The sequence below is a fragment of the Phocoena phocoena genome, chromosome 2 (assembly GCF_963924675.1).
Source record: "Phocoena phocoena chromosome 2, mPhoPho1.1, whole genome shotgun sequence".
Taxonomy (NCBI): domain Eukaryota; kingdom Metazoa; phylum Chordata; class Mammalia; order Artiodactyla; family Phocoenidae; genus Phocoena; species Phocoena phocoena.
In genome coordinates, this window is record NC_089220.1 from 105,869,594 (window position 1) to 105,940,909 (window position 71,316).

Below are 71,316 nucleotides of genomic sequence, written 5' to 3' on the forward strand. Positions count from 1 at the left end.
GTTGACAGGTGGCTTCCACCCCAGCAGGAACTCTCTTCTTTAAGCTGCGCCATGGTGTTTTGCCTTTTCTAAGTGTTGTCCCTGAGCCTAGGGGTTCATGAGAAGTGATCTGCAAACCTCATCCCAGGCTGCTCGAAGAATGACACACTCAAACTAGTCTGGGTAAGATGCTGACTCCCCTCCATCTCCCCCGAATCCTGGCAACTGCAGGGGTGGCACCTATGCTGATTGTGTGGGCCCTGCAGATAGATGGGCAACTGCAAGGCCAAGGATTCAGCTTAATGTGGAAGGAAACCTTACTTGCTCTGAGACTCCCTCGTTGATCACCCCAATCAACTCTATGGCCCTTCCCCTGCCCTCCAAAACAGTAATTTGACACTTAGGATGCATATTTGTTACATTAACAGCTGAATAGCAGCCATATCTTTTCCCAACTAGAGTGTAAGCCGTGGAATGAAGAACCTTCTTACACTCTTCCTGTCCTCTGCACACCTGGCCCAGTGCCCGGAGATGAATCAGAGCTTACAAATGTTTGTCGAGCGGCTGCTCCACTGATGGCATAGAACACAGGCTCCGCAGACCCTGCCTCCCAGGGCCCAAAATAGCAAATATTGTGGTCGGTGGGGCAGTGGAAAGCCGAGGTGCCTCTCGGGGCCAGTGCAGATGATTTAAGAGTCAGCTGACAGACAGGAACACCCCAGCCCATGACAGCCCGTTCATTTTCTCCAGGCTGCAGAGGCAGGACCTGTCCTGTAAGCCATCCCAGCGGTGGAGCCGAGCTCCAGAACGTCTGCTGCGCTGAAAGGCTGGTGCTATCTCCGCTGAGATTCCAGGCCTTCTGGAGCGAAGTCTCAAGTTACACCCTCCTCTCTGGCTCTTCAGCCTTTGTTGGGAGCTGCTTCAGGACAGGGCCGTCACCACCACCCCATGAGTGCAGGAAATATTTGCCAGAGAGTGTCACCCTCCAGGAGGAGAATGACAACCAAAGATCTACGTTTCATGTGTCCCAGGACTCTTTTAGCTTAGATGGGTTCCTTAATCCTTCCTCCCTCCCAGGCGGCTCAGGGACCTGCAGGCATTCCACATGCTGTGTCCGTTTAAGTTTAGAAATTGACCAAACAATAACACCTCCTGGCAATAGCCTTGCAAGTGCCCCAGTGCCCACTGCCTGGTGTGTCTGCATGGCAACACCATGAGGCAGAGCAAGGAGATGGTTCCATTCAGATAAATAATGGAATAACTACAACAACGAACGCTGTGCTAAACGTTTCACACATACTCTCATAAGTAAGCCTCAGAACAACAATAGGAGATGGGAACGTCACTATCCCCATTTTCAGATAAATAAACAGAGGCTTAGGGGTGTTAAGAAACTTCCAGAGTTACCCAACTGGGAAGTGATGTGACCAGGATTCAAATTCAGGAGCGTCTGGCTCCAAAGCACAAGCTCTTACCACACACGGTCCTTTTCTGCCCACATGCCTGTGCTATACCAGTCACTGTGCTACATGCAGGAAACACAGGGACACTTAAGATACCAACTTGACTCTCAAGTTTTCAACCCAGCCAGGGAAACAAACATTAACATATTTTTAAAATTATATATTACAAGGTGATATTTGTAATACTAAAAAATATGTGTAGGAGTAATCAAAGGATGGTGGTTCATTCTGTATATAAGAGAGGAAGAGAGATTAGGGAAAACTGCACAAAGGAACTTTCTTTACCTATGATTCAGTTTCTTTTCTATTTTGAATGTGTAATCTTTAGCCATCATCCATCCACATTGGCATCTCTTGGCTAAGTCATCCATCACCTGGGGAAGACCCGGGCAAAAGGCGCCCCCTCTCTGAGTCCTTGCTTTACCAGGTTTCATATACTAGGTAAACAAATGTATTAAAGAACATGAGAGTGCTTCTGTCACTAGGGATCCAGGGCTCGGCAGTGGCACAGCACGGCCGGTAATCCTAAACATCCACTCTCATGAGTAACACCACTCAAGCCCCAGGGAAATACTTCACATCTCTTGCCCTGTGTGTATGAATCAAAAGAAAACTGTGTCCACAAGTCACGAAGGTTTGTGGGCTGTGCTGCTGTCAGTATTGGAGACGAACCCCTCCCTTCAGAGGGTGGGCAGGATTTGAGCAGCAGATACACTTAGTTAAGAGTCAAGGCAAAGTCATTATTATATTCTTCCTCTTAGATGTGAATGCAGCAGATTCATACAGAGTGAGGTAGCCTCTCCTTGTCTTGCTGAATGTCTGTTTCTTGCTTTTCTCTATGTTCCAGTGTGTGGTTCTGGAGGCACTCAAAAATTAATGCATACACGAGACTTCCCTGGTGGCACAGTGGCTAAGAATCTGCCTGCCAACGCAGGGGACACGGGTTCGAGCCCTGGTCGGGGAAGATCCCACATGCCGCGGAGCAACTAAGCCCGTGCGCCACAACTACTGAGCCTGCGCTCTAGAGCCCGTGCTCCGCAACAAGAGAAGCCACTGCAATGAGAAGCCTGTGCACCACAGTGAAGAGTACCCCCGCTCGCCGCAACTAGAGAAAGCCCGCACTCAGCAGCGAAGACCCAACGCAGCCAAAAATAAATAAATAAAAATTTTTAAAAATGCATACACAAATATTCAATCACTTCATTGTACACTTGAAAGTAATATGTCAATTATACTTCAATTTTAAATATCAATGCGGTATTCACAACAGTTATACAGGGAATATTTTGCTATAGTAAACAAATCAATACTTTAAAAAAAATTTTTTTCTTTTAATTATTTATTTAATTTATTTATTTTTGGCTGCGTTGGGTCTTCGCTGCTGCGCGCAGGCTTTCTCGTTGCGGGGAGCGGGCTTCTCATTGCAGTGGCTTCTCGTTGTGGAGCACGGGCTCTAGGCGCACGGGCTTCAGTAGTTGTGGCTCACGGGCTCTAGAGTGCAAGTTCAGTAGTTGTGGCGCACGGGCTTAGTTGCTTCGCAGCATGTGGGATCTTCCTGGACCAGGGCTCGAACCTGTGTCCCTTGCATTGGCAGGTGGATTCTTAACCACTATGTCACCAGGGAAGCCCTCATAATACTTTTAATTTATTTGCAGGCCTATCCATAACATACCAGAGGCATCAGACTAATTCTTTATGTTGACCACAGATAGACGCTGGAAGCTAGAATCATTTTGTTTATTTATTTTTCAGCCTGCACATTTTATTTCAGGTATCAAACTATTATTTTCATAAAATTTTTTTTTTTTTTTTTTGCGGTACGCGGGCCTCTCACTGTTGTGGCCACTCCCGTTGCGGAGTACAGGCTCCGGACGCACAGGCTCAGCTGCCATGGTTCACAGGCCTAGCCACTCCGCGGCATGTGGGATCTTCCCGGACCAGGGCACGAACCCGTGTCCCCTGCATCGGCAGGCGGACTCTCAACCACTGCGCCACCGGTGGAAGCCCCTTCATAAAAATATTTTTAAAGATTTAATTGCACTTTCAAGGGATTAAATAGCAATTTTACCTTAGTAATGTTGATTTTCAAAGTTGATAGGAATTTGTTATAATTTATATTTTATCTTTCATTTCAGTAGATTGTTTTGCATATTTATTTGCATAAATATTCAGTCACATAAAAACATTGGATGGGTTCACTCCCCACTCCAGCCACACTCACTTTTCTCCCCACAACCCTTCTTGAGCTGGAAAACAGTGGGTTGTCCAAGTGTGGAGCCTCATCCTCAGCACCTGGCTCAGCAGGAAGCATGTACAAGGCTCCCTGACTGGGGCAGGAGGGGCCTCACTTACAAGCTGTTTCAGCTGCTGCTGTGTATACTGTTCAGTTCCTCACTTTGTCTTGCTTTGACCTTGGCCTTCTGACTATTCACCCGACTTCCTGATTACCTTGACCGATAGTTTTAGCACTGTCCTCCTGAACCAGGGCTTTGTCAACTTTGCTTTGATCATCACTATCCCTGCTTCCTCCCCAACAAGTATCCCCTCACATCCATTGGCCTGGTGTAACACAGTTCACTAATACAAATATATGCTTTAAAACTGCTCTTTTCTCCTCAAGGATACACAGAGAATGGCCCTACTTCATCACTCATTTCATGTAAGTTATTGTACTGACAGCCCTGATCCTGGCCTCACTAGGTCCCTTTCAGGGTAACTCATAAATCATGAAGCCTAGGAAGGAGAGATAGGCCAGTTCATCACAGTCTTTTTACAGTTGGGGAAACTGAGACACAGGGAGAGGAAAGGACTTGCACATGATCATGCAACAAGAAAACTGAGACTAGAGCCGGCTCTCGAGGCTCCAAGGCCAGTATCTCTTCTCTTGGTCCACACCACCTAGTTGGATAATTGTGCATTCCAGCAGCAACTCACCCTGATGAATCTCTCCAGGACGTCCTGAAGAACAGTTATTTGTGAACTGTGGGCTAGAAATTTGATGCCGAGCGTGCAGAGGAACAGCAAGAGGGGCTATTTCATCAAGGACAAAATGGCCCTCTCCAAAACTGCAGGGATTCTGCCACCCTGAGAGGCTTCATGCCTTTCTGGAGACTAAACATTTTCACAGTTCCTTTAGCCCAAGGGTTATTTTCTTGTTGGATAAATGGAAAATACCGCTTACAGATGGTAAGAAAAATAACTTCAGCTGGACTAATCTAGAGACAAAGGTTCTTCTGAAACTGAAGGAGGATAGAGTAGTCAGGGGAAGAAAATATTTACTTTATATAAATACTGAATGTTTCTTCTGGGTTTCTTTTTATTTGGTAATGCCTAAGAACTCCTAACTGGCTCGTTAGAGAGAGGCTGGGTTTGATAGGAAGAGCGAGCTGGGCAGTCATGAGCCTGCAGAAGCCCAAGCTCACTTGGGGTCCCCTGCCTGGCCACAGCTGTTAGGAACTGCAGCCCACAGACCCTGGGCTGAGAATGGGATGTTTCTTCTGGGGGGAACCTCCACCCACCCAGATGAGCCCCTCCCTAGAGATGGAATTATCAGCAGTTCGAGACACTATTTATTACTTATCTTCAAAATGTACTTCTTCCTGATGAATTACTTACTGCTTTTGGCATTGAAATTTCTCGTTACAATTTGTTTCTTGATATCAGAATAATGTATGTCCCTTTCAGTGATTTCATAGTTCATTTTTATCTGAATATTCTCAGTTATTTAGCTAAAGAAAAATGAGTTTCTATAAGGAAAAACCTCAGTTAGTATCTATATTTAAAATATTCCACCTAGGAGACAAACCTGAAAAGAAAAAATGTAACTGTTGGAAACACTGAAAATGTCAGCAACTTCAGGTGTCATGGAAGAGAGATTTCTCCCATGAGATTAAGGAAATCAGCTGGACTTGACACCTATTCTGAGAACCCACTGATGTTTTCACAAATGCTTGCAGCTGCATTGTCATGAGCGACTGTAAGTGTTGTTAAACATCAGGTTACCGTCTTCTGGAATTGTTTTAGTTTGTTGCATGACGTCACAGATAAGTGGTTCTTACTTGCCAAAATGTTTGGAATTGCCCTGAAAGGGCCAATGCAAGTAAAGAGCCTTAAGTGTCGCTAGCTTTGCAGTAAATCCACCCAGTAAACCAGAAAACGGCGCTGGCTCAGCCTCCCAAGGGTCATTTCACCTGGACTTCAAAAAACCCACCTCATAGCCAATGAGATGGACAAAGCCCAGTGAACTGGGGTTATAACATGATCCTGTGGTATGACTAGACCAGGGAGAAAGGGCATCAGATTCAGGCTGTGTGACTTTAGGTGATGCTTTACATATCTGAAGTAAAATAGTATTAATAACACTACATATGAACACTTCTATAAAGAGGATTCATAATACTAGCCTGATCTATCTCACAGGTGATAATCAAATTGTATAAGATCTGGAAAAGTACTTTATAAACTACAGAGTACTTCCGGAAAGTAATGTATACTGTTCACTCAATCATGCATTCGCTCAATGTTTATTGAGTACTTACTATATGCTAGGCACTGTTCCAGCATTGGAGATAAAGCCTTAAATATTATCTTCTTAATAGATAAAAATCTTCCTGGCCGCTAAGCTGAATTGTTCTTTGGCATGGTGGTCAGTCTCCAAGATGGTCCCCAATGATCCTCAACTCCTATTATCTGTTTCCTTATGTTTCCCCTGCCACATTGAATCTGACCTGTGTGATCAACCGAATATGGTAGAACTTATATCTGTGGCTTCCAAGGTTAGGTCATAAAAGACGTTGCTGCTCCATCCTTGGTCTCTTGGATTACTTGCTCTGGAGGAAGCCAGCCACCATGTCATGGGGACACTTATGAAGCCATATAAAGGTTTGTGGGGAGAACTGTGGTGTTCTCAGCACTGAGCACCAAATTGCATCCAATACTTTGGAAGTAAGTCCTTCAGCACCAGACGAGCCTTCAGATAACTGCAGTCCAGCTGACATCTTGCCTACAGCCTCATGAGACGCCCCAAGCCATAGTTGCCCAGCTAAACTACTTTTTAATACCTGACCCATAGAAACTGTGAGAGATTATTTTTTCTTATTTTAAGCCACTAAATTTTGAGGTAATTTGTTATGCAGCAATAGATACCTAATATACTTGCTCAAATAATTCTTCCAAAAGGGTAAATGAAGATAACTTCACATTTGGTCTCATATCACTACAAACTGAAGTTTGTTGCCTCTCAGTTGTCACTTGGCTGAGGGATGTTGCTCCTACAGCACCAATCATGTAGATGGTGTTCCATAAATAAGTACTTGTTGGCTGTTGGATTAATGATTTTAGAACCACTGAGAATAACAATGGCTTAGAGGGCAGGGAATAGGTCACACAAGGTTGGCCAAGACACAGAGAGACCCACCAAGGCAAGGCAGGTGGTGGAGGGTGGTCTCAGCAATAGGTGATCCTAGAAGTCCAGAGAGATGGGCTGGCCTAGGGGAGGTTTGGGGGTAACCAGTGGACATCCCCCTGCTAGTCAGGCAGATCCAGGCTAGAAGGTCTGTATTGGAGGGAGGGAAGTATTAGGTATAATTTGAGGGAATGACAGAGGACAGGTACTGGGATTCAAGGGCAAGACTTCAGACTAAGACATGGCTGCAAGATGGAGTAGGAGGGACAAGATAAAGAAACCCGGGCTTCCCTGGTGGTGCAGTGGTTGAGAGTCCACCTGCCGACGCAGGGGACACAGGTTCGTGCCCCGGTCCCGGAAGATCCCACATGCCGCGGAGCAGCTGGGCCCGTGAGCCATGGCTGCTGAGCCTGCGCGTCCGGAGCCTGTGCTCCGCAATGGGAGAGGCCACAACAGTGAGAGGCCCGCGTACTGCCAAAAAAAAAAAAAAAAAGATAAAGAAACCCAGTCTTGGAGGCTGAGGGAATCAAGGTAGAAATGGTGAGTGAATCAGAAGCCCACACCTGGAGCTCAGGCTAGGCAGTGCTGAGGAGTGGGGCAAGACCATCGAAGGACCAGCTGCCAAGTTGACTCAGCACACGTCTACAGAACTGCAGCTCCAGATCCTGCCATTGCCCCTGTCTGAGGTCTTGCTTGATCCAGGAGCCCAAAACGGAGTACAGTGTGCAGAGGAGACAGTTAAAGAGGCCTCTGTCTGGTAAAGTAGAGGGAGGAATGGGCAGAAATCAGATCCATCTGCAATTTGGGAGAGGGATCTAACTGGTATGAACTGTTAAGTCTCTTTCCTCAAAGTAGAGGGAGGCAAGGAGACATAAAACCATGAGTTGAAATGTTTGCTTATTTCAACCTCTGATCCTTCGTCAAAACTGTCCTTTTGTTATTGTTACTGGTTGGTGGCCAAGTGGACTCTTGCGGTTTCTCTGTGCTTCCTTCTCCCTGGCCACTTTGGGATTAAGGGCCGAGTAGATAGATGGATTCGGACAGTCAGAGAATAGAGTCAAAGCAGTGGGATGGTTAAGAAAAGCAGACAGGCGTGAAGATGACTTCTGCAGATTCTCAAGGGACTCTGGGGTGGGTGTTTAGGATCAACACTCTCCTCTAGTGAACCAGCCACTGGGTGTCGAGGGTGCCTTAGAACATGATTTCCTTCGCAGAATGTCCTGACTCTTCAGCCCAGTCTCTTTTCCCAACTCCACCCTCACCTTTCTGCTTCCTCTCCTCTTCCACCTCAGCTGTCTTTTGGATTTGGCACCTGTTATGGTCCCCTTGGTTTTTTTGACCTCCCCCCTCACTATGCTTCTTCATCCTCAACTTAGCAAAGCATCCTTGAGCTGCTTCCCTACGTAACACCCCTCTCCGCTCACCCAGAAGTTAGACCTTCTTAGCCAGGCACCCGTCCCACTGGTAGAGAGCCCACCACAGTCACCTCAAAGTTTTGTGGTTCCTAAGTCTGAATTTACCCTGATTTGCCATGAGGGGGGCCTTTTCCACAGTCCTTCCATGTCAAAATCTCAAGGGAAGCTGTCTCTCCTTAACCGTACCTTCACAGTTTTTTCCCTCTTGTGGCCCGTGGGCTTCTGGGGCAATAGACAATGTCCCCAAAACAGATGACAATGAAAATTCAGTGATGACACCAGCTTGTGAGACTCTAATGAGGAGTCAAGGCATGAAATTCATTGACAAGAGAAGTACTTAGCCCGGGAGCTCTGGGGATAATCAGATGGAAACAAAACACAGAGTAACCAAAATAAAGCCCTCACTTCCCAAAATATCTTTGCCTTCTAAAGCTTGATACTCTAACCACAAAAAGGATAACACAATGTGAAATGACATGCTCCAATCCAAACTCCCTCCTACCACTCTAGAGGCTGCTTGTGGTTTTGTAGCACCTCTTTTTCAAATTTATCAGACACAAATTTTCCAGGCATTATTTCCGAAAGTAAACTCTCCCCTACAAAAAAATCACCCAAATATTAGGTAGATTGGCCCTGAGTTCTTCATGTCAACCTTTGAACTCTCTTTCCCACTCTTAATACACAATGCTCAGGTCCCAAGAGAGTTTTTCTATAGCAATTTCTCTACACAATGTTCATTGCTGTTAACTGGCACAAGTCTCTGTGCCTTGTTTGAGCTGTAAGAATTGTCATTACTGGAAGTGTTTCTGAACTAAATCAAATTGGGCTCTGATTCCTCACAAACCGAGCTCAGTGTAAAGTCCCATTTTGGTCATTTTTTGGTGGCTCCTATGCCCTCTCCCTGGGGCTTTCATGACCCATGAGTAAGTCCTCTAGTTGTGGTCACTGTTGGGGGTCTGTGGTCCAAGCTTGTGGGGTCCATTCAAAGGTGGGATGCTCTACAAACATATCCATGATCACCATGCCAAGCTCAGGCATGGGACAGAAGCCAAAGTTCCATAAGTACCAAGGTCCTTAAGTATCCAAGCAACCATCCCACCCTGGGTCCTGCCACCCTCAGAAATGAAGGTCTCAGACTTCCCTGGTGGTGCAGTGGTTAAGAATCTGCCTGCCAATGCAGGGGAGACGGGTTCAAGCCCTGGTTTGGGAAGATCCCACATGCCACGGAGCAACTAAGCCCGTGTGCCACAACTACTGAGCCTGTGCTCTAGAGCCCACGAGCCACAACTACTGAGCCCACACGCCACAACTACTGAAGCCCACGCACCTAGAGCCTGTGCTCCGCAACAAGAGAAGCCACCACAACGAGAAGCCTGCGCACCGCAACGAAAAGCAGCCCCCGCTCGCCACAACTAAAGCCTGCACGCAGCAACGAAGACCCAACGCAGCCAAAAATAAATAAATAAATAGATAAATTTTTTTAAAAAAAGAAAGAAATGAAGGTCTCCCATCCTCTCCCTGCCCCAAGCCCCTATCTCCTTCTCCTCTAGGACAGCCAAGCCTTCCTCTTAGCTGGATCTTCCAAAACAGCCCAGATGCTTTTCCTCTTGCTCCTGGAATCACACACACACAGTGAAGCAGTTCATTATCAAGCCTCCACCCCATCCCCATCCCCCAGAGGAAGATGTGCAGGGCTCAGTGACAGGAAGGCTGGCTGTCCTACCCAGTGAGGCTCAAGGGAGAATTAACTCTATTCTTCTGCTGATGAGCCCACAGCATCAAGACCCTCATTTTTCATAACTTGATCGATAATTTGTAATCACCTTTCCATGTTCTTGATTCTAAAATAATCTACACCTTTAGAGCAGAAGGTCCACGGAATAGAACTCACACAACAGGGGCTCAATGCAGCTTGGTGTGCGAGTATCGAAGGATTGTGTGAAACCCGCCTTGCTGCTTGCAGCTCCCTGAGATCTGGCTCAGTACGATTTGAGGAACAAATTGTAAGACTTCCAAAAACTACACTAAACATTTGTCTATTTCGTTTGTTGAAACAGTTTGTTGCATGTTTGTTTGGCACTGTCAAAGATGAAAAGAAATAGATGGCGTGGCCCCTACTCCTGAAGACTTTTATTCTCTAGTTGAAAAGGCATGCACCCATGAGAAGGGTTAATAATAGTATAAAATAACAGTGAAAGTAACGTCCCAAGACACATCAGTACATCTCGCTGGATTCCTGCAGCAACCCTGAGTGGAAGGTATTGTGATCTCCCATTTTGTAGATGAGGAATCTGAGGCTCAGTGAAGAGATGCTGTCTTCCCACAAGCTATGCCTCTGGAGGTGGAAACCTACATGGGACCAGAAGAAGCCATGTTTAGCTGTTACCTCTCGCTAGCTTGCTCCCTACCCTCCTTGACGTGCAAACTTCCCCCACACACCCGCAATCTTACTCTACCTTACAGGGCAACTGACTCTGTAACAGTCTATAAAAGTTTTATTGTTCTTGCTTTTAGAAAGTTGCTGAATCTCCCCAGCACTTGTAAATAATATGGCACTCCCAACTGCTGCCCCCACCTTGTCCCTAACCATAGGCACCCAATGAAGCCAAGGAAGCTCAGGGGATTCTGAGGTCACAGGCTCTACCTGTGGGTTGTTGACCCACCATCCCATCTGCCCCAACCTGTCAGAGATAATTACCATGGCCCAGGTGAGAGGCACCCTGGTATTCCAGTCTCATCCCCTACTCTGCCCACCAGTCTCCCCAGTACATCAAAAGACTTCCCACTATTTCCTGAGCACTCCTCCCCAGGATTTGGCTCACGTAGGGCTCTCCTGGAGTGTTCTTCCCTGCAATTATGCTTGTCTAATACTGCCCGCCTACTCTTAAGAACTAGATCAAAATATCGCCTCCTCCTTCAATCTTTCCTCAATTTCTTCCATCTGTATATATGAGCTCACCAGTCTCGGTAACGCCACAGAATTTCACCTGGATCATCTAAAGGCATTCTTCTCCATCTGCTTCTTATTACAGTTATTTGCGGATTTGCCTTAAGGGATGGGAGTCAGTGTTCTGAGTCTGTGTCCAACCTTCTCCACTTATGACTTGTGCAAAGTTGGGAAACTGAGCCATAAGCAACTCATCTGTAAAATGGGGTTTCTTTTTTTTTTTTTTTTTTTTTTTGGCTGTGTTGGGTCGTCATTGCTGCGTGTGGGCTTCTCATTGCGGTGGCTTCTCTGTGGAGCATGGGCTCTAGGCATGTGGGCTTCAGTAGTTGTGGCATGTGGGCTCAGCAGTTGTGGCTCACAGGCTCTAGAGCACAGGCTCAGTAGTTGTGGCACACAGGCTTAGTTGCTCCACGGCATGTGGGATCTTTCCAGACCAGGGCTCGAACCCATGTCCCCTGCACTGGCAGGTGGATTCTTAACCACGGCGCCACCAGGGAAGCCCCTAAAATGGGGTTTCTTGAGGATGCAGTGAGATAATAAGGAGGCAAGCACTTTATAAATGATATTGGGCTTTGCTTGTGTTATACTTCACCACTCTCTGCCTCAGTTTGCACATCCATAAAAATGGGAGTAATAGCGTCTCTCTCTTGGATTTGTAGCAAGGATTAAATGGGCTCGTGTATGTAAAGCCAACTTTAGCACAGTTCCCTGCCTCTGTCTCCGCCCCCCACACATGATACAAGCAGAGCTGGGACCGTACATCCAACTTTATGCTCTTTACTCTGACCATGAGGTTATGCAGGATTCAGGGTGCCGTTGCAGACGCTCCTGCACGTGGGTGACTTCTGGAATCTGGGCAGGAACTCCAGTGCTCTGCAATAATAATTATCATCATAAACAGTTGGCGGCCCCTGCACCCAGGAAATTCGTTTTTCGGGGCCAGGTCTGTGCTGTGATGGACACCCCTCCTCAGGGGGAGAGACTGAAGAGCATGGGAGTCTATAAAACCACAGCTGATTCTCAGAGCCAGATGAAAGAGCCGCCATGCCGAGTAGCTGGACACTGAGGGCAGTCAGAAATGCCCCTGCAAGGGCAGTTTGGGGAGCATTGGGCCTAGTCTTCCGTGAGCCATGTCATCTAATTGCTTCAGGTCAGCTTTGGTTCAGGGGGTGACTAAGTCCGTTTAGATGTTGGGTCCAAGTATCTGCATCTGAGAAGAAAAAGAAATCATAGACTATCAGAGCTGGAAGGGGCCAGTGTGGACCACAGTCCCTCCTGAGAACCTCAAGCCGTGCCCCTCTGCCTTCCTCAGGAGCGCTCCCTCTTTTCAGGGGTGGATCCACAACCTTTTAGCATCATGTATCCCTAACCCTCCAGCCACATTCGACATGACCAAGCATGCACCCAGCCAGGCCAGTCATATACTCTCTCCTGGAACTGGAAATCTGATACACTGGTCAGTTTCTGTTGGGATCTTTACCCAGGAAGACTCATTTTTCTGGATAGCATGCCGAGTGGAAGCCAGACTAGAGAGAAGAATATGGGAAACTTGGACCTCATTCCAGAGAGAAACAGCTCAAGGAGGTGGCCCATGTGAAGAAGATGGCAAAAAACACCCACCAAGATACAAAACGTCTTTTGCCTCCTTGCTTTAGTTAATTAACAATTAACAGTGCCTTGCACATAGCTGCCACTGAAAAGTTTATTGGATGCTTGAATGAATGATCAAAAACACGTGGAGCCTAATCATAGTATAAATCTGAGGGAGAAGCAAATAGGCACTGAGCTGCTCAAAATTAGGGACCAGATTTATATAAAGTTCAAAAACAGGGTAGTGGTTACCCTTAGGGAGATAATATGTGGAAGGTGGAAAAAAGGGCTTCTGGAATGTTCTGATTCCCAATATAGACGCTGCTGAGTCTGTGAAAATCGGGTTGAAGCATATGTATATGATACATGTACATCTCTGTATGTATGTCAATAAGAAGTTTAAAAATAAAACAGAAAGGGATTAGGTCTTGACTTGCCCCCAGAGCCCACCTGATAGGGTTCTGGTAGGGGTTCAAGGTCCCACCTCCCCAGCATTTTCATGCAAGAGATATCTGGTTAAATAACCAAAGTGGCCTGGAAGAGAACAGGAATCTGAGGGCCAAGTCACAGAAGAGCAGCCTCGTTCTGAGAAGAGTTTGGGGTAGAGAAAAGAGTTCATTGCCTAGAAGACAACCCCAAATGGTGTGATAATAATGTGTTTGGGCTAATGTTTTAGACAGAGACCCACAAAGACGCATATGTGTACATGTTCACATGCCTTGGACCTTTTGATAAATTCGTAATAATTATAGGAGTAATATTTATTGAAACTTTCCACATGACAGGCACTGTGGTTTACATTCATTAATCAGCTCAATTATCACAACAACCTGATGAAGTGGGAACTATTATCCTCATTTTTCAGTTGAAGAAACTGATGCACAGAGAGGTTTAGTGACTTGGCTAATGTCACACAGCTAATAAATGACAAAATCAGGTTGGGCTAATTCCAAAGCCTATGTTTTTCAAATAATGCTTTCCAACTCCGTAAAAAATGTACAAATAGAAGTGTGTACCCTTGATTCCTCTGTGTGAAATACAAGAAATGACCTCTTTCATTCATCAGTGGTTTATACTAATGACATATCTGGTAGAAAGACAAGTGAGCTTGTTTGTTTTGAGGAGTAAACAGGACTTGCTGATCCCTTTCCCACACATGACTGTTGAATGGGAAGCAACAGACACAGTGGTTCTCTTATGAAACTTAATCCTCCTAAAAAATTTTATGAGGTGGGTATTCTTGTCTGTAGTTTGCAGAAGGAGAAACTGAGGCTAGGAGAGATTAAAGGGCCTTCATCCCTATTCAGATTCTAGCCTAGGTGATGCCAACGCCCAAGAAGGCATTTTTAACCCCAAACAAGGCAGTCTGTCTCCCAGTGTTGAGTTCTGAAATGTGACCCACTTGGCTGTTGGGTTGAACAAGAGAACTCGTATGTGTCCTGGGCTTGCCCCGGATCAGGTGTGCTCACTGAGTGAGTTGTGACTTCTTGGGGCTTCTGTTTGTCTCTGGCAATTCCAGGGCTCCCAGGCCCAGCAGCTCAGCAGGTACCAAGAAGCAATCACATTGAGTCCACAAGAATCCAGAGAGCAAGAAGCGTCAGCATTTGTGCCTTGGAGGAATTTGGCTGAAGACTGAGAAGTCACAAGCCATGCCAGCTTCCTCAGAGGACAGAAGGACATGAGTAATGGCTCCCCCACTGACCACACACCTGGGGGAAGCACATCATTTGCAGCCATGTGTTCACCATCCTTGTGCAGACGGCAAGGCTGATGGAGAGTGAGCAGAGGTGAAAACAGGCTAGAGTGATCTTTGTCTTCTATCCTTTTAGCTGGGAAGATGCTGACTGCCAGCTTTCCTATTGCTGTTAATGATGTGAAAGTACAAATTATTGCGACTGCACTTTTTTTAATGCGCCCGTGCAACGTTTGTTCGCTCAATAAACGTGTTAGCTAGTGGGAAGCAGCAGCATAGCACAGGGAGATCAGCTCGGTGCTTTGCGACGACCTAGAGGGGTGGGAGGGAGGCTCAAGAGGGAGGGGATCGGGGGATATATGTATGCATATGGCTGATTCACTTTGTTGTACAACAGAAACTAACATGGCGTTGTGAGGCAATTATACTCCAATAAAGATGTATAAAAAATAAATAAAAATTTAAAAAGATAAACGTGTTGTGGGCCTGCTGTCATCAAGCATTTGCAGGGGTGATATAGTCTAGTGGTTAAGAAGGTAAACTTTGGCGCCTGTCTGAATTGGGTTCAAGTCCTACCCTTGTTCAACCTAGTCTAGTAAGAGTCTGCTGCTGTTATTACTTGTGCCATTATTACTTAGGACTCAGTGCAAGTCCTAAGCTGGGTGCTAGGGGAAGAGGGATAGTACTCAAGGAGTGTTCCTGCTAGAAGAGGCATTAAGACAGGCACACAAATAGCCTGTGATTGTGAAATAGGACACATGCAGAATATGGCAAGGAACCTAACAGGTAATTCAGAGTTATAAGCCCTGTTCCTTTCATATTGTTCCTTTGGAGGGTCTCATATTTACATATAAAGCATCGTTGCCAGAGTCCTTTATTAAAGGAGTCTCTGAACATTCATTGATTTTTTAAATTATTATTATAAAAATAAAACATGTTCATTTTTGAAACTTTGAAACGTACAGAAAGCATTTCAGAAATTTCTTCTAATTCCATCATCTAAGAAACCATAGTCAATATTTTGCTATATATCCTTTTATTTGCATTTTTTCCAAAAGTATTTTTGAGCTCCACATTTGGAGCCTCTATTCCCTTACACTTGGTAGCACATTCTTTTGACTTTGCCTCACGAGGCAAATCTTTATCCTTTGAAGGTAGGTTGGTGTTTTGGAACATTCTTAAGTTGCCAGGAACCAGGTTTGGCAAATTTGGTTAGTGGTCAAGCTGAAGGCATGTTGCTTTCGGTTCAAACACAGAATGGTAAAGAAATGAAACTCATTTTATTAGGTGGCTTGTAAAATAGCACTAACAACCATTCCAGGGGGTAGCTTGAAACTGAGTTTGCCACAAGCAGTGGCTTAGAAATAAAGGATCTCATGGAAGGCCAGAATGCTGGGCTGGACCACTTTATTTTTTAATTGATTTTTTTTTTTTTTTTTGGCCGCACTGAATGGCATGTGGGAGCTTAGTTCACTCACCAAGGATGGAACCCACGCCCCCTGCAGTGGGAGCGCAAAGTCCTAACCCCTGGACCACCAGGGAATTCCCCATTTTTTAATTGATTTTTAATTTCTGTGTCGCTTTGGCTTGTGTACGTGCCAAAGTGGATTTTCCTTCCTCTGAAAGACTTGGGCAGTGATAAGACTTCTGGAATTTTCTGTGATCCACTCAGGAATATATTTTAAAACAACAGTAAGAAAAATAAAAAATTGTTAACACTTTAATTGTATAATTCATAAAAATATTCTACTTATACAAACTAAACCTTAAAGATATGGCTACACTCCTTTTTGACCACCATATCCAATCCTAAACCCCCTCCTCTCTCCCCAGAGGAAGTGAATTCAATTATCAGATTGAGGTGCAAATTTCCAAAATTTTTTATGTTTGTGTGTATACATATACATTATACATATGTACTATATATATCAAACATATCATTTTTTACTAAATTGTATCATGGTATGTGTGATTCACTGCTTGCATTTTTCACTCAACTGAATGAAAACCGACCACTTTAACGGGGACAAAACTCATTTAAATATTTAAGTTCTGGTTCATTTCCTTTTGAAATAAGCTCTTAACTTTATGAACAGGCATTGGGAGAATTTAGAATAGTCATCAGACAAGTCAGCAGAGGCACATAAGAACTTCCACACTGAGCTAGCCCTAGAATTTATCAGCTCATTATTGTGTGTCTGACAGTGGCACCAAGGAATGCAGTGGGTAGTATGGGCTGAGATCAAACTCCAGGATTAGAGACATCCTAAAACATTCCCATTATTCTTCATGCCCCATGCTGCAACTGTCCTCCACAAACATATCAGGCTTCTTAAGAACCTATTTCTATTTCCAACTTGCTTCATCTTTAGGGGATAATGAATTCGATGAGTTCTATCTGCTGTGAGAAAGACGTTTGCATCCCATTGTCACCATCTGATCTAGAACATTAACTAGGTTTTGTCTCTTATCTTCACATATTTTCATAGATATCAAAAGAGGATTTTGCTTCAGGGAAATGTGTGTAGACATCCTCTTGTTGCTTCCATTTGGCATGAACAGTAGAGGGAAGGATTAAAGTTGGGAGCCAAGGGTAAAAGCATCAGAACTAAACTGGCTGGCATGGAGGTACATGGATCCCATGATTTTCTCCAACCTCTTCCCAAGGCAGATGTCACACACACCTCAGTCAGGATCTGTAGCAGCTCCACAGCTTGGGGAGGAACAAGAAAAGGAACAGAGCTGGTAATGCCATGTCTCCCGCAAGAAAAGCCTCCCTTGGGTGGTATTTTAGGACATTAGCTCAGGCTGCCTTGTCCTCAGTCATCTCACTGGCATTTAAGTAGCCCCTTGGGTTACAGATCATGGCAGGTGCTGGGAAGTAAAGAAGGCCATGCTAAAAATACCCAGCCTCTTCTGGAACTCGGCTGGCAGCCGGAGCTCTCTCCTCCAGTGCCAGGACCTTAGAAAAAGAACAGAGAATTTCCTTCACCTCAAGCAGCAAGAAAGGTCTGGCTCCCTCCACCACTGAAGTTACTGAGGTGGAAATAGTCCTCTGGAGAAAACATACTCAAAGATGCACTTCTACTGAGAAATAGCAATTTCTACTAAATCAAGAGAACAGGCTCTCTTAAGGAGAAGCCAGGGTCCCAGTAGAAAACACCTGGAGAAAAGGATTTTGCTAGTCAGGCAAGAAGGGGTCTTTACAAAAACAAGCAAGTTCACTGCCTACTTGCAGTATCCTAGATCCACCCCTAGGCCTCCAAACCAAATCATCTCAACTGAAAACAAAGTTGTTGGCAGTGGGTGGACATAGGCACAGGAACAAAATTTTAGAAATCCCGGTTTCGACTTGACCTAATTCAGCGGACCTCCTAGAGCCTGGATGGGTGGGAGGCAGACCTCAGTTCCAGCAGGAGGCACCGGGGTTGTCCACATCCACGGTATTTTTCATCAGGTTTCACGGTGTGCAGAGTAAGCGTGGAGCTCTGCTCACCACTTGGGAGGCTGCAGAGATCACTTTCACATATGTTCCTGTTAAGGACATCAGTGGAAACTTGAGAACCAAGTATAAAAATATAAAAATAAATAGGTGGCATCCAATACAAAAGAATGTAGGCATTGCCAGGAAGCAATGATTAAAACCATTCCAAAGCTTCGATATGGCTCCTGAGGCTGGCTCAAGTCTCTGGAAGCCTGTAGATGCTTTCATGTCTGCCCAGGCTATGGCTTGAGGAAGCACTAGATGCTGTCCTGACCACATATTTTGTCTTCATTTTCCCCCAAACATATGGCCTGGATTGACTGGTGACTCATTCCTTTGCTGACCCAAAAGTTTTGAAAGAAGGAGATGTAGATCTCTCACAATTACTTCAAACTCTCCCTTCGAACAAAATCAATGTACTTGCCTATCTCTGTGAAGATGTCCTTCTTGTCCAGTCTTGGGCCATAAACAGGAGAGTAGGCAAGGTTGCGTTGGCCCAGCCGTCCTCTTTCACCAGGTTCTCCCATCAGCCGAGAATGAGGGTGCCTTTAGGAGCCTGGGCTGCAGTCCTGAGCTGGCCCACGAAGGGTGAGACACTCCTTCAGTCCCAGTCTCACTACTATCACCTTTTAACCATGTTCATATGTAGAAAAGACCTCTGGTGGTCCCCTCTCCTCTCCTCTTCACCTTATAATGTGTTGCTTTTAAATATGGAATCAAATATTCATATAAAACCAGGTTGGGAATGGTTAATCAAAAGAGCACCATTGCTGGGAGCTGGGGCATCCACGTCCTTGTTCCTGCACAGCCACCTCCCAGCTGGATGATCTTGAGTCATCACCACCTTTGGTTTTCTCATCTGTAGAGTGAGGATAATAGCACTCAACCTGATGCTGTCATAAGAGGTTGTGAGGAAGAGAGAGTGAACTTGAAGGTGCCTGCTAAACTTTACATCCATAGGGAATAGTGCCATTCTTGAGACAGCTAAATTTCACATGTCGGCTGGATTAAACCTATACATAGTTGCTGCTGTTTAAAAAAGATAAGATGTAAGGCAGGAAAACTTATGGCCTTTTGTTGTACTGGGAGAACCATTTTGCCTGTGCAAACCCTCCAGGTAGCAAGAGTACTCAGGGGCCTCGCTGCAGAATCAGGACCAGCTGTGTGTCACTAAACAGTGAAGGAAGACATTCACAATGGCCTAAAGACCTTTCTCAGAGCTCCAAACCCTGCCTGGAAACAGGGCATATTTTCCTCAGGTTCTTGATGGTGGTACCACAAACCCTTAAGAAAGAAAACACTCTTGTGTATGAGAAGAACATGCTGTATCTTGTTCCATGGGACATGACACGCTGCATTCCAAAACCCAGTGCAAGAAGCAATTGTCTGTCAACTTAATTACAGATTCTTCACTTTCCTTTAATTGCTTGAGTCAGCACTGTGCACTCTGGGGGAGTCACGGTACACAGAGAGGCATTGCTGCTAAGCAATGTGGGACTATCAGGTAATTAGGTTTTTGTTTTGTGGTTTTAAACAAACAGACCCTGATGTACATATTCAAGTGAGTCTTTCTGTTAAAGGTGCTGCATTAGTAAGCTGTGCTCATGTTGACTCTTTTCTAACCAAATATTGGGAAGTGTAGTCTGATAAGTATGGGCACTCTAATGGGAGGAAAGGGACAGTGTACTTAACATTAAAGCTCTCCTAGAAAGCCTGCGATATGTTCCTCACAGCTATAGGGGGGCCCAGGCAGCATTTGGGACCATGGTAACATAGGTGGAAAAACATATTAAATGACCCCCAGAAAGAGGGTTTTACACTGCAATATACATAGATGCTTTCCCTGGAGGAAAAGATCCATGTCCTTACCCACCTTTCCTGATCCCATAAACTCTAGTTAAATGCTTTGCACACAAAAGGTGTTCAATAAATATCTGTGGAACCTTTGTCCTATCCTGTCACAATACTTACATTCATTCTTCAGAAAGTAAAACATAGAGTCCCTATTTTGAGTGGAAATAAGTCTTTTGAGCCTAGTTTTGTTATGGTTCCTTCCCAGAAACTCTTTCTCCTGCTTACTTGTATGGTTAATAGCCAAGAAACAGTCATTCAACAAACATTTATGGGGAGATGACTGAATACCAAGCACAGGGGAAATCTGGAAATACCAAGGACTTTCTTGGTGTTCACCCAGAACCTCTGGACCAAGGATCCTGTGCAGGCTCCCACACCACCACGATTTGGTCAGTTTTTTAACTTTCAAGGAACACAGACTCTCTCATGTAAGCTCAGGAAAGAAAGGGGGTGATTATAAGGACCCCTGGAACTGAGATTTGGTCATCATCTCCCAGTCTATTTCTTTCAGTGGTGCTTCTGTTTATCTTGATATGTCTACTCCATTTTCTTTCTCTACAACCAGACTTCTCTGCTTCCTCATAACTTAAACGATACATGGCCTATTGTGGCATATTAGTCAGGAGAAGCTAGTTATGCTTCAGTAACAAATAGCCCCCAGATCTCGGTGGCCTAAAATAGCAAAGTTTTTATCTCACTCATACTACCTGTCCACCAAGGGTTAGTTGGGGAGAGAGAGAGATGTCTACTTATCACAGCCACTTGGGAACCCAGACTGACAGAACAGCAACAACCTTGAAAAAGAACATGGTATGGCATATATTATTATGGTGGCCACCATAAGTCACTTTCGTTCACATTTCTTTGGCCAAAGCAAGTCAAATGAAAAAACAAAAAGTCAGATGACCACACCTAACTTAACTGGGTGGGGATGTGCAATCCTACCAAGACCTGACTGGGAAGAAAGCCCAAATATCTGTGAATAGCCTTAATCACCCTCCTACAAGGCATCTCTGGCCCAAGATTGCAACCCCTTTTTTTTCAGCAGCCTCAGCTATTGATTCATATTTTTCATGCTCCTTAGTTCAAACTACAGTGAAATAGAAGCTGAGGGACACAGTCCATTTCTGCCTGACAGGCCACAACACTAGGTCCCTGGTTAGCCTATGGATCTGTCCTTAAGTCACAGCCAATCAGGTGGGGTAAGGGATATACACTGTATCCCATGGCTGTCTAGCCCACCCCTCTTGATGCTATCCAGGGACCAGGAGATCTGTCCAGTACAGAAGAAATTGTTGTTTAAGTCACAATATTTTTTGCTGGTCCTAGCCCTTGATAATAGAAAGGTCATGGATGGTGCAGTCCATGAAGCTGGGGTTAGTCTGGCTGATGGAGAGTCATGGGGCGTAATCTCAACAGTAGTGAAATGGAAATGACTGAGTCCAGTTAACCTGCTATGTTAACCCACCAGTCTAGGGATGTGGTACCAAGGGATTTTAAAGATTAGCTTTGTGCAGCTCCATTACCACACCGGACACCACAGTCTTTGACCTCTGAACATAGCCCTAGGTGAGAGGGGCAGTGAGGGGAAGAGAAATGGATGGCTTCAGTTTACATAATAAGACCTGAACCTGGAATTCAAGCCCCTTCACCATATACCACCCGTCCCCCCCCCATCTATCTTTCCAGTCTCGCGTCCCAGTTCACCCCCAAGTGAACCTACTGTCGGACCACCATCAAACATTGTCTTTTCTTCCCTTGGCTCATACAATACCCTCCACTCTATCTAACTGCTATCCTTCCGCTAAAATCAGTTTAAAAACCACCACGTTTCAGAGAAGTTTTTATCTGTCTACTCTGACCTAGTCATTTCTATTTCTTCCTCTGGATTTTTATAACCTTGCTCATGCTGGAACACCTGGATGGCATGGATGTGTCTGTCTTATTTGGGGATCCTGGAGCCTAGTGCCTGCCTGGCATACAACAGGTGCTCACCAGTGGTATGTTTGAATGGATTGTCTGTAACACCAGTTCACTTAAGGAAACTTTAGCGCGTTCCTGTGCTACGTTTGGCACAATGGAGAAAAGTCGGTAATATATGGTCCCTCTAGGAGTTTCTCTAGTTCAGTTGTGTCATTTTATAGATGAGAAAACTGAGGCCCAGAGAGGAGAAATGACTTGCCCTCTGCCACCCAAGCAGCCACAATTTACTGAGCAATTTGCTATGTGCTAGACAAAACGCTTTTCATTCTTTATCTCATTTTCATCCTTGTAACAATCCTACGAGGGAAGACTTTGTACACCTATTTTACAGAAGAGAGAACTGAGGCTTAAAGAGGTTATAACATGGTTAAGGCCACCCTGCAAGGAGGTAGCCAGGCCAGGTTTTGATCCCAGGATCTAACTCTGGGGTCTCTATTCATACCCCCTGTGCTGAGCCCCAAGCTGGGGAGTCAGCCCCCTGTGGTCATCGCATCTGTATATCACCCATAGGCCTTGAACTTTGTCAGTGCCCCAGTGGCTGGGTTCACATCTGGTGATTAAAGGGTCCTGGTGAATTTCTGTGCCATGCAGTGCCTATGTACACAAATCTAATGTTCTGACCATCAGGTCAGGGTATTTTTTTTCCCCTCCTGGGCAGTTGGGTTAGTGAAAGAAACCTGATAAAATCCTGGAGAGGAACTTGATCGTTCTCTGAAGGAGTTACAAGTTGTTTGGCCTGCCTAAACTGCTCAGATACCGTCCGGGGAATATTCGGTATCCATGTAGTACAGGTTGTGAATTATTCTGCGGGGACTGTTAACAAGACCCTCACCAGCTCTGCCTCAGCCAGTCTCAAGCAGGGCTTTGGGGCAGCCCCTTTTCTTCTCCTCCCACCAAAGCTCTGAAAAGAGTAGGCTTTTCCCCAATGGGGGCTGGGAAGAGCAAGAGGTATAGGGAAATCCTCCTGCCTCTAAGCAGAGCTTACTCTACAGAACTGGGTCTGTTCCCTCCTCAGAGCTATAGCTGTGGATGCAATGACTTGGCAGGGGTCACATTTATCCCATGTTTTGGCAACCTAGTACCTGAATGCCTAACATGGAAAGAGACCAACTCCCTAAAATCAGTGTAAGAAAAATTATTAAAAGTTAGATATGGAAGTACCTCAGGGATCATCTACAGCCCTGGATTTAAAGATGAGGGAACTGCAGTGCTGAGGCTAAGTCACTTGTCAAGGTCACAGAGCTGCTGGTGATAGAGACCAAAGACCAGGTTGCCTGAGTCTAAACTCAAGGGTCTTTCCCCTTAAACTCACACACACCCACCTACACACCAACAAACTCACCCCACCCTTTGCGGAAGTATGGCACACAGGCACACGCAGAACTGAGTCAGCTGGGTCCTATGTCCCTAACGTATACTACTGTCCCTCCTCTGGGGGACAGCGCACCGCATAAGACAGATTCTCAGACATTCTGACCGGTACCAGCAGAGAAATTCTCAAGAGCAGCACCCCAGGCCTTCCTCCCAACTCTTCCTTTCTCTGCTCCAATTGAGTTTCCAGAACGTGAGAGCCCAGGCCGATACCCGGCAGTCTGGGAGCTGCCGGGAGAAGCGCGGGGCGGGTGTCCGGAGCGCACGGGCCCGGGCGCCGGGTACGGGGCCTGATGCTTAGCGCGCCCGGGTCTGGCGGCTCAAGGGGGCGACGAGCATCCACTACCTGCCCCTCTCCTCCGGCCTCCTGTGACTCAGGACGGCTCGACTGGGGACCCTAAAGGCGGGGCATGGACCCTGGGAGGAGGAGTTGCGGAGGGCGGAGGGCAGAGCTTAGCGCCTCGGCCCCGGCTCGGACCCCGCGAGGCCCCGGTGCCCTCTCCCCGGAGTGCAGGTTTGGAAGGCGGGAGGCCTCGCCCGGCCGCCGCCTCGGCTGCTCGGGTCCCCATATATAGTCATATCCACCGTCAACTGGGAGGCCGGCAGGCAGCAGCAAATGGGCGAGCGGCCCCCGCGGGAGCAGCGGGGAGGGCGCAGGGGGCGGAGGGAGGAGAGGGGGAAAGGGGGCAGGAGAAAAAAGCTTTTCCAAAAAAGTATTGGCTGTCTTGAGGAATGCGGTCGCCCCCTTGGGAAAGTACATATCTGGGATCAGCAGGCGGCTGTGCGCTCGCACTCCGGATCGGCCTCCCCACCGCGCTCTTGCCTCCCCGCTCCCGCCGCCGCAGCCCCAGGGCCGCTCGCCGCCGCCACCATGGACGCCATCAAGAAGAAGATGCAGATGCTCAAGCTCGACAAGGAGAACGCCTTGGATCGAGCGGAGCAGGCGGAGGCCGATAAGAAGGCGGCTGAGGACAGGAGCAAGCAGGTCTGCCTGCGCCTTTCCGGCCCTGCGCCGGCCGGTCGCCCGCGCTCCGCCCGCCGGGGGCCCCGGGACCCGGGCCTCGCACCCCTTCCCGGCCCCTCACTCCGAGGACTCGGGGAGCCACCCCACTCCAGGGCGTCTGAGAAGGGGGAAGGGAAGAGCGAGACTCTGGCTTATTCTAACTTTTTCTCTCGTCTGGGGACGCTTATTTCCCTTTTCTGGTTCCCAGAGCCCGCGAAGTCCCTTCAAGTCCTAGAGGCACTTGATTCTCAGGATGAGAAATCAGTTTTGGATTCGGGGGCAGGGGAGAGGAGGAGAGTTGAAGGGAATCAAGTCCAGAAAGTGTTAGAAGTTCTTCTGGACTTTTTGACTGGGGAGTATAAAACATTCAACTGGGGGGGGGGCGCGAGGGAGGTGGGAGGGACAGTCACACAGTTTGTTCCTAAAAACAAAGATGGACAGACTAGAGAGTACGGCGGGCCGGGGAGACGGGGGCGTTTTTCTGCACCCCCAAGTTGTGGGCTTGAGCCCGCTGAGACCTCCGCAGGAGTCTGGCCCCGGGGGGCTGGGGTGGGGTGCGGAGTGGGCTCCGCGCGAGAGGAGGGTTACCTAGGGACCCTTGAACCCCAACTCGGCGGCGCCTCACACCCGAAGGGCCCCAGCCAACTCGGTGCCCGTGTGTTGTGTGTGTGTGTGTGTGTGTGTGTGTGTGTGTGTGTGTCTAACACCCGGTCCGTGCCGGCCGGCCGCGCCCGCCCGCCGCCGCCCCCCAGCTCGAGGAGGACATAGCGGCCAAGGAGAAGCTGCTGCGGGCGTCGGAGGACGAGCGGGACCGGGTGCTGGAGGAGCTGCACAAGGCAGAGGACAGCCTCCTGGCCGCCGATGAGGCCGCCGCCAAGGTACCCTGGGCGCGCGGCGCGGCGCACGAATGGCTAACTCTGTCTCTCTCTCTCTCCTTCCCTGTCTTTCCCTTTCTCTCTCCCGCTGTCCCTGTCCTTCTGGCTCTGTGCACCCACACCCCTCCCCTGCGGGATCACGCTGCCTGCTGCACCCCCCCTCCCGTCCCCGTCCCCCACGGCCAACTCCCAGCTGGAAGATGAGCTGGTGTCGCTGCAAAAGAAACTCAAGGCCACCGAAGATGAACTGGACAAATACTCCGAGGCTCTCAAAGATGCCCAGGAGAAGCTGGAGCTGGCGGAGAAAAAGGCCACCGACGTAAGTGCACGCACACACTGCCTCCCTCACCTCCTGCCCTGGTGGCCGCTCTGGGGTCACCACAGGGGCCAGAGAGCAATGGAGGAGGGTCACCTCCTCTTGCTGGAAACCCGCACATAGCCTGCCGTGGCCCAGAGCACTGGATGCTGCCTCCGACTGCTACTGCACACATTCATTTTTATTCCATCCATTCCTCTTTCTTTTTCTCCTTCTTTCCCCCACCCCTGGGGATGGAGGGGGGTGGGTGAGAAGCTGGAATAATACAGTAACTGAAATTGGACTCTGGAGGTGAACCCTGCTCCATGGTGGCAGAAAACCTCCGAGGTGTCATCACCGAGGTTTGTGCAAACAGAATGCCTAGTTTTCTCCACTTTCTTTCCTTTTGCCATCTCTGGTGGGTGGCAAGGCCTGGTTTTCGGTGGTGGGTCTAGTCAGGACACAGACTAGAGATGGCACTGAAAAAATGGCATGGTGCTACTTAGAAGGCTAAGCTTGATGGTGGGCCACAGAAACACTTGAGGCCTCCTTATTCACTAGGGAAGCTTAATCCAGCCCTTAAGATCTGCCTGGGAAGACGATATTTGCTTGGGTCTGCAGTCTGAGGGCACTAGATCCAGAAAGTAAGCTGGGAGTTATATATAGCTCAGTGCTTTATATGGTATAGTGAGCTAGCTGCCCCCGACTCTCCTGCTCACCCCACCCCAACCTGTCAGCCGCTGACAACCACCACATAGTTTCAAGGATGATGCACGCACCACAAAAGCTCTGCCAGCATTTTGTCCACTGCCCTCTGGAATCCTTTTAGCCGAAGAGCTTGCCTCTTCTGCTGCGTAAGTCAGGACAAGCATTAGATTTCCAGAGGACCGACTTCTTTTCACACCATTCTAGAAGCTAATTAAGCCTAGAGGCCCAATTAGGAAAGAATTCGTTGGGAAGTTGGTAACTATTTCAAGAATGTATGAGCACCAGGGAAACCTATGCCCAGAAAGTTGAACTACCAAGTGCAGCAGCAGAATTTTTTGTATGAGAGTAAAGTGTAAATTGCTGGAGGATCTGGGTCTTGAAATCAGTAAGGCTTTCCGTGACATGAAAGGCACGAAACGTAATCTCCGAGTGTGCTTTGTAAATGAGAGATCCAGACACAGGACATTTAGAATCTGACAAAAAGAAAGTTTGAGTGAAAAGCAAGGTCTCTGGAAAGGGGGTTCAGGGAAACACTGATTTAGGTAAAATATTTAAGTTACAAACTACCTGGCTTTAGAAAAAGAGCCAAAAAAACGCATATAACTCTGTGCCAGTTTTGTGTAATGTAGATCAGATGTCTGCTCCGTATATGGTTAAATGGAGGATGTCTGTCTCCCCGAAATTCTCCAGCAGGACGTTTATTTAGCTTTTTCAAAAGAGCCGCTGATAGATCAAGGAGAGATATTCCTTATAAGGAAAAGAATGCAGAGAATTTGAAAATAGCCCAGTAAGACTGAAAGCAAGAGAAGGAGAAAAATCTACTACGATTCTTAAGGAAAAAAAATCATAATTATTGTAACTATGTGGTTCTATCATGTCTTTATTGAAAAGTCTTGTTTAATGGTGCATTGGAATGAGGTGAGGCAGAAGTGGCAAAGAGGATATTTAAAGCCAGCTCGGTGGGAGAGGGCGGAGCCAGGAGGAGGGGGAGGTTTTTGAAGCTGTGTTCTTTTCTTTCCACTGGAAAACTATCCCTAATATGGTACACTTTTTTTTTTTGGTAGTATATTGATCATCTTCCCCTTTAAGACATTTTAGGTTGTTTGGAATCTGTAGGGATGTGCAAGACGTTTGTGAAGAAATGCTATATTTAGAGTGATTGCTAGCTAGTAAAAAGAGTGAAGACTTGAGGAGGAAGAGACAGATGTCACTAGAGAAAGGTAGGAGAGAGGTCAACTTCCTGAGGTAGAATTGTATTACATTTGGGATTAGGACATTGCACTATTACTCACCAATGTAAAACATTTTCACATTTTTCTACTACTAAAAACATTTTTCTATTAATTTACCAACACACTTTACAAATCCTATTCCAGAAATGGGCTCTTCCTAGCTTGAAAGGTTGTAATTTGCAAGGTCGGATCTCTGATGGTTTTGTTTTGAATTTTTTGTCGTCCCTCCACATAAGTGAGGCTGAAGGGGATCAAGCGCTCTATTTTCTCTCTGGCCCAACCCCTTCCCCAATAACTGTGATGTCTCTGACATCTGCAGTATGTAAGTCTTTGTTCCCTGTAGGTCTTTGCATTCTAAATCAGTGATTCTCAACCTTACCTAAACAATCACCTAGGATGGTTTTCAAACTTAAAATCCAGGCTGTACCCCAGGCCAATTAGAATCTCTGGGAGTGGAATGCAGGCATTAGTATTTGTTAAATACCCAGGTGGTTCCAATGTGCAGCCAAGGCCGAGAACAACTGTCCTAAACTCTTGTATAATGACATCAGCCTGAAAATGAACTCACCTGAAACTGACTTTCCCAGATGTTTGAAAAGCAGGACATTAAGTCACTAGTTGGCTGCTTACAGCATTTGCACCTGTCCAGCAGTTTCTGCGTCTCCTGGAGGCTCCCGGATGCCCCCTTCTCCCACCCTCAAAGTTGGAGGTCCCCAGTCTGTACTCTTAGGGAAGCAGTTGTGACCTCCCTCCTGACTAGATGAACTGTGTGGAAACAAAGCTAGAGGCTCCACCTACAGGATGTGAGGGCCCATGCTGGGCTTTGTGAGAGTCTCAGCAGAGGGAGGCTGTGAGAAAGTCCATAGCAAATGAGTCAGAAAAGCAAGGAGCTTCCTCATTAGGGCTTTGGCATAGGAGGGGGTTATCAAGTGTGTTTTCTTTTTCTTCATTATTCCCACACTTAAACACATAGGAACTGACTTGAAGGGCCTTCTGTGAGAAAGGTGAGGAAAGAAAGCTGTGAGACTTAGAAGACATTTAAAAACGTAGCCGAAGGGGAGAATTGCCAGAGGGTGGTTCCCAAAGATTGTGTCCGCTTTGGTTTTCATCCAGCTGTAGCCAGACGCTCTCATAGGGTTCTGTAACCTTCCTCGGTGTGCCTTTTAAGACATCTCAGTCCAGCCCAGAATTGGTCAGTTTCCAGAAGATCTCAGAGGCTGATCTAAAAGCAGAGAAGGTTGTAACTAGAAGGGACCCTTGAGATGATTGTTTTTGTGGAAAGGAAAGTAAGTCCCAGATAGGCTGGCGGGCTTGAGGTCCCACAGCTGGTTATAGGCCGTAGCCTGACTCTTAAGACAGTGCCTGTGTATTTATTAACTAAAGCTATCATTTGAGTTAACTACGTACAAGGTATTGTGCTTAGTGCTTTGTCATTTCATAATCCTCACAGCAATCCTATGAGAAACGTACTACTATTAACCGTGCTTTTACAGATCAAGTTGTTTTCCGTCACACAACCAGGACAAAACCAAAAGCCAGATTCTAACCTAGGGAGACAGCATTTAGGAGGTTTAACCTCTATGCAATACGTTAGTGGTTTTCCCTTCATGAGTTTGGAGGGAAGGAGAGTTGTTGTGGTTAGGATCTTGTGTTCTGGGGTTCTTTACATCGAGGAACAATCCCTTTGGGGGTACATTCAAGCCCCAAACCCCTCGCTCGGCTTTTCTCCTTCCTGGGCATGGGAAACTGGCAGTCCCGAGCGGAGCGCTCCCGCCGCCAACAGGCGGCACCGTCGCCCTTTGCAGCCAAATCCGTTACTCGGGTTCCCCACGGCGCAGGGGAGGGGCGCTGGGAGTCGAAGTAACACCCTCGGCGCGTTGGCCACCCTCCCGCTCACCAGGTGCCCCGGCAGCCTGCGCACCGCGCCTGTCAGCCCCGCGGCCGCGAGCATGCGCGGTGCCTCCCGCGATTGGAGAATTCCCGGGGTCCGCGGCGCGCGCCCCGCCCCGCCCGCTGGGCCCGCCCCCGGCGCTCGCGCACCCGCCTGCTGTTCGCCTGCGCAGCCTAGGAGGTCGCGACTTCCGGGCTGTGCCTGGGCCGCAGGGGGCGCTGCTGTGGCGCGCCGCGGCCTGGGCGGGGTGGCCGGGCTGTCGGAGTGCGGCAGCAGCAGCGGCGGCAGGAGCGCAGCAGCCGGCCTTTCCCGCGGCAGTCGGCCAGCCTGCCGGCCCGCCGCCGCCCGGCGCAATGGCGGGGAGCAGTTCGCTGGAGGCGGTGCGGAGGAAGATTCGGAGCCTGCAGGAGCAGGCGGACGCCGCGGAGGAGCGCGCGGGCAGCCTGCAGCGCGAGCTGGACTACGAGAGGAAGCTGAGGGAGACCGTAAGGGACCCACCCATCACCCATCCCCGGAGGCGCCTTCTCCCCAGTTGGCCCCACCGCGCCCCGCAGGGCCCCCCGGAGCCCACCTTCCCCCGCCACCCCTCCCCCCGCCTCGGGGCGCACCTGGGCCCGCAGGTGTCGGGCTCTGGGGAGGGGCGCCGCCCGTTCACTTCAGCCCTTTTCATCTCGCTGGTCTAAAGAACCGAGGGAGAATTAGTGGTGTTGAGAAGGTTCTGGAAGCAGCTCTTTCCCAGAAGGAACTCTATGTCTGGGGTGTTTGCGTTCGGCCCGGCGTCTCGGGTCCCCCGGCATGTGCCCTTTGCGCTGCTGGTATTATTTACTCGGAGAGTGGGGACGGAAGAGGTCCCTCCTTTTGGAAATCCGTTCTTTTGGTGAAGGGCGCTAACAGGTCATGTCTGAGGCATTGTCTGGCTTTGGGGCCCGGGGATGCTAAACTCCCCCATCCCTTTTTAGCCTTGGTTTCTTGAAAGCCTGTTTCTCTGGGGTGGTTGAGACACTGACAGCGCGTATTCTGACTTAGTATACGGCCCTTTGCCCTTCCCTTTCTTAACCATCCCTCCTCCCAAGTTCTGTACAGGTAGATGTTCCTTTGTTACCGAGTCTTGAAAAAGTAGGCTAAATAGCTACGATTATTGGGTGTTTTCTCCCGCCGGCTTCCCCTCCCCCACGTTGAGTGTAATACCTGGCTTCCTTCCTTTCCACTAAGGCAAATGCATCCAGCACACCGGAACAGGATTTCAGAGGTAGTTAAGGCATTTGCTGTTTGTTGATTTTTGAGTGTGTGTGTGTGTTAAATCAGGATACTCAAACACCTTGGGAATTTTATGACAAGCGCTCATGTGGGGTCCTTCTGTGCTTAATAGAGGCGTATTCTGAGTTGAGAGGTGTATGTAATGGCATTATGGCTGGCTGTAGAAGCTATGAGACCTGTTTTGCATAAAATACCTAGAAGCAAATGGGTCCTCTTGAAAGGAAGGCCTAACTAGATGAAGTTTCAGATAAAATAGGCAAGAACCAGGAAATAATAGGCAAAAGATCATTTTCTGTAGAGGACAAGACAGCAGCGGTCCCATGGATGTCTGAATTTGGCCAGGCGATGAATGAATTCCGACTCCCTCTCTGGCTCGCAGTTGTCCTTGAACCATTAGAACCAATAGAACATGATGGATAAGAACAAGAACTCTGGGCCCAGCCTGCTAGGATTTGAATCATTTAACTTCTCAGTCCCTCAGTTCCTCGACTGTAAAATGTGGGTAATGGTAGTAGTACCTGCCTGTTGTTAGGATGAAAAGAGTGTGTGTAAAGAAGTTGCAATGGTGCTTAGCACACTAGAGTAAGTGCCTTGCATCAGCTGGTATTAGAACTGCTCCACACTCGGCATCGCTTATTGCTCCTTTGCTTTCAGTTCACCAGCTATCAAAGGGTCTTAAAGATGGGCTGCTCATTTCACTACATCTTAAAACACTCCACTTCAATGCTCCTAATCAGTTTTTTTTTTTTTCTTTTTTCAACTTGAACGGAGAGAGGACACAGGCAGGCTGGAAGGAATGTTTGGTGGGTCGAAGTGGTATTAGTGGTGGAAGTGGGTAGAACTCCCCTCCCCCTGCTAAGAAAGGGAATATGTGGTCCTGTACAGGAGAGCCTCTTATGGACTGCTGGCCTGGTGATTGATATTAGACACAGAAGATAAATTTTATGAAGGGCACATTGTTACTATTTTACTCACCTTCTCTTTTGGGCTTAGTTTTATGACGGTACTCTTCCTGGGCCAGTTGGGTAAAGATAATGATTTCATTCTTTTCAAAGCTTTTTATTAAAAGTGGTTTAGCTTCAAAAATTTTTAAGTGATTTTTGAAAATAGTCTATCCGGATGATTGGATGGGCACAGAACTTTTTATGACAGCAACTTGAGGACTGGGTCAGACCACGGAAGAGAGAATTTCAGATTGAGAGGTGTTCCTAACTTATGAAACTGGAACTTAAAGGTAGCTAATTGAAGGTGGTTTCTTGGTAGTTGTCAGGCATAGCTGTGAGTTAAGCTAGCAGTCACAGTTTCTCTTGGCAGCAAGGATAAAAATTTAGTGACAAAGTCATGAGCCACTGCAAAAAATATTTGGAGAGTTGGCCCTAATTCACATTCTCAAAGATTCAGACAGGCTGTAGTTAATTGGCCCTATTACAACCAGCACTTAACTTTGGAAAAAGCAGCCATCCCTTTTTTTCTACTGGTTTGTTTTTCCAAGGTGTGTGGGCCCTTCAAAATTTTGGAATGAGGCTACTTTGCTTGATGTAATGGTTGACACCAGGTCTTGTGACCCACTAGGGTTTTGTTTGTCTTTTGTCCTTATCAAAGAGGGAGCAGGAAGAAGGCAGTCGGCCTTCCTTCTTTCTGGATGGTACTCAGCAAACAAGGGCACTTAACAGTTGCAGCCTGTAGGTTCTTAATTGGTAACTTCATTAAATCACAGGAAAAACCAATTTACAAAAATTCCCAGCCCTTCCCCTCCTTAGAGTTGGCAAATATTTCTGAAAACAAAAATCTAAAAGTGCATTTTGTGCCCCTATTGCCCCCTGCCCCCGCCAGGGTGGCAGTAGCTGGAGTGTATATATACTCTGGCTTTCTGCTTTCATGTATAGGCAAGGCGAAGGCACTACAGTGCCCTGTTCACGTCCCTTCTCACTCATTACACAAAAATGCCTCGTGAGTTACAGGCTTTGGAGCAATAGAGAGATTGTTTTTAACTCTTATCCATGGGAGTGCCCCTTAATGTCATCCGTGTTTTTTTCCCCTTTCCTTACCATATAAGGGCAGAAGTTTAACTTGGCTGTAGTGACTTGGGTCTTACACAGTAAACTGGGTGAAACTTTGTCTGTACATCTACAGTTCGCATGAAATAAAAAGGCCTGACCTTTGATCATCCCATGCAGTACTCCAGTTCAGGTAGGACTTTGAACATACATTCTAGAGGATTTATTTTTAGGATATAATATTATTCTCCTACAATTATTTCTTCTTAATTGTCCTAACGGAAATACTTGTTTTTAAAGTAAAAACCATTGCTATTTTTAAATTGCCTTCAGTTATATTGGCTAGAACACCTGGATTTCATGAAAATCTAGGCCCTGTAAAAGTTCTCTTTCAAGTCAGACTTGGAGTAACATTTTGCTATATTGTGTGGGCATGCCCTTGCTATCTATTGTAGTTTCTTAGGTACCTTGTGAAAGGGACTGGGGGGCACATGCAGCTCTAAGGCACACATGTAGGGCCCCTGGTGGTTGTTTAACAACAGATCTGCAGGAAGACAGTTGGTAACCTTTACTAATATAGCAGTCTCTTTTCTGAGTAGTTCATTACATGTTGGGACACAATAGCACTTTTGAAATGAAAGAAACTAGCATCCCAAAGACTTCACCAGCAGTGTCAACACATGAGCTGTCGTTAGAAGCTAACCCAGTACACGTGGGTGACTTCCATGCCTGGAAATAATTTGCGTCTGGGGTCTTGACCCTTCCCAAGTGCCTTGTTATTTATATCTGCTTTTTAAATAACAGATGGTCATGTGTCTGTAGGGTTTGTACTGACAGGCAACAGCCAGTTAAGTCTTAAGTAAACTGCCCAGGTGCTGTGATGGAAAGAACCTTAGAAAATATCTAAATAAGCCTCAGAACTCAGAGAATACATACCGGGGATAAAAGCTAGTGCAGGTGAGAGATGTGGGCCTTTTGAACATAGAGCATAGTCCACCCCCCCCAAAAAAGTGAAAATAAGGGTGTCCTTAATTAATTTATGGAATTGAATATATCTTGAATTCTAGAGAACCAAACTAAATTGCGATCAGACCAGTATGGTGAGGCCTGAGAAGCCAGTGAGAGCCCAGGTTTTTCCCGGGGGAAGCTTATGTAGAGATCGATACACCCCAGACACTGCTTTCAGATCTGGGCTGTTACCTACAAGCACCTTTGCCCATCCTGCTCTGAAACCTCTGGGGCAGCAGGCGTTGGTTTCTGGGATTGAGAACAAATGCTCTGTGTCCTTGTGTGAGCTGGTACCCCCCTGGTGTTACTTGATGATGTTTTCAATTTCATACGACACCTTTTTTCCAAATGGATTGAGAGGACTTGTTTAGCGGATGATATTCAGTACAGTAACCGTTCTTCTAGTCCTGGTTAGGTTCTTTCGCTGAAGGCCTTTTCTCAGGTAGGGGGTTGGAGTCAGGGTGGCTGTAGAGAACCTGCTGCTCTGACGTCAGAAAGCAGAAAGACTCCATAGGTGAGAACCACCAGTTCCAGGGCTTCCACGAGGCTCCAGGAGGCCTTGAGAAGGGAGGCAGGCATGCCAGCACGTGAGGACCAGGGGACTTTGGTGCTAGTCTTACCTGCCGCTGATGGCTGTGACCTGAGCATGTCAAAGATCCCTCCCTCTTCCTATTCTCTCTTCTACAAAGAGCTAGATGAGTGGTTCCCACAGGATTTTCCAGCTTCTTTGGACGGTGGGTGGGGTGTGGGGGGGGTTGCTTTTTTATAGTGCAGATTCCTGTCCTCCTTTCTGACCTCTTGAATCAGAATCTCTAGGGATGGGGCCTGGAAATTTGTTTTGTTTTTGTTTCTTTTTTTAAATTTTTGGCTGCATTGGGTCTTTGTTGCTGTGCGCAGGCTTTCTCTAGTTGCAGCCAGCGGGGGCTGCTCTTCGTTGCTGTGCATGGGCTTCTCATTGCGGTGGCTTCTCTTGTTGCGGAGCACGGGCTCTAGGCACACGGGCTCAGTAGTTGTGGCACACGGGCTTAGTTGCTTCGCGGCATGTGGGATCTTCCCGGACCAGGGCTCGAACCATGTCCCCTGCATTGGCAGGTAGCTTCTTAACCACTGAACCACCAGGAAAGCCCGGAAATTTGTATTTTTAATATGCATCTCCTGGTGAATTTGGACACCCAGCCAGTTGTGGGAACTGCTGGACAATGCCTAGGGACCCCTCCAGCTAAACATCTTAGACCCCGTTTTGTGGACCACCCACAGGTCTGTTCTCTGTGTTGCCCGTCCTGGCTCCTAGAACAGGTCTCCATTCCCAGTTGTTGTTCTGGTGCCGTATACGAGGCCTATTGACTGGTATTTCCGTAGGGCACAACCCCTAATGTAGGTTCTACAAAATGCTCCTGGGGAAAAGGAGTTAATGACATTTATAAAACAGTATCCAGAGCTAAGGGAAAGAACGGTTAGAGTGGAGGCAATAAGAGGGAAGAGGGAAGATTTGGATTGATGGGTGTCCCTCTCAGGTAGGGAGATCTTTTGTGCAGAGGCAGGAACGAACATGGGGTGCTGTCTCCTTACTCTCTGATGCCCCAGGTGTGTGGGAGGCCAGGGACCCGGACTGGCCTGGCACCTGGAGGGTTCTTTCCCCGGAGTATAAACAGTCTCCTCTCTGTGAGTACAAAGTCCTTGAGGTTGGGGCCCAGATCGAAAACAGAACAGGAAGCTTAGAGTGTGGTGGCTACAGAAATTGTTTTGAATATCTTGTTGACATTTCTCTGGCTGCAGCACCTATAACAAGGATATTTAAGAAAAGGGGGAAAAATACTTCTGAGTACATGACCTAGACACTCTGCTGAGGTTTTTTTGTTGGTGGTGTTTTGGAGGGTGGTTTTTGTTTTGCTTTTCATTTTAGTTTTCAGCTTTCAGGGTTGCTTGCTTGTTTTCCCCCATTCATGAAATGAATAGAATTTTACTAGAAATGGAAAATATAGAAAAGAAATCTGACCTGATCCCAAAGTATACCCTTAATGTATACCTCCTTCCGGTTTTGTTTTGTTTTGTTTTTTTACATGGGGCTAAAAACTTTTTAAAGTTTCCATATTTAAGAAATGTGTTATCCCTATTACCCTCATCGCTCCTCCAAAAAACTCCCAACATTCACCTGCCAGACCTGGTGGAGCCCATTACTAGCTGTGTACCTTCAGTGATCTACTTTGTGGGCCAGTGCAACTGTTAACTGACCTCGGATTCATTTCACATTTTCCCCTGCTCCCTGCCTTCATCAGCCAATTATTACTACATAGTTAATTTTGTGTGTGTGTGTGTGTGGTACGTGGGCCTCTCACTGTTGTGGCCTCTCCTGTTGCAGAGCACAGGCTCCGGACGCGCAGGCTTAGCGGCCATGGCTCACGGGCCCAGCCGCTCCGCGGCATGTGGCATCTTCCCAGTCCGGGGCACGAACCCGTGTCCCCTGCATCAGCAGGTGGACTCTCAACCACTGCGCCACCAGGGAAGCCCCATAGTTAATTTTTGAAGCGATAAAAGTGTATTTGCATGTTTTTATATAAAGTCCTTCACCATGATTGTAGATGCCCTAATCACCTCTCTTTCCCAGAGAGAACTTGACTTTTAAAATTTTACAAATCTAGATGAGCAAAGAGCAGAATGTTCTCGTGTTCCTTTACTTTAAGGCCATAATCGTAGACTCTAACTGCATGTGCATTTCAAACTGTGTATCATGGGTCCAGAAACTAAAAAAGTTGCTTTTGTTTAAATTAGGTTGGTTTTACTCATTTTGTTCAGTAGACCTTTACTGAGCCCATACTCTGTGCAGTGAATTGTGATTCCTTGCACATAAGAAGCTTACAGTTGAGTAAGGAAGACAGGACTGTAGGTAGAGAGCTAGCATAGTCCCAAAGTGCATGTTGTAGTTTTTAGAAAACTTCCAAGTGTCCTAAAAACCCCATCACCCCAGGAAGAGCACACATTCAGAGTGGATGAGGAAACAGTACCAGATTAACAAATTCTGTGTTTCACTTACGTGCATAATGTTTAAACAGCCATCAATGCAAGTGTATGTAATGGACCGGTCCAGGCTTGCAAGTGTGCTAAGGCTTATAGTAACAAATGCTCATAACTGTAGGTAACCATTGCGTCCCCCAAAAAGAAACATCTTATTTCAGAGATAGATACCAAGTATAAACAGTATCTGTACTGCTTTTCTTCTAAGGAGTTTGAAGCTCTTTTTGTAGCAACCTTGACTTGTGAGAAATTCCTGTAGGCGTATGTCACAAACGCTTGGGAAATTTGTCTTGGCCCTCTTCCAGTGTGACCAGTTATTCTAAAGGGGTGCTGAAGGGCAGGAGGCTTGCTAGGTTTTGCTGTGTCTCTGTATGGTGTATATTTTAGAACCACTGAATTTAAAAATATTTTAGTTCCTAAAATATTTAATAAAGCCCCTTTGAGAACACAATCAGCAGAAAGGAGAATTGAGACTCCTGAGTCCGAGTCCTCGCTATGCTGCTCTCGTCTTGTGAGACTGAGCCTGGGTAAGTCCCATCGCCTCTGTCCACACCTCAGGCCCCACCGAGTGAGGTGGCTGTGATGAAGCTCCTCCTTAACAGGCAGGTAAAGCCAGCGTGTTGAAATCCGTGGAGGAAGAGAACCAAGTGAGAGAGTGTTGCTGATGGTCGCTTTGTCCGATGAGGATGGTGTGTGTGGATCTGCATATACCCCAAGGTGGACATTCACTGGGTATGTCAACGGATGAACGTATCCGACAACTCCAGAGTTGACCAGGGCTTGTAACACACTTTAGGGTGGCTCACCACAGGGCCCAGGCTTCCCATCTGGAACCAGTGTTTCAGTCTCAGCCCCTCCTGAAGGCACTACCCTCACTTTCTCTCCGACATTGAAATGCCTTTCACTCTCTCTATCCAGGCTGAAGCCGACGTAGCTTCTCTGAACAGACGCATCCAGCTGGTTGAGGAAGAGTTGGATCGTGCCCAGGAGCGTCTGGCAACAGCTCTGCAGAAGCTGGAGGAGGCCGAGAAGGCAGCAGATGAGAGTGAGAGGTGAGGACCCCTCGTCCAGCCCACCTGTTAGCACAGCCTTTCCTCCTGGTGGAACGGGAGGGCTTCTCTGATCTTGGGCCTCTAAGAATTTTACAGTACCTTGGTGGCACTATTTCCTGACTTGATCCAGGTGCTACTAATGGTTTTGTTCATTTAACATTAGTGGGACACCTTTATGCAAAGCACTGTTTTAAACCCCAAGGTTACAAATAAGAAAAAGACGCCATTCCTGCTCTCTTAGAGCTCACCACCCAGCGAGGGAGATGGACGTGTAAACAGGAGGTTTTAGGGATGTGTTTTGGTTCTTTAATTCCTACTGACCATGGAGCAATTATGCATTTTTTTAAAAAAGATAACTTTATTTAAAAATATACCAAGGAAGCCGCATAGCACAGGGAGATCAGCTCGGTGCTTTGTGACCACCTAGAGGGGTGGGATAGGGAGGGTGGGAGGGGGGCAGACGCAAGAGGGAAGAAATATGGGAACATATGTATATGTATAGCTGATTCACTTTGTTATAAAGCAGAAACTAACACACCATTGTAAAGCAATTATACTCCAATAAAGATGTTAAAAAACATGAAATATACCAAGGAGGCTTAGGCCGAGGTAAATACAGTATGGGCTGTCAGTTGTCAAAGAGCCCAAGAAATGAGAGGAAGAGAAAGCACAGATAAAACAGAAATACGATCCACAAAAGTAAATTGTTTTGGACTTAGTAAAGCTGATAAGACACACGTGCATAGGTAAGTACAGTCAGATCTGCATGTCTGCTGAGCATGCTCCCACTATGACCTGGCTCTACCTGACTCATTACCCCAAGATTCAGCCTTGTGGTGGTAAAGGAAAACCAGGGCCATATCAGCCATCGTGTATTCCACCAGGCATTTTCTCTCATGTTCAACTGTTCAAGTTATTGTGCTCAAGTTATTGTACTCATATTACTTGGAAGCACTCCAAGAAAGACTCCACAAGACTAGAGAGAGTTCTGCCCTTCGAGGGATGACAAAGTATTGTGATGTCTCAGACACTGGCAGTGTGTTTCTGCGCTGTGACCTGGGCAGGTGCATGCAGTCAGTCATTTTGTCCATTTCTCCGTCTTTGAGGTGCATTTCTGCCCCCTGCCACCATGGATAAAGAATGATTTCAGACTTTAGGATTAAAGAAGCTCTTTAGCTGAAGTTTTCAGCTCATTATTCACTGTTGATTATTGATTCTTTTCTAATCGAGAGTTTTGGAATTCTTAAAGATGACTCTCATCTCTTACAGTGTACATATAACCAACGGTTTTGTGGCTGGCTTCTTCCTGAAATACACTTGTTAGTGAACCTGAAAGGAAGGCAGTCTGGCAGTATTAGACATTGGAGTAAAAAGGTATTTAGAGATCATTTACTCCAGTCCCCTGGTTTTACAGATGAGAAGACTAGGGTTCAGAGACTGGTATGGCCTGCCCGAACTCTCAAAGAGAATTTATGGCCGAGCCAAGATGCAGGTCTCCTAAAATACACTGTAGTGCTTCATTAAAAAAAAAAAAAAAAAAAATAGTGACTTATTTATCTTACTGCCTACTTAGATTTTGGTAAATGATTCCCGTTTTAACACAATTTGTTATTGCATAAATCTGTAATATAGGTCAATTAACATTTTCTAAAACTTACCACCATGCTGAAGGATCCAAACGTATACATCAGCATAGAAAATGGTGTTGGTCCTGCCTCTCAACACCTCTATTATGAGTTTTATTATAGGCAAAACTCAGTTTCTTCTCTAAAATATAGGTCAACCCACATGAAATTGCCATTTTTGCAGGTCCGATGTGGTCAAATACCAGCAATTTCATTTGGTTCAATCTGATACTTACATTTGTGGCTAAAGGGGTAAGAACAGCTACTTTCTTTGTGGGAAGGAAGTACATGAAGATAAGTTTGCTTTCGTTCTAACTTTGGTCCATTTTTAAGCTGAAGCTTCCCACCAGAAAAGGGCAGAAGTCCCATTATTTATATAGCAGGTAAAGCTTGTTGACCTTTCTTGATTCCATGCCTCCCACATTCAAACAGGATCCTCACATGGTACCTTTCATTTCACATTAGCTGCCTGGACAGTGTCAACAGTACCAAAAGTGTAACCTTTCATTCACAATAAACAGAGAGAGGGAAGTGTATGTCTTTTCTGCTTTCAGCTCTGGAAAGTCTTGTTTCATGGTTTGGAAGATAAAAGTAGCTCTGTGCTCTGTTTCGGTCTGTCAGTTAAACTGAGCCTCACAAACCACTGTGGTGCAGGGTGAGTTTGTGGAGGTCACCTCTAAATCTTGGGCCTTCCTGCATGTTTTCCTTTTCAGAGGCATGAAAGTCATTGAAAGCCGAGCTCAAAAGGATGAGGAGAAAATGGAAATTCAGGAGATCCAACTGAAAGAGGCCAAGCACATCGCTGAGGATGCCGACCGCAAGTATGAAGAGGTCAGATCCTGGGGCCCAAGGCCTTGTGGACTCCCATCCGCGGGGGCCCAGGAGCGGGGGAGCAGTGTGCAGCCTTGCGTTCTTCAGTGAAACCATCTGCTTCCTTAGCAGAAATGGGTGGTTTTGAGAAGCAGAGTTCCTTTGTCCCCAGAAAACGGTTCTCAATTTTGATCCTGCTAGGGGATCAGTTGCACTGGGAAAGACCAAAGCTTTTTTTGTGCCCCCATGCCTCCCCCCACCCCCCGCCCCAAACACACACACAAAGACCAGGACAAAAGTTCTCTGGTCAGGAGAAGGGAGAGTTGGGCCTCTTGTGTGTTGTGGAAGGGACCTCTCATGCTGTCACCACACAAGCACTTCTCCCTAGTATGATTCACCTGGCACAGCCCAGTTCAGTCAGTGTGGAGACACAGACCATGCACTTGCTCCCTAGATTCATGGAGGCCTTTCTGTCTGTCCTCCTCTCTCCTCAGGGTTCACAGGTGAATCACCTCCTGGTCATGCCCCATGAAAGCAACCTCCTGTGTGATAACAGAGCCCATATGACTGTGTTAAGGTTTTAGTTTTTCCCTTAATGTACTATGGCTATCCTGAAACAGCACTGACTCTTCGTCATCATCATCTCCCATCTCCAGGTTACACTACGCCCACTAATTTTGAAATGCTTCCTAGGATCCCTTCTCTCTGGTCCTTTCTTCCACTGACCTCATTAGTCACCTCAGCAGCTTCTCATGTCAGCCTCTCTTGCTGTTTCTGTTGGCATTTGTAGCCTGCTGCACACAGAGGGAGTCGAGGTACAGAGCTCTAGATGGATGGAGTTCTCAGGATTATTTTCAGTCTTGTCTTGCAGCCCCGCCTTTTCAGCATAAAAGGCGTATGTCTCATCACACTGCTAGTTTGGAGATTGTGAACTTCGTCTCTCTCCCTCCTTCCACACTTGGTCTGGCTGCTATGTAATTATACAGGCCTCACCTAGGTAGGACTAAAGATGAGCCAGCCCACCCATAACTAACCACGCTGAGTCTTGGTGAGCAGAAGCCTCTGGTCTCCTCTCCATGGGCACGCCTGGTGGAGAGTTGCTTCTCTCCAGTGCACGGGAAAGAGGATCATCTTGTTTGGAGGCAAGGACTCCTAGGGGCTGACGGATCCAGTCCTCACCCCACACCCCTCCTCAGAGCTTGGAAGCCCCATGGTGTGTGTGTTTTGTGTTTGTTCTGCTGCAGGTGGCCCGTAAGCTGGTCATCATTGAGAGTGACCTGGAGCGTGCAGAGGAGCGGGCTGAGCTCTCAGAAGGGTAAGCGGGCCCGGCGCCAGGAGGCTGTGTGTGGGGTGCTGCGGAGCAGTGACTAAACAGCATGACCTTCTGGCAGCTGCACATTTACCTGTTTCAGCTCCGGGCTCCTTAAGTGCTCATTTGACGTGGATGAGCCACGAGTATGGAACACGGAGGACTTGCGTGGGGTGTCTATGTATGAATGCGTGTATCACTGCATGCCTTACCTGCACACTGATTTTGAGAATGGCCTTGTGCATTTCCTGTGTCCACTAACAGCCAAGTTCGACAGCTGGAAGAACAATTAAGAATAATGGATCAGACCTTGAAAGCATTAATGGCTGCAGAGGATAAGGTACTGATGGCTCATGTATGGGTTTTAGGTTTAACTGCAACCCAGGCGTCTTTCAGCTTCCAATGCCTACTGGTTCATTTTTATAACGACTGCACCTTCACTACACCCTCTGCTATCTTATACCTTGCTTTAAGTGCTTTCTTTGGGTCCTTTATACTCCTTTGTTTTTCCTTCATAAATGCTCTTTGGTGCAGCCAGAAAAGAAGCCAAATTATCACACTTCAAGGTTGTTGGATTTTGTCACCCTGCCTTTCTGCTGTTGGAAGGTCAGGAGCAGTGTCCATGGCAAAATTGAGCGTTTTAGTACCTTGATGATTTGGCTACTTTAAGGCAGCCCTTTGTTCTCTAGGACTCGGTTTTCATTTTTTCCCATCCCTCTCCTTTTTCTCTCCTCCTTCCTTTGGCTTGTCTCCCACCCTTTCTACCTCTGATCGAAAACGTTAGCAAATGTGCCGAGCTTGAAGAAGAGTTGAAAACTGTGACGAACAACTTGAAGTCACTGGAGGCTCAGGCTGAGAAGGTAGGCCAGGAGCACGGCGTGGGGGAAAGGCTTCTTTAAGAGTTGCTCTAGAGACACCCCCTTTTTCTCTTCTGGGGCCCTGCCAAGGAAAGGAGTAATCCATTAGACACTTTAGCAAATGGCGTCATTTTGAGGCAATTTCCTGATGATTATCAATAACAGATTCTTTTTTTTTTTAATGGAGAATCTATTTTATTTTGAGTATGTGAGTCATCTGTAACAATTTAATTTAAACCAAGTGCCAAATGGATAAGTTATCTTGTTCTTATCCCATGTAAAACAATAGGCAGGAAAACAGAGAATGCATTGTTGTATGCCATTTGATATCAGCGGCTCCATTACCTCCTAAGAGATCCTCAACATCTGTTGGCTGGGCTGACACTTGCGTTGTATTAGAAGACCTCAGTATAGGGTGAACTATGGCCTGACATCTGGAACATTCTTTCTAATTACAGTACTCGCAGAAGGAAGACAAATATGAGGAAGAGATTAAGGTCCTTTCTGACAAGCTGAAGGAGGTAATATTAAGGGTGTTGTGGACAAAGCCAGCTGGATTGAGTTTGTTTTTACGGCACTGTTCAGGGCTTTTTCATTTTAAAGTTAAAATGATCCAGGGATTTTCGGGGGTGGTCTTGGAGAGTGAGCTGTGCTCGCCACCTCTCACTGTGGTGACTGACTGGCAGGTGGTCTCAGACCCCATTCCTGGGTGCCAGGCTTGATTTTCATTCTCTAGTTTCTCTATATTTGTAGCTACTGGAAACCTAAAACTTCCCAATTCTGATTGAAATAAATTGAATTATTGCAGGCCGAGACTCGGGCCGAGTTTGCAGAGAGGTCAGTAACTAAATTGGAGAAAAGCATTGATGACTTAGAAGGTAAGATCTTCAGTTTTGTTTTTAACTTAATCCTTATGGCTGAGTAGTGACCCGGCAAAGTCATTTTCCAATCATTGCGTCCTCCTTGATACACTTCTTTGCTCTTGCACATTCTTCCTGTCTGCCCTTTGGGGTTTTCATTCCGTGGCTCTTAAACTCTCTGTTCACCAGATGACCGTTAGCCACCAGACGGGGCCCATCTCTTTTTGTAACAGCAGATGCCAGACGGCTCTACTGCACACTCTTCAGAAGTGTGGCAGGTTTATTTCTCACTCTGAGTGAGGTGGTCATAGGTGAGAATGACTGGTGTGTTTTCTGTCTTTACGTGGTATCTCATTATTGCCAGAATGGTATGGATTTGTTTTTAGGCACAACTTATCTTCCCCCAAGTGCGAATTCAGTGTAAGGGTTTGGATTTTTTTTTTTTTTAAGTTACTAATTCTTGGCATGTGCTGTGTATCCTGACAGGAGGATGGAGGGTAATAGGGCACTACACTTTGACATTATACTTCAGCACTTCTCCACTAAGATATTTAGGTTTTATTTTAGTGACACCCTCTCTGTCTCTCAGAAATCCTAAATGTTGAGCTCTGAGGCTGTGAAAAAGAAAGAAAAAAATATATAAAATATATGCATCAAAGGCAGAAGTGGCTAGAGAAGGGACTGGAGGTTGGTGCAGATGATAACCAAGCTGGTGGAAAAGAGAAAATGACAAATGGTTGCAAAACAATCTGCCAAATTGCAGCAGAGTATGAAACCTTCATCATCAGAAGAACTGAATTGCAGACTTGGCACGGCAACACCATAAAAAGCGTGGCTCTCCTCGCTTTTCAAGCCTCCTGGACCAGCCAGGGCAGCTTGAGTGGGCAGACCACAGGAGTAGTCTGGATGGCACCCAGAAATCCATACCCCAGTGGTCTAGTTTGGTCCAGAAGTCAGTGGTTTCAGGGTGGAGCCAGATAAGGATTACAGACTGTAGTCACAAATTGTTTCTTCAAAACAATGCCCTTGGATATTTTTTCCACTGTTTATAGTGGCAGGTGGCTGACTACTCCAGTGTAATTAAATTATAGCTCTATAAAAGAAAGATGTTCTATTACCCCTCTCCCAACCAGGAGACAGCCTTGTGTGGTTTCGTTCAGGGTTTAACATGGTTTACTGATATACCTGCCGTATTTGTTATGATTTTCATATTGAGTTTCTTGTTTTATTTTCTAATGGGTTTTGTTCTTTTTGTTTTTGTTTCAATTTTATTAAAAACAAAACGCACGCCTCCTGCATTGGCCACCTGCTGCGGCACCAATTCCTTCATGCATTGCCCTTTTCTTGCTGCTGTGTCGGGATGGTGTCCATGCCACCCTCACTCACCCTCCATCTCTTGATCACTCTCCATGTCCTTGCACCTCTGCCTTCCAATTCCTGGTCATAGACGAGCTGTACGCTCAGAAACTGAAGTACAAAGCCATCAGCGAGGAGCTGGACCACGCTCTCAACGATATGACTTCCATGTAAATGTTCATCCACCCTGCCTGCTCACACCCGTGCCCTCATGCTAATATGATAAATTCGCCACCACTCCCTTCTGTATCTCCAGAATCTCCATCTTTACACCTTTATGCTCACTGTCTTTGCATAATCTAGGATAGTCATTGTTTTTTCACATTCTACTAACATAAAGGCCAAGTAGATTGTCTGTCTATACAAAACCATTTTCCTTTCAGAATCCATTTATTTCACATTGTCTCAGCTAGATTGTTCCCATGAAGCAGTGAACTGGAATATGTGTGACTTGGGCACTGTCCTTTTAGGAAATTAAACTAGGCTCAAGTAGAATTGGTAGGCCACGCAATTGTGCAGGAATTTCCCAAGAAATATCAAAAGGCAGTTTCCTAAGATTCAGTTAAATACAATGTGAACATTTTTCGTAAAAGAAATAATAAATTTAAGGAACCCAACACTGTCAGATGACTGAGGCTCTCAGAGAAGGGAAATTGATCCAGAACAGCATAAAGAATGTTGCTGTAAAAAGTCACATTTTCCTTTTAAGGACTCTAGACAGAAATGAACCCTCTGCCGGGTAGCCGAGCCTTTAATTTTCTGTTTATATAAAAGAATTAACAATACAAACACCACAACCTGTGTCAAAGAAATAGGACATAAAACACAGATTGTGTTATATGAGTTTGGGAGTTAATGGCCCAGCTTTTACTACTGCTGGGCAGTAAGAGTGGAGTGTAGGTAGTCTTAATCTCACGAGAACCTGGAGCATACACGACTAACTTACATATTACTAACCAAACCTGAATGTGAAGCTGGTTCTGCCCCTCTAAATTCTAACCTGGAATGTTTCACAGAGGCTTCCTTTTAATCTCAAAACATGGCACTGAATTCCACGTAAGCTGGAAATTTCAGTTTCCTGGCCCACCTGTCATTCCTTTACCCGTGCAGAAAAATGGTAGCTTGAAGAGTGTTGGCAAGTGCCTGCTGCCTTATAGATTATAGAATCGCCACACTACCCCTTGAGACATGACTGTCACCATGGAAACTAGAGAGAATTCCATCCTCTCTTCCCTCATTTGTAAATGAGGGGATGGATCAGATCATCTGTCTCTCAGTGCTAAAACGTGGTGATTCTATGAGAAAAACTTTCAGCATTAAATATGGTTAAATATTCTGAAAGGTGGGTTTAGCTTAAAATCTGTTTTTAAGTTCTGTTCATGGGTCTTTTGCAATGAAACTCCCCCAGAAGGGGCTTGTGCTGGCCTCGGGTCCAGACACTGGTGGGCAAGGATTGACATTGTCCTGTAGGTGCGGCTGGCAGCAGGTTTTGCATGTCTGCTTCTTACCTGTGTTTCAAATGCTGCTCTCATCTGTTAGTTTAGCGTCCCTGTTTTCCATTGTGCCACTTTTTTCCTTTTTCTCCCACCTTTTCTCTTCATGCAGATAAGTCTCTTTGCTTCACTTCTCGCACAACCCCTTCATCAAGCTGGATGTCCCTCCTCTCTGAGTTCTGCAGTTTGTCTGTTCTCCAGCTGACCCTGGTTCTTTCTTTCCACATCCTGCCTTAGGGCCAGGCACACACTGTGCTTCCTATTGTACAGAAGCTCCTCATTGCAGTGTAAAATAAACACTGTGTAAGCTATTTCTGTTTGCTTTTCTTTTTACTTCTTATTTATTGACATTTTAGTTTCAACACTGAATAAAACTCCAAATCTTCATCACACATATGAGGGTTAATTTTTGACTGCTGCTTTGCTCTTTTTTTTTCCCCCCCGATTCTGAACATCATACATTAATACCAGGAGACTCTAAAACAGTAGTTTCTTGCGGAACTTTTAAAAAAATACCCATGCCTGGGTCCCTCTCAGAGTTTTGGTTTGCAAGGGTTAGAGTGAGGCCTGGGCATGTGTGTCTTTTTAGGGATTGAGATGGCTCTGGTATGTAGTACGGGTTGAGAACCTCTGCACAGGGGATGTTGCTTGTTGGAGCCGGAAGATCTGCCTTGAGCAGTGCCTTCCTCTGCCAGATGTTTAGTTGGGATGTGGTGAGCCCTCTGTGTTGGTGTTTAGATAGTCCTGCTTGGGAGGGTGTGGCTGCCACCCCACATTGCTAGGAACTTACATATCAGAAAAGGTGAAAAGGAATGTGGATTCAAACAGTGTAAGTTGAGGTTATCGTTGATCATCCTTTTACAGCACAAAGAACAGTTAAAGCTTTTTAAAAGTATATTCATTCCTCAGCCACCTTCATTTTGATCATGAAATGACATTCTTAGGTTTAAGGAACATACGATTATGTTCAAGTCAAGATTTATTTTTGTACTCTTAAGCGCATCATGTATTCTTTAGGAGGGGTTGTACTTACAGTAAATCTTTGTGGTAATTAACTTTTTTTTTTTTTGTGAACATCTTTAAAGCATAGCCATTAAAGTTGGTTCTTTTTTTTTTTACCCCTTAAAAATAGTAGAGGGCTTCCCTGGTGGCGCAGTGGTTGAGAGTCTGCCTGCCGATGCAGGGGACACAGGTTCGTGCCCCAGTCCGGGAAGATCCCACATGCCGCGGAGTGGCTAGGCCCGTGAGCCATGGCCGCTGAGCCTGCGCGTCCGGAGCCTGTGCTCCACAACGGGAGAGGCCACAACAGTGAGAAGCCCGCGTACTGCAAAAAAAAAAAAAAGTAGAAATTGTTCAGTTATAGTTTATCAGTTATATTTATAAATTCAAAACCAGCAATTAAGTGATTTTTTATAACACATCACAAAATTAGAACTTAAAAATGATGTGGACTTTTATTTCTTAATTCCCAATATTTCTCCATCCTCAACAGTCTGGCTACATTTCTCCTGTGTTTTAAATGTGGGTGACCTTCATCTGTTTGTGTATAGTTTTTCTTAGCCTAAGAGTGTTTATATACCCTTGTATTCAAGTAAATTTGGACAAATTGAAAAGGTCAGTCACTCTACAAAACCTCAGAAGAGAGTAAAAATACTCTTTTTAAGAGGTAAGTGTATTTAATAATGGTATAGTGGACTTTTAAAAATTTATAATTTAGACAGTGTCTCTCCCTTGAGAGTGTAAAGTCTTCAGTAATTTCTTGTTTATCTTTTCCTTAAGGCTTCTTGGGCTTGCTTTTGACTATGATTCCTGCCTTGTTCTTTTAAAATTCAGAGTAATAGAAGTGGGCCCTTCTCTGAGTAACCCTGCTTTCTGCCATAGATAAAATGACAAGTCTGAAAGTTCTGCTGAGCAGATGTTCAGTTAATTTTGGAGGCACATCTGTTTTTTGAAAGCCCTTCTGGAGATTTTCACACTTCCTATAAGTATATTCTACAAGGGGAAATGGGAAACTGATGGATTGGAAGGCAAATCTGGAATAGCCCAAGAAGGTATGGGTGCACAGGAGGATAAATAGCTTTTTGATTTTATCAAGAAATTGTTGGGGCCCAGGCTTCTAGCTCACAGGGTCAGGCCATATGTAGAGGCAGCTGCTGCAAGAGCCTTGGTTGGACCAAACCCCAAAAGCATTGCTTGGCACTAGACATCCCAGACATTGGGGAGGTAGAACAGGAGGGAAGAATACTTGCAAACATATAAGTGTTCCAGGCACACCAGTGCCATGGCAGCTGAAGTGGAGCAGGTCCAAAGGAGGATGTGGTACGGACAGCTGTCATTAAGCTGCATTCACATTGACCCTCTAGATTCTCTGGGATTTTTCCAGAGTTCTTCCATCCCAGTTTGGCTGTACATTGGCTCAGCAAACTAAGACATCCTACCTGCCTTTGGTGGTATCTCCCACGCGATAGTGTGAATGTGCTAGTGGGGTATAGATTTTGCACCCCCCAAACATGCAAGATACCATGAAAGGTAGGAAGGATGTGGTAAAGAGATGAACCAGAAATGTTCTTTGCCCTCAATGAGCTGGCTATCTTGTGGGAAGATAGATGAGGGAAGCAAGTCTGAACTAACAGATGGTGTGCATTTAGAGTCAACAAGGAATAGAGACAGTAATTCTGACTGGGCGCTCCCTGGAGGAGGTGGCATTTGACCGGGGTTTCGAATATTCAGAAAATTTGGATGGACAAAGAAGACAACGCAGCAGATATTCCAAGCTAGAAAGTACAACGAATATAGCGTATTCCCCATTTCCTACCATACATGAGAGAAAATGAAAATAAGAATTGATCAATTTCCCCACAGACCTGGGGGCTAGAGACGGAACCTTTTTCTTTTCCCCGGGGCATAGGATTATTGCTTTTCAAGATCATTAAGTTAGAGTTGTGTGGGTCTAGGTTGTCACCGTCATTGGAAGCAATAATGTATTCTCCACCTTTTCATGGTAAGTGCCAGGTTCTTGTCCTTGTTGGGGCATCCCCTGGACCACCAGATACAGACTGACTCTAGTGGCTGCCTTCCTTGCCAAGTGAGCAGATTACATGCCCGAGTGTAAAATGCTTTTCACGCTGGTCTCCATGTGGCTGTTTGAGATTTTATTCATTTTATACACATCCATCTAGCACCAGAGAATGCCATCCTCTTCAGAAGGTCAGCAGTTAAATTTTAAGTCAGTTTTGAGTGGAGATAAAATGCTTGTTCTTTTGCTGTTTGGGTAGGGTAACACGCCCTGTATCTAGGCTGGACGAGAGTTCAGAATTTGCACCCTGTATCACAGCAACTAGGGGAGGGACAGGGAGCTCAGTTCTGCTGTTAATGCAGCGGCGGTAGCCCCTCTTGGTGCTACCTGAAAGGAAAGCCAGCCCTGGGAGTGGAGATGAAAGGGGTTCCAGGGAGAGGTGAGCAGAAATGGGCAGGTTGAGGTTTCGCAGGAAGCTCTCAGCTGAACCCTAGCAAGGAGTGGGCTCGCCTCCAGCCCTGCCCCTGTTCCTGAGGCTGTTTCCAGAAGCTGCATTCAGCCCGGTTTACACAGTGGTTTTACTGAGATGCATGAGGAACATACCCTCTCTCTGTCCTCCTCCTTGAATCCTGCTGCTCTCTTTCCCTCCCGTCCTGCCAAGAGAGGCGTCCTGGCTCTCCCTAAATCTGCCAGGCCTTTTCCATCCACCCTTCCTGGGCACAGGACAGCTGACCACAGGGTAAGGGTAACCTGTTCAGCAAGTGACTGGCGCCCGAGGTACGTCTGTTCTGTCTGCGAGCTCCCTCTCACCAACTCTAGCTAACCTCTCTTCCTTCTGCCTCTTCTCTTCTGCTAACCTGCTTGCTGACCTGTACAGACGAACTCTACCAGCAACTTGAGCAAAACCGCCGCCTAACTAACCAACTAAAGCTGGCCTTGAATGAGGATTAAACTTAAGTGGGAGAGAACCTGGGCTGAATTCTAGGAACGCAGCCCATGGGCAGGAAATCTAAGACTGTCATACCTTCACCTAATAGGGTTGAAAACGATTCCTTTCTGCAGAATTGAACATGAATCAGTTGAAAGGCTGGCCTTGCCTGCATTTTCCTCTCATATCTGGAATAATTAAGTTCTCTTTAATCCCCAAACCACTTTTATGGTAAAATTACATCTGTGTATATGGATCAATGTTTATAATCAATTCAGCACTCATCTTTGCAAGAGCAGGTCCTCTTGTTTGAGCTGATACATAATGAGGACCAAAAAAATGTTTTCTATTTCCTACAGAGAACTGAGTCTTGCTTTAAGTTAGAAAGCCAAAGCAGAGGGGTGTGTATGGGTATAAGTATATATATATATATATATATATATTATATATAGGATGTGATATATATAATATATATTCCTATTACATATTCATATTTCTAACTTCTAAGTATCTGGTATAGTGTTTGAAATATGATTACCTATGCTTGGGCAAAATAGCTTTTGAAAACAGGAGTTCATGTCAGAAGTCCCTGATTGTCTGAAAGGTATGCTTTTTATTCAATCTAACAGTGTTGTTGGATTCTGGTGAGAATGTCATGCTAATAATAAATAGAACACTGTGAAAATAATAATAAGAGAATGTCCTACTGGAGTGTGCATGAAACGTGTTGGTAATTTTTTTTTAATGAGTAACAGAAATAAATCATTGAAAAAGTTGTCAGAAAGCCTATTTACGTCATCTTTGTTTTCTGTGAGACTGTGTTACAACACAACTCTCAGACCTTAACTGCCTGTAACTCAGAAACGTCTGCTGTTAACTTCAGTGCTGCAAGCACCTCTCCCTGTTCCCACGGCACATGACCAGTGAACCTTCACCAACCCCACCTACATTTTGTCCTCAGTGGATTGTTGGTGGAGGTTCACCTGGCCACTCTGTGAGAACCTGCTGTGCCTGTAGTTCCTTCGGGTCCAAGACAGCTTCCCCTTCGTAGGTCCTTGTCTGGAAATGAGTAATGTCTTACGAGCATGCCTGGCCCTAATCATCTCATCCTGTGTTTGTGATTGATGTTTGCCTGCCTAAATGTACAAACCACCACTGTGTCCAAAGCGCAGCTATTCATGACTTAATTTTCTAATCCCACCACAGAGAAAGTGGCTCATGCCAAAGAAGAAAACCTTAGTATGCACCAGATGCTGGATCAGACTTTACTGGAGTTAAACAACATGTGAAAACCTCCTTAGCTGCGACCACATTCTTTCATGTTGTTTTTGTTTTTTTTTTTTGTTTTGTTTTTAAACACCATGCTTACCATGAAACCCCTTAAATGCATTTTTATTTACTTTTACCACTGTCACAGATACATCCACAAAGAACCAGCTAGATCGGGGGTGGGAAAGACACACACACAGGCAAGCCCGTGTCAAGGCGACAATGATTTAAATGTGCCATTTCCCAAGTTGACGTTGCCACACTTCGTAGAGAGTAGCAACACAGTATGCTTAGTCCAGGAATCCTTGCTGAAGCAGAAAGATTTTCACTCAAAGTGCCAATGATACATGAACAGGAAGATTAATGTTGGAAACACAATCAGGTGTGGATTGGTGCTACTTTAAACAAAAGGTCCCACTGTGGTCTTTCATTCAATATTGTACAATTTAGAATTCTGTCCAACACTAATTTATTTTGTCTTGGGTTTAATGATGAGGTGAGACTACAGATCCTGTCTGGCAGAATTCACTAAAGCCAAGGGTTTGTAAGCCAACGTGCTCTTCTAAGGCTTCTGTTTTCTTTTAATTGGCACATTTGCAGTTCGTTACAGCTCGTGGGATAGCATGCGATGTGGATTTCCACCATGTTCAAGTGAAAGATTTAGGCACCATGTACAATGGTGAAGAAAAAACATTGTCTTAAGAGTTATAACTGTATGGAAACCTTGTATAATGATATGGAATAAATGCACATTGTAGGACATTTTCTAAATGGGGTGGTCCTGTCATTTGTACGTTTTTACTTTGTGAACTTTAGATCGTATGATCGACCTACCTTCCCTCACACATGTTTCTTAAAGCAAATTAATATCCCAATGTCCAGGAGGAAACTGGGTTTCATGTGTCATCCTCCCAGAAGCACTCAAGCCATCATCCCTTTTGTCTGTTAAAGTTACAGCCAAGCAGCAAAGGACACTTTCCAAGTCCAAGCCTTTCTCCAGGTTATGGGTTATATCTGCATGTACATACATGTAGACCTTTTGCCATGCCTCTACTTGCTTGGGGATTTTTCCTCAATTCTTAGCTAAGTCTCTAGTAGTGGCAGTCATACACATCAGCAAATTGTGGGTTAATGCACCAAATGTGTTGTCACCTAGCAGTGTGATTCTACTTCAAAGTAGAAGTAAAGGGTCTTGGTGATTTTCTGCTTTCTAACACATGTTGAGTTCTAAATTCCAATACATCTTCTTTTTATTGGACTTGGAAACTGAAAATATCACAGGTCAGTCTTAAAGACGTTAGACAAACAAAAACATTACAATATTAGTACAATATTGTACAATATTAGTTGTACAACATTACAAAAACAGATTACAGTATTAGTTGGCTAAACTTGTGCTACAGAGGAAAAAAAAGACGTTCCCATGAAAAGCGAACACAGTAAAATGGAAATAAATTCATTTGGATGCATGGATATTTTCATTGAAAAGGATTCAGTATCTCTGTAGCTGTTCTTCCACACCCTTTGATCAGGTATTAGGTTGGCCAGAAAATGCCTTCAGTTTTTTTTGTTGTTTTTTTTAAAGAAGATGTTGGGGGTAGGAGTTTTTATTTATTTATTTTTGCTGTGTTGGGTCTTCGTTTCTGTGCAAGGACTTTCTCTAGTTGTGGCAAGCGGGGGCCACTCTTCATCGCAATGTGCGGGCCTCTCATTATCGCGGCCTCTCATCGCGGAGCACAGGCTCCAGACGCACAGTCTCAGCAGTTGTGGCTCACGGGCCTAGTTGCTCCGCGGCATGTGGGTTCCTCCCAGACCAGGGCTCGAACCCATGTCCCCTGCATTGGCAGATTCTCAACCACTGTGCCACCAGGGAAGCCCGCCTTCGGTTTTTTAACTAAAAATAAAAGACATTTTTCATTTTCACCAAGAACTTTACTGAACAGTGTATGCACCCTTTTGTTCCACTGCCTTCCGCCATTTTTCAGGCAACTTCATAATTCCATCTTCCCAAAACTTTGTATCTTTTTGAGCAAAGAACTGTTCCAGATGCCTTTTACAGTCTTCCAGGGAATTGAAATTTTTTCAATTAAGAGAATTTTGTAAAGACCTAAATAAATGGAAATCTGAAGGTTCAATGTCTGGTGAACATGGCGGATGAATCAGAACTTCCCAGCCAAGCTGTTACAGTTTTTGCCTGGCCATCAAAGAAACATGCAGTCTTGCATTATCCTGATGGAACATTATGCGTTTTCTGTTGACTAATTCTGGACACTTTTCGTTGAGTGCCGCTTTCAGTTGGTCTAATTGGGAGCGGTACTCGTTGGAATTAATCATTTGGTTTTCCGGAAGGAGCTCGTAATAAAGGACTCCCTTCCAGTCCCACCATCTACACAACATCACCTTCTTTGGATGAAGACCGGCCTTTGGTGTGGTTGGTGGTGGATCATCTCGCTTGCCCCACGGTCTCTTCCGTTCCACATTGTACAGTAACCACTTTTCATTGCCCATCACAATTTGTTTTAAAAATGGGACGTTTTCTTTACGTTTCAGTAGAGAATCGCATGTGGAAATAAGGTCAAGGAGGTATTTTGTCCTTAACTTACGTGGACCCAAACATCAAAGCGATTAACATAACCAAGCTGGTGCAAATGATTTTCAGTGCTTGATTTGGATATTTTGAGTATGTCGGCTATCTCCTGCATGGTATAACGTTGATTGTTCTCAATTAATGTCTCGACTTGATTGCTTTCGACTTCAACTGGTCTACCCAACCGTGGGTCATCGTCTAGCTAGAAATCTCCAGAACGAAACTTCGCAGACCACTTTTGACACGTTCGATCAGTCACAGCACCTTCTCCATACACTGCACAAATCTTTTTTTGCATTTCGGTTGCGTTTTTACCTTTCTTGAAATAATAAAGCATAATATGCTGAAAATGTTGCTTTTTTTCTTCCATCTTCAATATTAAGATGGCTACACAAAAAGTCACCAATTTTGATGTGTTTTTTTAGATGCACGCTGATATGACAGCTGTCACATACAGTCTAACAAAATTGTTTTGAATGAAGTTAAAGACAACTAAGTGCTACTACAGCCATCTTACGGGAAAAAAAAAAAATGAACCTTTGGCCAACCCAATATTTTCTCTCCACAGACCCAAAGAGAAGCTTGGCAGCCAGGTTACAGTTCCCACCTTTAAAAAGCTGTCCTTTTTCTCAAGGCAAACTCTGCATCTTGGCCTTCCTGCATCTTCACCAGCCCTGGGCACTTCCCTGCCCATCCTTAGCTAGACAGAGATGCCCCCTGCCTCACTCTAGTCAAAAGCTCTCCTACACCCAGCATCTTTTCACTTTGGGAGCCAGACCTGGCTTCACTTTTCCTAGCTGCCTAGCCTGTCGAGTCCTTAAATCTGAGATTCTTCTTCTATGAAATGGGCCCTTAGCTCACAGGTTATCATCGTGGAACTGGAATGTGTGACCCAGGTGATAAGTACACAGCACAGCACGTTGGGCACGCTCGATGGCCCTTCCTGCTGCTGCCCTCAGTGTGCCGCGTGTGCCATGGAGACCAACACGGAAGACTTGGGGAAGCTGGGACAACACTAACTCTGCCCCATGTGGCAATGATTGTTATCAGGACTATTCTCAGATACCCTGTGCCAGAACCTGTCATAAGCGCCTTACTGGTGTTATTTTAGCTTCACCTCAGTCCCGTTTCACTTACACAGAAACAGGCTCAGGGAGGCTGAGGAAACCTGCTCACAGGTCCAGAGCTCCTGAGTAGCGTGGGCTGGCGTCAAAGTCGGGCCTGTGTGACTCCAAAGCCCTGTTTGGATTCTTCTTCCAAAGCAGCTCTTGGGCATGGGTAGAACCAGGTGAGGCAATGGGTACAGTTGGAAGAGGAGGAGGCTGGGAGGCTGGAGGTTGAGTCAGCTTGCAGCTGCCATGACCCCAGTGGGTGGTTTAAGGCCTCACTTCCTCCCTGGGTTCCAGGAACCAGATGAAATCAATGGATTACTACAGCATCATGCCAATTCGGAGAATTGTTATTACCTGATCGTTCTGATACATAGAAAAGGGAGAACGCCCTGTCCCCATGGGGCGCACAGCTTGGGTCAGACCCAGTGTGATCATCTCCGAACACGGGAGAGCGGTAAAGGCTCTTCAGTGTGCAAACACCGAGGCTGGACGCTGATACAGTCACTATTTAGAAAACCGTGTAGTACAGGCAAAGCAAGATTCATACTCTAAATTCGTTGCCAAGACTTAGCAGGCCCAGATTTCAGAATGAACAGCTGGAGACATTGCCTTGTTCAGTGTAAAACATTGTGGAACCCCACAGAGAAAGGGTACAGGTTAAGGATATAAGCATCTTCCAAAAATAATTTTGTGATGAGAGTTCTATGATCTCTTATTAAGGAAAAAAGAAGAGCACTTTTGTGGATACATTCTGAACTTTCTGACACTGGCATTGAAGAGAACAGTTCTTACTGCTCCTAGAGCTATCGCTGGCAAGAACAAAATCTAATTTTTGTGTATGCTGCTATGTATCCTCCAGAGTTTAATACTTTGGGCCTGATTTTTATTTTTCTTCTTCAGGAAAAAAGGGTCTTTTTCACTTAACAAGTATTTGAGTCAGTGTTAACCACTTTTTCACCTCGTCAACACTATTTGTAAATGTGATTTTTAAAAAGATCTGTTGTCACATGTACATACAGAAAAGAAATCTGAATTCTCCAATCAAAACCCTGGGGTGCTCAGGGAGCCATCATTTCCAAAATTGGAGACGGGTTTGGAAAGAAATTGATAGAAATGGCAGGCAGTACAAGAGACGTTCCTTCCATTTTATACACTTTTTGACACTGAGGTTTTCAGAGCTACATTCCTCCAACAGAATTCATAAATTTTGTGTGTCAAACAATGAATGAAGCTATGTTGAAGGCTCACTAATGTGAATGCAACTTTTGCCAAATTCTTGACAAATAGGCATCGACCTGAGGATAAGACTGGTTGCTGCTGCCTGTGAGCTTTCTTTCCATCTGTTACCAAGGCCGTGGAGAACAAAGGGGCGAGTCAAGGCCTTATCAGGGCCTGCCGAGGCTGGTGCCTTAACTGAAGTGCTGATTCGGAGCTGGAAGGAGGCTTATCATCGTCAAGGCTGGAGAGTTGGGTGGCTTGCTCAAGGTCACCGTCTGCTTGAGTTCAACCCCAGTTCCCCTTCAGGGCAGGCAGCGCAGTGGGGCTTGGAAACCAGAGGGGCCAGCTTCAGGCCCTCCGCCCCTCACTGTGTGACCCCAGGTTAATTTTACCATTTGTGCAGCAATTTCTCCATCCTTCAAGCAGATGGTTTGCCTGTGCACTTCCTCTAAGGCAGAGAACTAAACGAGGTGGTGATGTATGTAGTCTCCCCACCTCTGCCCTGCCTCTGCCTCCAGCCCCTCTTCTGCTCCTTAGCCCTGAGCCTTTTTTCTCCCTGCCTCGGGTCCTTAGGGAAACTGAAGGTAACTTTTTTCCTTTTGAAATGAAAGAGACCATTCATGGCTTTGCAGTGGTATCTCACACATAAAATGCATTCTCAGTATGTTTGTTGATTGGCCCAGACACAAATGCTCAAGTAACAGTTGCCACATGGTTAATCACCTGTGCACAGGGGTGAAGAATGTTTCAAAGTAATAGATTCACATTTCATATTTAAGCAAAACACTGGCCCTTGAAAATAAGTTTCTGTTGATCCGTTTCTTGCATTTGGATGCGTTGCTGAGTGGAAGCTAACAGAACACAGGATCCTGCTGGTAGCCCTTGCAGCAGATGTAAGTGAAGGCAGATCAGCCCTCATTCATTCATTCTTGAGGAGCCACGCGGAATCCCCTGTCTCCAGAGGAAAGCTAATGACGGGAAAGGTACAAAGCCCTTCGTGTGTGTGGCCCAGGAACACACAGAACTCTGTTCTGTCTCCCGAGGGGCCGACTGGACATGGCTGGGCCGGAGGCATGAAGGAGTCAGCTCCCCTGGGTGGATGCTGCGTGAGGATGGGCGTGAGAGGTGAGTACACTTGATGATGGTGAGTCCTGATCTGTTGTCAACTCAGGAGATACTCGGAATTTGAAATGCTGCCTTTCCAGTGGAACTCTTGTTGCTTAGACTCATAAGTCGAAAATTAAATTCCCAGGTACATGCCATGGAATAATGTAGTCCTGTGGCCTTCCGATGAGCCGGGTTTTGATGTGCTGACCACATCCTGCATCAGAACTAATCCCCCACCCCATCCCAAGCCCACTTCCTCTGTGAAAAGCTGTTTCATGATAAAACAGTTTGCCAAGTAACTCCTTGAGTCATACTGTGGTCAGGGACACTGCTATCCAAAGTGAGCCCTGTCAGTATCCCAAAAGGGTTAAATATTGTTGCTAAAAGCCCAGTGATCAGCCTGTTAGAAATGTGACCCAGCACCCAGGCAGTAGGGTTTTTCATTTTTGTTTTTAAGATGAGTGATAGCTTCATAGAGGTGGCTGGCATATCTGCATCTCACGACCCAGCGGGGAAGTGATTCATTGCTGGTTTACTTAAGCTTGGTCACCACCATTCCCATGATGTGTCTTCCTGCTCTGTTCTCACACAGTACCCTTTTCCAGGATACTCCAGGCCTGTCTGCCTTAGCACCTTCCCAAGAAATTAAAAAGGAACAAGGCAGATAATCTGCCTAGGAATAGGAATGTAATCAGTGTAAAGAAAATGTGACTCCACGAAGTGTCTCTGGTCTCAAACCCTTGCAGAACTGTTCGTATCTCTTCCATCCCTAACCCTCTACTTGAAAACTCCTATCTGGAATGTCTCTCATTTCCAGCTTATGTTCTCTATTTCCCCTCCAGCTATAGTTTTTCATTAATCTCTTATTCTGCTCACTCAAACATAGAAAGGGCTTCCCTGTTGTCTTCTAGTAACTAGAGAATATGTGCAGATTAAGATTATAAGTAATTTGGCCTACAGGACTAAGAATGTCCATTTCCATTTAAGAAGAATTTATATTATTTTAGGGACTGGAGGTTGGAGGACAATATAGAAAAAGTATAAAATAGAATTCTTGCCCTCAAGGAGTCTATAATCTAGAGGAGGCAATGCACACACATTAAGAAATAATAATAGGGTATGATTGCCTGGCAAAATGAGAGTAAATGATACAGGAGTGCATTGAAAACAGGCACTGTGCCCCCGTTCCTGGAAGATTTTTAACCACCTAAAGCCAGTGGGAAAGTCTCAGGCATGCTGTGCAATTTTCTTGAGAACTCCAGCCATAGGCATGCATGACTCACCCTTATCTCTCAAACCTTAGAAACAAGAGCTCTGTTAGTTTATAAATGCTTTGGTTGTACTATTTACTCTGGCCACCAAGTTTTTTGGTTTTTTATTGTAGGTTTCTTTTGCTGAACTTAATCTACAAATTCTTCCCTCATACCCGCCTCCCATTTCTTGTTTTATGCCATTTAACTTTTTAAAACATGTTTTGGTCCTACTATACCTTTGCTTTTATCCTAGAGCATCTCCCAATCTTCAGAGCAAGGAGTAGAGTATAAATAAATAATTACACGGACTCTTTGAGACCTCAAAATCAGCTTCCTACTCCAAAAGGGAGGTCTGCAGGGAGTCTTTGCTTCCTAGGAAAGCAGATGGATGAGAATCACCACAAACACTCATTTCTTCCATAGGAAGACTCCCTAGTGCTCTTTCCTGTGGACCTTAGAGAAGAGTCACTTGACCTGCTGGGGTTGCCAGACTTCAGCCTTCTTAATGGGTTAGGAGCCCTGGGGGTCTCCAGATAATCCTTCTTCCAGACTTCCATGAAAGATGGAAAGCAAGGTGGTGTGCTGAGAGAATGGGGTTTCACTGCTGTATTGATAGTAACTGCTGGGGGGTGGCAGCTCCCTTTCACTTTTCTAGTTTGGATTCCTACCCAAGATAGATAAAGTATTACTGATAAACATGGCATAATGAAATTTGGATTAAAAAGACTCTAAGCTGAAGAATTAATTCTAGCTTGTGTAACAGCAATAGATACATATTTATGTATTTAAAGGAATATGTAACTTTCATGCAGCAATTTGCAAGCTCAAATGAAAATCTATTTGCCATATTTGGATATAGGACTGCAAGGTAAATAAGCCAAATGTACACATAAGGTACAAGGCAACATATAATTGTATACATTTCCAGTTTGTCGCAAAAGATTATAAAAATAAGAAAAAGTCTGTAAGGAAAAAGGTCACTTGTAATCTCACCACCACTTTAAAAATTATTGTCCATGTCTTTTGCCTGTGCGTATATATAGGACTTTGTATTTAAAACCTTATTTTTTATTCAAAAAATTTGCATAAGCACCTTCCTATGTTCCTCACCTAGTCTTCATGGTATCATTGTATGATACTCCAACTGGTTAATGTGCTGTAATTTGTTATTCTCCTATTTTTGAAAATTTGGATTCTTTCTAGATTTTTTTGCTCTCATAAGTAGGACTGATACGAGATTCTTTGTAATTTGGATATTTTCTGACTCGTAGGAAATGAAAACATACACTTAAAAAAAAAAGCTATTTATTTTCAGTGCAGGCATACCCTAAATATAGTAGTAAGCTGTTTAACTATGTAGTGATTCCTGCTTCATCCTGGACTGGATAGCCCATTTGATTTCCAGTCTTTGGGTTTTTTGTTTGTTTGTTTGTTTTGTTTTGTTTTTTTGCGGTACGCAGGCCTCTCACCATTGTGGCCTCTCCCGTTGCGGAGCACAGGCTCCGGAAGCACAGGCTCAGTGGCTATGGCTCACGGACCCAGCCCCTCCGCGGCATGTGGGATCCTCCCAGACTGGGGCACGAACCCATGTCCCCTGCATCGGCAGGCAGACTCTCAACCACTGCGCCACCAGGGAAGCCCTAATCTTTGGATTCTTAAAAAGAAACAAAACAAGACAGTCTCCCCACACTGGTTGAAATAGAGGCCTTTAAGAAATCTAGCTCTACACATTTCTCCCCCCTCCTCCTCCCACCAACAGAAACACACAATCTTGAACTTTAAGAGATGCTTTCACGACAGCCACCCTTTCTTGTACCCCGTGTCTAGACCCAACTGATAAAAGTGAATAATGGCTGTGAGGGCTCAGAAACAGTGCCCAGGGTCACTCTTGCCTCCATTTGGGGAAGACCCTTAACTACTGGTAATGAACGGTGATAGAGGGAAGAAGCAGCGATAAAAGAAACTTAAACTGCACTGCGAAGGATGTGGTCTAGGATAGAGGCAAAATCCCAGGCTTTGCTCACTCTTGTTTTAAGAGCAGGCGTTTTCCAAACAGGTTTGGTTTGCATTTTGTGTTGGATCCCCGTGTGGTGAACAGATGGGAGGTTTTTATTTTAAGTTGTTTGCACTGAGGTTGACAGCCTGGAGAGTTTCCAGAAACATGGACTGAAGTTGCCTTTTCAAAACCAATCTGGAGGAATATATGCCTCAGGACGAATGTATGCCTCAGAACGTATGCCTCAGAAGCTGTTCCAGGCACATTGCTGGGCCCTGCCCCTTTGCCTCCTCTCTCCCTCTTCGTGTTACAAAAAATAAAAACAAATACAACTACCAGAACAAAAAAAGTTTTGAAGTAAGACCAGAATTTGGAAGTCACTCTGCTACTTACTGGTTGTGTGACTTTGAGTAAGCTCTTAAACTTCTGTGTGCAAAATGGGGATAATAATAGTACCTGCATCCAGGGCATGATTAAGATGCTACCTGTAAAGTTTTTGGTACAGTGCCTGACACAGCAAACTCTCAATGATGGATAGCTTCTTTTTTGTGTTGTTATTTAAACACACCTTAGTCTTGTGTCTTTGCAATCAGCCATTATAGCCACCCTTCCCTGGCTTCAAAGAAAAGGCTGCCCCTGTCTCTTCCATACTCACCTGGGAGGCTGCCATATGGTGCTGTCTTTGCTCCTTCAAGGTTGCCTCTGATTTTCATCAGGTTGCTTCATCAGGATGGTTCAGAGCCAGATAGCTGATTTAGATCTTCCCCCTGAAATCACAAGGAGACAAGGCTTCATCGCCCTTCAGAACTAAAATCCAGGGAATTCCCTGGTGGTCCAGTGGTTAGGGCTCCACGCTTTCACTGCCGAGGAGGTGGGTTCAACCCTTGGTCAGGGAACTAAGATCCCACAAGCTGTGCAGTGCAGCCAAAGAACCCCACTAAAATCCAATGTTGATGAACAGTAAGAACAGCCCCCCTCCTGTGGGGAGGGGTGGGCTTAAGTAAACCCTGCAAGACAGAAAGACCAACCATCACCAGCTCTCTGGGAGTCACCTCTCGCATGCCATCCAGAAGACAGCGCACACGTCCTGTGTCTCCACCAGGGCATGATGGGGCTTGCCTCTGGGGTTCGGTTTCCTGGGGATTTCTCAGTGACACTATGAAAACCCAGTTCACCTGGTTGGTGATCCTATTCCCAGACAGCAGAAGGTTACTTAGGGTACTTGAAGGTTTTCTTCAGACAAGGACAAAATCCTCATCCTCCTCTGGTGAAATCCTTAGCATCGGAGGTCCTGCTTCCTGGTTTCCTCTGTTGAGATGTGGCTCCTGTCTCTGTATCTCTAGCCTTGGAACAAGGGGCTCGGGAGGAGGAAGCAGACTTTTCTCAGTAGGCGCAGATCCTGGATATGCAGAGGAGGCAGGAGCTGTGGCTTTTGTCTACAGAGGCTTTGGACTGTGGGGCCGGGCGCAGGGACCCAGGAACAAAAGCCAAGCACCTGCTCTGTGCTTCTGGGTCTGGTTAGCCAGGGTATCTGACACCAGGGAACATCTTTCCTTTCACACTCCATTGTCCTGTGGCTTCAATTACATTCTTGACTCAGAGCCCAGGAATGAGGATAGCAGGCACTCCAGAAATTCTTAGAGCAGCGACTCGCTCTAGGGAGTTTGCAGTCTCCCAACCTCCCTAACTACTCTGCACACCACTGGTCTTGCAGGTGGAGGGTGTCACCACCACCTCCACACAGCTGGGCGAGGGTTCCTTAGCCTCAGAACTGGTGTTAAGTTGGGTCCTACAGGGGTGTGTACTGAGCGCATCAGCAAAAGTAGGAGAGCCAAAAGAATGAGAAAAAAGGAAGAATTTAGTATTTTATATTTCCCCCCAAAAAAGCACTGATGAAATCATCATTGGAAAAATCTGAATATCCTTACTTCCACTTATTTTTTTCATTCTTCTTTTTTATTGAAGTATAGTTGATTTTGTGTTTCAAGTGTACAGCAAAGTGATTCAGTTACACATACATATATATTTTATTCAGATTCTTTTCCCATATACGTTATTACAAACTATTGCGTATAGTTCCCTATGCTATACAGCAGGTCCTTGTTGTTCCACTTGTTTTATTTTATTTTATTTTCTTAATATATTTATTTATGGCTCCGTTGGGTCTTCGTTGCTGTGTGTGGGTTCTCATTGCAGTGGCTTCTGTTGTTGCGGAGCACGGGCTCTAGGCGCGTAGGCTTCAGTAGCTGTGGTTTGAAGGCTCTAGGGCACAGGCTCAGTAGTTGTGGCACATGGGCTTAGTTGCTCCGCGGCATGTGGGATCTTCCCGGACCAGGGATCAAACCCGTGTCTCCTGCATTGGCAGGCGGACTCTCAACCGCTGCGCCACCAGGGAAGCCCCACTTATTTTATTTTAAATAACAAATGTGTGAAGTCTTAAGCTGACTGTATATCTCATTGATGCCACAGCCCACCACCACGAAGAGCTAGGCCCCTCGGCAAGCTTCTCACTTGTACACTTGTCCTTGACTCTCCTGAGGACCCCAGCCCACCATCCCCCAACACACGTTCACGTCACCTCCACCACTTCTCTCATATGGGGCAAAGGCCAACCATGGTTATGTGTTAACATTTCACGTGTTTTGGTGAGTCTGCAACATGGACAAAACCTGGGTTCAGTCCCTGGTTCTTCCCAGGTAACAAATGGATGATTTGAGGCAAGTTGTTTTGGCCTCTCTGAATTTGTTTCCTCCTCTGTCTAAGCCTGTCCTTTATGGTTGCATTAAAGAATAAAACAGAAAATATGTCCCAGGTCTGGTGTGTGGCAGGCTACCAGTAAATATTAGGGTTGTTGATGCCGTTTCTCCACTCCTGGCCCATTCTGAAAGGAGGAGAGAGCAGCTGTCTGTCTCTAAAAAAGAACCACCGCCATCCCATACTAGCCCAAGACTAAGGGGTCTCGTAGGGCACTTTTACCCTTTGAAGTAGCCTCCTGAGTCTCCTGCCTACACTGCCCCAAACTTTAAAGGGAAGGGGCATCTCTGGAGAGAGGCTTGGTGGTGCTGGCATCATTCTCTGAAATTAATGCCTCATTTTTTTCTTTTGTTTTGGAGTCAACCATTAACAAAACACCAGATGAGTGTGTCTGAGGACTCCTCAGGGAGGGAGGCCCATCTGGGAAGGGCAGGGCCAGTCCTGAGCCTCCTTGCGTTTCAGCAAGTGGTGCGTTTCCCTTTCCCAGGCCCCTGTGTTGTGAAGCTCACGGCCAGCAGCAAGGGCCATACGTGGCGGGAGGGGCGGGGGGATGCAAAGTGTGGATTAATGCTCCCCACACTTTCAGGCACACGAGAATCACCTGGGGACCTTGTCAAAATGCAGATTCTGACTATGGTCTGGGGCAGGCCTGAGGTTCTACATTTCTCACCAGCACCAGGCAATGCCAGTGCCGCTGGTCCGTGGACCACACTTGGAGTAGCAGGGCTCTGAGGTGTCACTTGTACTGGAATGTTGGCATTACTCAGAGAGACTGTAGGTGGTGGGAAGAAACAGGGACCAACTCATTCAGCCCAGGAGTCGCAGTCCAGAAGGGAGCATGTGATGCCCACACCAGCCTGCACTCTGGGGGGATGAGGCCCTGGGGAAGTTCCACAAGACTGGATACAGTGAGAAAGAAGTAATTCCTCACCAAGGAATTGGGGCATCTTAGGTAACCTAAACTCACAAGTGCCGACTCCAGCCCTCCCAGGCTCACAGCAGGCACTGAGGGAGCTAAGGCATCAGTCAGGGCTACAGGGAGGCAAGTGCTAGGGTGCAAAATTCAAGGAGGTGCCCACTCTTGAGGTCATGCAAGTACGTGCACATGAAGGCCTCCTTGGCTTTTTTTTTCTTTTCTTTCCTTTTAAATTTATTATTTTCTTCCTTCCTTCCTTCCTTCCTTCCTTTCTTTTGTGTTGGGTCTTCGTTGCTGCAAGTGGGCTTTCTCTAGTTGCGACGAGCGGGCTTCTCATTGAGGTGGCTTTTCTTGTTGTGGAGCATGGGCTCTAGGCGCATGGGCTTCAGTAATTGTGGCACACGGGCTTCAGTAGTTGTGGCTTACAGGCTCAGTAGTTGTAGCACACGGGCTTAGTTGCTCTGCGGCATGTGGGATCTTTCCTGACCAGGGCTCTAACCCATGTCCCCTGCATTGGCAGGCGGATTCTTAACCACTGTGCCACCAGGGAAGCCCGGCCTCCTTGGCTTTTGCACCCTGGAGGCCTCACTCACCTCTGCCTAGTCCAGCCCTGCTAAGGCAGACACCAGTCACTCTTTGGTTTTCCCTCTTTGATGTTCCATCTGGGACAGCCAGCATGACCCTCTGTGCCCCTGTTTGTCCCTCAAGAAAATAAAGATACCAAAGTGAAAGCGAGGAAGATAGTGCTTACCATAAACATCTCCAGAATCTATTTATCTTGGAATGTCTAGCACCTAACCCAGGACCTGGAATGTAGTAGCAGGTGCTCAGTAAATGTTTTGTTCAATGAATGATTGAATCTTATCACTCAATGGAAAGGACCTTTCCTTATCTAATTGCAGTTCTCCCCTATCAGAGGGCAGGGGCTGTTTTTCATCATCTCTGTACTTAGTGTGCTCCTGGAATATAATAGAGGCCAATAGAAGTCTGTTGAATTTACTAGAAGTGAAACTTATTCTCCCTGAAGGTAATAGAGTCAGTAGTTGTTTACAAGGCGGCAAATGAGGGGCCTTCTTCAAACTATTTCCCTTGTTCTTCTTGAAATTCCTGTGTTGATAATTTGTTCCTTTGACTTTCCTTTTCCTTACCCACTTATCTTACTATATTTTTATTTTTTTTTTAGCCTTCTTGTGGCTTTTAATTTGATATGCCGTCTTCCAGAAAGTGCCCCCAGTTAAAGGGATTTCAGCTCTCACAGAGGAGGCGGGAAGATTTGGTTTTGTTCAGGGGGGGGTTGCAGGGGTACCTTTACCACCAGAGGAAGCCCTGAGTGGTTCTTTTTTTCCCCCGGAGTGGAATTTTTTTTTAATTGAGATATAGTTGATTTACAAGGTTGTGTTCATGTCTGCTGTACAGCAAAGTAATTCAGTTATACACATATATATTCTTTTTTCATATTCTTTTCCATTATGGTTTATCACAGGATATTGAATATTGTTCCCTGTGCTATACAGTAGGACCTTGTTGTTTACCTATTTTATACATAGTAGTTTGTATCTGCTAATCTCAAACTCCTAATTTGCACCCCCCCGCATTGTCTTACTTTAAAATAACAGGCCCATAGGGAAAGGATTACATTAACCAAAAACAAAACTTTGCCTTCATTGCATTTTTTCCTTGAGGATTTTGTAAACCAGGCAGACTATCTCTGGTGGGCCCTATTCAAGCCACTGCCTGTTTTTGTACAACCTGGAGCTAAGAATGGCTTTAAAATTTTTTAATGGTTGAAAAAAGCTCAAAAGAAGAATAATAGTTCATGATATATAAAAATTATATAAAACTCAAATGTCAGTGTTTAAAGTTTTACTGGGACACAGTCACATCCATTCAGTTCTGTGATGTCTGTGGCTGTTTTGTGCTACAGTAGTGGAGCTGAGTGGCTATGACAGAAACTTAGGGTCCACAAAGTCTAAAATATTTACTATTTGGCTCCTTTACAGAAAAAGTTTGACTCCCTACTCTCAGAGGAGGCTGTTTGTACTCCAGCACTTATCCTATTGGCTTGTTCCAGTATTTTTTTTACAAAATCACTAGATATAACCTAATTTTAGTGAGGAAGAGACACTCATTTTAGAAGCTACATAGATTCCCAGAAAGTTATGTGTAAGTAGAAATCTTATGAATAAAATCATGGTTTAAAGATTTTTTATATTTCTACTTAAATAATTATTTAGGTGTGGAGAGATGACAATGTTCTCTCTCTGAGTTTTGGAGTCAGGTTTGTTTGAAGCAGGCACTGTGTTACCGCAGAGGCACCTCCTCTTTATCTTGTCTTTTCACTGCTCATAATTCTTGGGGCTCAGGCCGTCAGCGGTGGTGCACTCCATGCTTAATCTCAGTCTCGGCTCCCTGGAGGCAGACTGCTTGGATTATGCTCCTACAAGAGAGGGACAGTTACCTCAGGGCTGGAGGAGGAAGTGATTTATCCTAGGTACTCCCAACAATATGCCTGGGAAATCATCTGTCTGCCCCTAAATGGTTTCCATACTGCAAGGAGTGGGGGTGGGCAGCAACAGGCAAGGATAGGGATTCCAGAATTGGCACTTCTCCCCTTGTCCCCCACCCCACCCTCAAGGTTAGCAGTAAGTGTGAGGCAGTCCTTCTGACCCCCATAATCCCCATATGGACTCTCTCCACAAACTTTTGGTTTTGCAGCTGGTCGGCTTGAAGGAATGTGAACTTAGGCTGAGTTGGCAGCACAGAGATTTTCAAGTGTGACATCACTTCCCAGTCGGGAAAGTTGATGAAGTCTGATCCCAGCCTGAAAGTTGTGATTTCCCCTGGCTCTCTGGAATTCTAGGTGTTCCTGGATTTGCCGGAGGCATTCCGTTGCTCTCAGCAGTATTAGTCTTGGAGCTCCGTTTTCCCTTCGCACCTTACTGCCGCATGAGAATTCACAGGCCACTGGCAGGATGGGAGCCTTGTAGCCAGCCTCCGGATTGCAGGTGAGCAATTTGAAAGTCAAGTCCACCTTCAGGATGGAGGAGAATTAATGGAAGGCTACAGGCTTTCACTCTGCCTCCCCCGGTGAATTTTTCCATCTGCCGTTTTCATAGTGTAATGTGGTATATATCAAGAAATACCTTTAAACCAAGAATCCCCAATCTTTTCCTGAGGTGAAGAGACTTTGCCTTTGTCAAGAGTCATAAAATCCCAGTAGTACCACACAACACTTCTGACACCAGATGTATGGGTTTTCCACACCTCAAGCAATTCTCTGACACCAGCTGGGTGTCCTACCATTCAGTTCAGTTCTGCACTATGTACTTAGAGTTAGCATTAGATCCCACAGGTTAAGGGCTCCGTCCCACAAGACTGTTCCCACTCCAGGGGGACAATTCCCACTTGCCAATCCCAAGTCCCAGGCTGTCACCCCTACTTCTGACCATCCCCTGTCTATAAATCGAAGTTCCTTGACCCCCTCCTTGGGGTAAAAAATTTGCTAGGATGGCTCACAGAACACAGGAAAATATTTACTCATGGTTATCAGTTTACTATAAAGGATATAATAAAGATATGAGGGAATTCCCTGGTGATCCAGTGGTTAGGACTCAGAGCTTTCACAGCCGGGGGGCCTGGGTTCGATCCCTGGTTGGGGAACTGAGATCCCACAAGCCGCATGGCGTGGCACAGCAAAAAAATAAAATAGAAAAGATTTGAATGAGTAGCCAGATGAAGAGATACAGGGCAAGGTCCCGTAGGGTCCCGAGTGTGGGAGCTTTTGTGCCCGTGGAGTTGGGACATACCACCATCCTAGCTTGGAGGTGGGTGGCAGGTACAACCATGAAGGCAGATTATTAATGGATGGGACTAAGTCATTAAAAAGGAGTGAGAGGAACTACTATATGCCAGACAGAGGAAGCACCATCTTTGATGCAGCTATCAGTATTTCTTTATATTACAGAAAGTATAAAAATACAGCTTCAAGACACATGCCCTAGACTCTGCTCTCAGACTGCCAACCATAAGCTCTGACTGGTTCCTTGGACTTTGCACAGGTTCTCTTATTCAACGCTTGCAATAACTATATGAACAGGTAATATTATCCCCTTTTTAAATGAAAACAAAATTGAGGCTCAGAAAGCACACAGAGCTGGGAAGTGGTAGAGCTGGGATTGGAGCACAGGACTGGCATGTGCAAAGTTCAAGTTCTTTTTTTTACCATTTTCTGCTACTTTTCTGCTGAGAATGCCAATGAGCTTCAGGGAGGAGAGGAGGGGTCCAGTGGGAGTGGCTGGTTTGAGGACGGGCCAGGCAAGGCTCCAAGGCCTTCTAATGGACTGCCTGTCTGTCCTTCAGGGAACCCTGGGATGAGCTGTAACTGGAGTGAAAGTCCAAGGGAGAAGACAGACGTCCCCCAGGCAGAGAAAGCTGAGCCCGCTTCCCCCACAGTGTGGGCCATGGCTTTACAAGAGGATTGGGCAGTTGGACCCAATCCCTGCTGACCCAGATGACAGAATCAGCCTTTTTAATTAGTTCATCTGGTTCACCTGGTGGAAGTGACAGTCACTCATAGTTCAGGAGGTGCCAATTTTCCATCCCCCGAGTAGCACAACCATCCCTTTAAAGGGACTTCACTTGTCAAGTTCAGTGAGGAGACAGACCCCTGCCCGCCAGCACCACATTATAACTGCTGTGGACCCTGGGTATTCTGACTTTTATGGGCCCCTTCCTCCATAAAAAATGTTTAAATTTTATTTTATGTCTGCATTGGTATGAAGACAAATATATTAATATTATATATTAAAACATTTTCTTCAACCTAAAATTTTTTTTTTCTTCTGATTTTAAAAGCAATTAAAACACATTCATGGGCCTCCTAAAGTGTCATGTGCCCTGGGCACTGCACCTCTCATGATTTAACAGAGAAGTTGGCCCTGCTGCCCACCCCTTCACCCTCTGCTCCATCCCACCTCCGTGGCCCTGTTTGCTCAAACAAGCAAAGAGTCTGTATTTGCTGAGGGAACTTCACAGTACGTTGCATTTCTTCCCGGAAGAAAGCTGAGTAATAAAAGGCAGTCGAAGGGAAAGAGACCCTGAGAAAGCCCAGGACTAGGAGTCGAGAGGCCTGCGTCTCAGTTGGGACTTTGCCACCTGACTCCTCAGTTGTCCTGTGGAGACGGGTATGTTGTTTCAGGGGTGTGTTGAAGGTCAGAGGACCCAGAGGCAGGACCATGAGCGGGAGTAAAGTTTCAATGAAGCCAGAGCTCAGATTGATCTAATTACTTTCTAACGGTGAAAAAGGCAAGCAAAAGCCTTGACCTGAGAGATGGGAGGTCCCCATCCCGGAAGTGGTCAGCAGGGACTCCTGCCCAGGTGCTCTCAGGGGATGGATGCACCAGATAATGCTTGTGAAAGGAGACAGAAAATTCGAGGGACCTGGAGAGTGCAGGCATTCTTGGCAAGTCTGCTGTTTGAGAGAGAAGCAGCCAGACAAGGGAAGGGGACAGTGTGACCTAGGGTCCCTGGAGAGCAGCCTTGGGCAGGGTGGCCACACTGCTGGCACGGGCAGCTTGGAGGATGTGGGGTGAGAGAGGGTGGACACGGGGTGGAAAGGGTAGCGCCAACCAGATGGCAGGAAGCTGCGAGGGACTTGAGTGACCTCTCTCCACGGCCCTCAGAATTGATCACATCTCCCACTTCATGAAATGTTCAGTGTGGTTGGATATTTTGTAGGAAACAACGAAGGAGCTGAGCTCTGTGACCAGTTTCGATACCAGCTGAAACCGAAGCTGAGCAGATATGCAAGAGCAAAGAATCAGAAGATGCCAGAAGTGAGGTGAGGGACGGGTCAGAGTCTTGGGAAGGGCTTTTAGCAACAGCAGTCAGGGCCGTCTGGCCAGTAGGCCCCGCTGGCACAGGGCCTCTTGCAGACCAGCTTTTTCAAAAGCCTGTGAAAACATGTGAGATGAGAAAAAAACTAATGGATCTAAAACACAAAAAGTATAAAATTGAAAGTAATACATTTTAATGAAGCATCCATAAGACATAAAATTATGTCAACTTCATTCATTTTTCAATTTAGTGTTTATGAATTATTTACATTTGAAAAGAAAGCTACGGTTTGATTCTCTCACCCTGTAAAATTTCCTGTGTGTGTGTGATGACAGCCCACAAATCATAGTCAGTCATATAGTCAGTGAATAACTGGTAGCTAAATAATTTCCAAAGCAAAATTAAGAAAACCCTTTTGATTTTTTCCACAGCAAAAAATGTTATATTTCATGTGAAATGTGGGTATATGCTAATGTGTTTGATATGATGTGGAATGTGGACTCCAAAATTAAAAGTCCCTGGGGCTTGTTATGGTCTGAAACCAGCCCTGGTCATAGGCCCTGGAATTGGGGTGTAGGCCAAGTTGAACCAGATCTATGAGGAGTGAGATGGGGGCCTCAGCTGATGTCAGATAATAACTGCATTAGGTGAACTCAGAGCCTTCCAATTCAGAGTCCATATGTACACAAGTCCTTTCAACCCTGAAGGGCTAGTCAGATGTATAAGCTTTCATTTGTATTTTTATTTTTTATCTTTTATATACAATGTGTTATGCATTTTAAAATCATTTTTAAATTTTTTTATTTTTTATACAATTTTGAAAGGCTACCCTCCATTTACAAAATATTGGCCATATTCCCCATGTTTTACAATACATCCTTGTAGCCTGTCTTAACACCCAGTAGTTTGTACCTCTCACTCGCCAATCCCTTTAATGCCCCTCCTCCACACTGGTAACCAGTAGCTTGTTATCTGTATCTGTGAATCTGCTTCTTTTCTGTCACATTCATTCGTTTGTTGTATTTTTTAGATTCCACATATAAGTGATATCATACAGTATTTGTCTTTCTTTGTCTGACACTGAGCATAATGCCCTCCAAGTCCATCTATGTTGCTGCACATGGCAACGTTTCATTCTTTTTTATGGCTGAGTAGTATTCCTGTGTGTGTGTGTGTGTGTGTGTGTGTGTGTGTGTGTGTGTGTATCACCTCTTCTTTATCCAGATAGATGAGCTTTTAGATATGGTGAGCATAAAGCTCTCTGGAAGGAAGAAGCACCTTACAAGTGTAGTGGACTGTTATATTAAGTCTCCACTAGGGCTAAAGTAACTCATGGAGGAGAAAGTGACCCAAAATGAGCAGGTGATAACTTACTACTTGGCTGGTGGCAGGGAGCCTACACATGTCAGGAGACCTGGGTATGAGGCAAGGAGCCAGTGGGGGGCCTCTGGCCTGGACTGGCTGACGTGTAGCATCACTTAGCGGTGGTAGGTGTCCTGGTG

The 71,316-nt window shown here is 45.8% G+C and overlaps 1 protein-coding gene across 24 annotated transcripts; it reads left to right on the plus strand.

Annotated features, from left to right (window-relative positions):
- The first annotated feature begins 23,877 nt into the window (after positions 1-23,877).
- On the plus strand, positions 23,878-51,803 carry TPM1 (tropomyosin 1). Of its 24 annotated transcripts, none has more exons than XM_065872835.1 (10): positions 23,878-24,168; positions 25,255-25,380; positions 37,380-37,513; positions 39,852-39,969; positions 41,193-41,263; positions 42,042-42,117; positions 42,573-42,635; positions 42,923-42,992; positions 44,422-44,500; positions 45,936-46,136. In XM_065872835.1, exons 1-10 carry the CDS (start codon positions 24,055-24,057, stop codon positions 45,937-45,939), a joined length of 855 nt encoding a protein of 284 aa, XP_065728907.1. In that variant the 5' UTR covers positions 23,878-24,054; the 3' UTR covers positions 45,940-46,136. The 24 variants fall into 24 exon arrangements, with proteins under 24 accessions (XP_065728907.1, XP_065728909.1, XP_065728905.1 ...); XM_065872828.1 differs by lacking the exons at positions 44,422-44,500; positions 45,936-46,136 and adding exons at positions 24,939-25,064; positions 50,974-51,056 and having other exon boundaries at positions 24,055-24,168; XM_065872832.1 differs by lacking the exons at positions 42,042-42,117; positions 45,936-46,136 and adding exons at positions 41,522-41,597; positions 50,974-51,007 and having other exon boundaries at positions 24,055-24,168.
- Positions 51,804-71,316: the final 19,513 nt, after the last annotated feature.

Bases quoted from the DNA above. Each gene is read 5' to 3' on its own strand.
- TPM1 (XM_065872828.1), top strand. From the start codon at position 24,055: ATGGACGCCATCAAGAAGAAGATGCAGATGCTCAAGCTCGACAAGGAG. The intron at 41,264-42,041 runs GTAAGCGGGCCC...CGAAAACGTTAG, and splicing joins CGGGCTGAGCTCTCAGAAGG to CAAATGTGCCGAGCTTGAAG. The intron at 42,993-50,973 runs GTAAGATCTTCA...ATCCCACCACAG, and splicing joins AAGCATTGATGACTTAGAAG to AGAAAGTGGCTCATGCCAAA.